The following is a 61141-nucleotide window of genomic DNA, read 5'->3' on the forward strand; positions in this document are numbered from 1 at the left end:
ATATAATGTAATTTGTATTTATAACACATTTAAATATTTATTGAAATTCATTATTTTTTAAAACCTGTTGGTGTGGCAATGGGTGACAGACAAATGGAGTTCAAAGAAATACTACCCAATGTTCGCAGCAACTTAGAAAATCTAAATGGTATAAGACAAAAATGCAACAATATGATTCATGCTTTGTTTGATATTATGGATGATGTTATGCTTATTGTTGCTGATCTTAATACATGAGAGTATTGGGCCAGTCTCAAAAAAGAAGAATCGAAAACTTCTAATCAGATAAGTATAGAATCTGGACCTACACCATCGGCTGCACCTTGATAAATATATAAAGTAACATACACATTTATTTTGATATTAAAATATATTAAATAAATCTTTGTTCTCATATAAATTGTTTTTTTTTTTTTCATTTACTCTTTAAAATTATTTTGTGTTGGTTAAACAATTGGTTCGCAATATGGCAAAAGCAGTATTTCAATATTTGTTGATACAACCTAAACTAATGTTCTTAAGAATGAACCAGTCATTAATCAAATATAGCAGCTAGAATAACTCCACACACAGTTTGGTAATAATATATTTGGGAACATTTTTACAAACATATCTAATATATCAACATTCATAATAAAAAATTATGAAAATTAGTTTGTACAAGTCTTATCAGATACTATGCATCAAGGATGAGGAACATCAGATGAAACATTAGTAATAACAGCGTCTATCTCTTTGTCATGCAGAACCAAATTATCTAAAAAACTAAAATCTTCATACATAAATCTCAACTTAAATGCATTACAATAGGCTTCTCGAGTATTCAAGAACATGTGTGAGACAACATTAGAAGCTTTATCTCTTTCCTTTTCAACTGCAACAAGGGTTGATTTTAGCTTGCTATTGGAGTCCAACAATTCTTTCTCCTTTCTTTCAAGAACATCATTTTCTAACTTCGCATCTGAACATGATTGTCCAATAACTGATAATTTCTCCTCGTTAACCTTTAACTCATTCACTGCTTCTACCAACTATTTTTCTAAACCATCTTTTCCATCGTAATTTTTTCCTTGTGAACAATAAATCTTTTTTTTTGTTTGTTTCCAAATTTTTAATGACATTATCAGAGAGTAGCCATAACCTCTTGATTTCCAAATAAGCTGGAAATCCCTATCCGGAAAACATGTCGACAACAACAAAAATAATATAAAATTTTTGAATAAACTAAAAGTGAACCAAATTTATCAATTTTAAATCACATAATTGTTCTGATCTGATGTAATGTAATATACTCTCTAGCTAGTAATTCTTTAAGAAAAATATAACAAAATCTACTAAATAACTTTTATAAACATATATACATAATGTAAAATCCAAAAATTCTAACTTTAATTAATATAAATCTATACACAAAATAACTAATAGTGCAAGGTAGTATCAGACAGTGCCGCCAAACTCCTCCTCTTCTTGATGTCCCACCCGAACGTAAATCATCAAGTACCTGCAAAACAGTAGAATAATGGAGTGAGCACTAATTACTCAGTAAGTAAATGTAACGCCCCACATGAGGTACGTAGTTATTGTTGCTTCTTTCGCTCTTATTTGAGTTGGTTTTGGTATTATTGTTTGATTGAGTGTTGTGTTGAATGCTTGCCCTGAAATTGGTTGAAAATAGAAGAAGTTTAGTGTGCCAAGCTTCGTCGGGGCGAAGGAGAATCTTCGCCGCGGCGAAGATGTGTTGAAACCACGGGGAAACTCTCTGGACAGTTTCGCCGCGGCGACAGAAGCTTCCTCGCCGCGGCGACAGGCCGACCAAAATGTTTGTTAAGTTTTAGATATTTTCTTCCCTAAGGGCAATTTGACCATTCTACCCCTAATTAGCAGGAAAAGTGGGGAGTTAATTGTAAGGATTTTTCATGGAGAATATGTTGATATGGGGGTGTGTTTGTAATGAATCAAAGGATATAGATAGAATTCCCAAAGAAGAGTAAGGGCAAAATGGGAATGCTTGGGTATAAATTTCATTAAAAGGAATTAAGAGTTAGCAAACCCCTCATTCTTCTTCTCAAACGCAACTCTCCACTCTTGTTTCCTCTCAACTTCTCTTTCTTTTGATCAAGGAGTTCCAAGGGGTTTTTGAAGTGATTTGGGGTAGAAAATCAACCTAAGGCTTCCTAAGGTAAGGATTCTTACTTTGGTTGTGAAACTTTGTGAGTTTTAGTTTATATTGAAGTTTGAGGGTTTTTGTTCTTTTGGTTAAGAGTAGAGAAAAAGTCAAGCAAACCAAGTGAAAGGAAGAGTTGGTGAAGTCTCTCCATAACAAGGTAAGTAAATCCCAACCCAAGTTGAGATTTAAGAATTTTCTTGATTAGGGTTTTGATAGCAATGATGTATGTATGTGATATACATGTGATATGCCATGTATGGAGGCTTAAATAGAGATTTCTATGCCTTGTGATTGTTTATACCTTTCAAATATAAGAAATGAGTTGTGGGTTGGAAAGGTAGTTTGAGATGGAATTGAAGGGGTGTTATGGATCCCTTTTTGGAAGTGCTTTCTTTGACAGGTTTTATGGTTTTGTGAAGGGGTTTTTCCCCATTTTGGATGGTTAGAAAAAGTTTTAGAATCATTGCTATAATAGAGTTTTATAGTGCACATGAGTTGTTTGATGAAATGCCTAATAGAGGTTTGAGTATGAGTAGTGAACCTTAATTCTTGCAACATTGCATGTTGGCATTTCATAAGTGCATTGGTGGAGATGAACCATCCATAGGCACTAATTGTGCATTGAAAAGTGACCTAAGAAAGTGTAGGAAACTTGTGTATGCAATTACCCTATGAGTAGAGAGCTTGGTGGATGCAACTACTCTAAGAGTAGAGAGAATGAAAAATGCTAGAATAGAGTGAATTAGAAGAGTAGAATAGATGGGTTGATGCTTTGTGATCATCACCCGACAGTTATGGGAATCGGGTTGATGCTTTGTGATCACCACCCGAATAGCCCTTAGAGAGGGGTCGATGCTTTGTGATCGTCACCCGATGTGTAGTAGAAACGGGTGGATGCTTTGTGACCACCACCCGGTTAGTTGTTAGATAAGTGGGTTGATGCTTTGTGATCATCATCCAACATTTAGTAGAAGTGGGTTGATGCTTTGTGATCATCACCCGACAGCGACTAGAGACGGGTTAATGCTTGGTGATCGTTACCCAAAAGTCATGAGAAACGGGTAGGTGCTAAGTGGTCTCCACCCGATAGTTAGGAAAACCGAGTAGGTGCTTTGTGATCCCCACTCGGTAGTCACTAAGAACGGGCTGGTACTGTGTGAATTCCACCCGATAGTCATGGAGAGTGAGATGGTGCTGTGTGAACGCCATCCGGCCGTACCTCCGGTAAGATGAGGGCATGATGTTTAGTAGAAACAGATATAGAAACAGAAATAGTATAAGGAAAGAATTACGTGTGATACATACGGGGACAGACAGATAGAGGGTTTTACTTACTGAGCATTATTTTGTGCTCACCCCGTTATTTTCCTTTGTGGATGCAGGATCTAGGTGTTGATGCAGTCGGAGGGGCGTCGGCAAGCGAGGAGCAATAGCTACACTGTTTCCCCTATTTTGTCTTTTAAAAATGAATTTTTGTAAACAGTACTCTTTGTGTATAAAAGACATATGAATTGAAATGAAAAGAAAACTTTGGGCCCAATTTTCTATTGTTATTATGCATGCATTGTACTAGTTTTCAGCAGATGTTACAGTAAACCATACTACACTACTGTTCTTCCTCCGTTAGTCATGTTTTGATTTTCCTTTTCTCACTTTAATCTTGCTAATATTCTTCGTTCTTTTCTGATGTTCTGCATTCTTTTCTGATATTTTGCATTCTTTTCTGATATGCTACTGACCAACATGCAAAGACAATGAATAAAACTATACATCCTCGAGCACATATGAAATACTAAATCATGTAAGTAGCATAATACATATGCAGAATAATAAACTTTCCTGAGAAAAGAACTTTCTTTTCTTTTATGTTATCTTTCTCTTATGCTGTATCTCTTTCATTTCTTCTCTGTTTCATTTCTTTCCTTTCTGGTTTGCCAATCGGACTAGGTTGATGCATGGATTTGGAACCCTAGCCATATGAGTGGGTACAATCCTCATCTACATGCACTACTAACAGACTATACAAATATTGTATCTCTCTCCCCTGTGGCTGCTCGCTCGTGGTGACATGCATGTAGGTATGCTCTGCTGGGTATAGTCCACATCCATATGCACTACTGACGGACTGTACAAATATTGTATCTCTCTGCTATGGCCGCTCGCTCGTGGTGATGTGGGCATCTCTATCGCTCACGGGTTCCCCATCGCAAAAACCTTATAACATAGCATGCTATAGAAAGAGAATAGAAAGAGATGCTATACACATATCAACATGAATTTCCAAGCTATGGAAATTCTACATTTGTATTCTTTAGTAAATGAGAAAATATAGATACTTGCATGTTAGCTTAAAAGAAAATTACTAGCCATTTTCTTCTTTCTTTCTCATTCTTTGCTAACATATTCTTTCATATTCTCATTTACTAAATCAAGGCTATATATATAATCATGTGCACAATATATGCATGATCAAGCCCATTCTTTAATATGCTTTCCAAGTTCACATATACAAACTTGCAAATTCATATGGCATAATGGTATGTCATGACATATTCTACCATTCTCTACTATCTCAAGTGCCATATCAAAGTAACACTTTAACATGCAATTCTTCTCTAACACTTTCATATGCTATTCAAGAAGTAGTAAAGGTTCAAGTAACTAGAACCAAGCACCAAGGGCCATTTCTCTCATGGAACTAACATGACCAACCGATATATTAAATTTTGGCATAACAATATGCACTCTTGAATACTAACATTTACACTTGGTTAAGCCCAAACATAACCTTCCTATTTCAATTCTTGTATTTCTCTAAGCCTTTCTTCATTAGGGTTTAGCCAACTCATGCATGCATTTTCTCTTTGGATTTTCATCAAACACTTCATATGCACATGCAACTACCATGTTGGCTACACTTCCACATCTCTCTAATTCCACCAAATTGTGAACCAAAAACTCACTAACTTTAGTATCAAACCAGGCCGATTTCAACACTTCTCTACACTTCAAAAATTTCAACGCTAATTCTTCCATAACTTCACCAAATCATCACACAACCATACACTACTTCTCATGGCTGGAAATTACACATCATTCATCATAAAAAACAACCAACAATTCTCACATACAATCACATACAACATGCAAGAATCATACGACACAAGTCTTGCTCAAATCAAGGCTAAAATTGGGGTTTACTTACCTTGAATGTGTGATATAACTTTCTTTTGCTAAAAGTCTCTTCCTCTTGGACCTAGATCATATAAAAAGCACAAGAATTTAAAACTTTAAAGTTTAATCACACTCCTTGTGCTAGAATCTTACCTTTGGATGCTTTAGGATTAAAAATCTATGAAAATCCAAGCCAAATCCTATGATTTCCCCTTGAAATTTAGTGAAGAAAATTGAGAGAAAATGGAGTGAAGGTGGCATGTACAAGGGCTGAAGATATGGCTAGGGTTTCTTCAATGAAACCTTTTATCTAATAATATATGCATGTATTCCCATTTTGCCCTTGCACTTTCTATGAAATTCCATCTATGTCCTTTAGTCAATTACCAAAATACCCTCATTTTTATTATCTTCTTCACCTTATTTTGCTTCCTTTCACTTCTCACTTTTTCATCTAATTATGAGTGAAAAGACCATTGTACCCCTAATCAAGTTTTAAGGAATTTTGTTCACATTTGTCTAAGGTAACTTTAAAGAAATCCAACTGAGGGTATTAGGACATAAATAAAATTACATACTTTGATGTGGGTGTTACAGGTAAGCTCTTCAAGATCTTTTTTACACATTGTCTTTAAACTGTTGTGAGGAATTAAAACTCCACCTTCTTCATTACATGCTTTTTTATGCTTGCTTCGTCTAATCAATGGTAGCTCTTCTATATCTTCATCTTTATCTTCGATTTCGAATGTAGATGGTCTCGAAAAAACAGGACCAATCAATTTGGTTGTAGAATTTGATATTGAAGTTGTTGAATTTGGGGAAGCTTTTTCAAGATCCACTTTAACCAGAAAAAAAAAGCTATGTGAGAAATAGTTAATAGATAAATGAAAACCGATCATATAAAAAATTGCAATACCTCTTTTGCATTGAAGCATCGAGTATTTCTCCAACATATCAAAAACATCAAATGTTTGTTGATTACGAATAAAGTTCTTCAATGTCTTGATGCCAGATTCATTCACATCTACTTTACCGAAATCATTGTGGGGTAATGTAGCTTTTGTCCATTCAGTGGGTAATCCACCCCATCCTTTTTTACAACCGAATAAAAAATATCTATCATTCCATGCTCGCAGTTTACTGGACAATCCTATTAACAATCCTCGACCCTTCCTACCCTCGATAAAATAAAATGGACAATTCGTCATCTTTTTCAGTACATAAAAATAGTTAAAAATATAAAACATGGGTACAATGCCATGTTAGGAAATGATCCATTGAGGCAGCGGAAAACAACAATAATAATAACAAGGATCGTTCCATAGAACCAAAATCAGAGTACAATTTTATAATTTATATCACAATAAGAATCTCCAGAAAATTAATCTAGAGTTTAAGAAACCATACGCACGTTTGGAGGCCCCTCCAAATTTGTCTCTGAATGTATTTTGCTACTGACCCAAGTGTAGGGTCGAATCGACGTAGTCCACACGAAGACAATCGCAAGGAAATAAGGAGGGATTTGCTAGATCTGTCTTTAGCCTTAAGAATCAAGAAGAAATGAAGAGTGTTGATTTTAGGCAAAAACCAAGTTTGGCGTGGGAGAGAGTTTGGGGCTGTGTGTTTTCTCTTTTACTGTGAAATGAGTTAAAATGAAATTCTCTACGTTTTACAATTAAAACATTTCTTTTATTGTAACATTTTAATTGCCCTATTCCCATATGGAATAGGCTTGGGCTCTAACCCAAACACCCCATGTTTCCAAACACTCCCAATTAGATATTTATTTTAATTCATCATTATCTCAATTAAAATCAATTAATATATATTTAATATATATACTAACATTTAACAATAATAATAATTTATTTAAATATATGCTAACACATATTTAAACGTTATTTCACTTATTAAATTTTTCTAATAAATTAAATAAAAGCTACGACCTCAGCAAATTTAATTGCACTATGAAATTACCAAAATACCCTTTCAACTAAAAAGATGAAAACATCCTTCTTTCTTCCTAAGTTTTAAATTATCTTCTATGTGTATGACCCATAGGCTCCTCATCATACCGACAGTGTATAGTATAGCGATTAACACCAATTAATCGTCTCACTAATACACAGACCAAGATTGGCCCCTAGCAAGGCATCATGGCCACCCGATAGATTCGGATTCAGCAAAGTAGCTACCTGTCAACGATATGGTTATCGTACAATTCGATCCTTTCATAATACATTATCTCAACGAGACGAAGGCATAGAAAGAGTGTTAACCTTCGATTACTCTCGATATTATGTATTCAGTTTCTGGACCAATGACCTGTATTATAAACTGGATAGAGCAACAACTCAATCCCATTGTGGCCATAGTTTTAGTGTCATTGCCATTTACTGAATTGCATCGTGAGATAACTTCTCCCGGACCCGGGAGTGATGAATCCTCTGTCTATCCACCATAGTCTTGATACACTCCTTGATGCAGCTAATCACCACCGTATTGACAACTTTGAATAGAACTGCGTTAGGCTAGTGTCAAATTGCACCAATCGGTGCACAAGGCGCTCCTGTGATCTCAAGTCTAAAGATGACATGCACCACCATTCGTTAGAGGATTTGTTCCATAGACACTGGGGTTACCATCCATATGGAATCCTCTGGTGGGTCAGTCTAGTGAATTTGCTGTGGTGTATTCGCCTACAGTAAGCACCCATGTGTTGCACCAGGTTGTCACCAAACAACCTTGACAAGTGAGATCAGTCACTGCCTTTCGACAGGGTTGTTCAACACTATGATAGACTCACCGTATTATTTGTGCCCTTACTTCAGAATAATATTGGGGCTACGGACGTTTCTAGAATGGCCACCATATGTGCTCATAGGGTTCTCACTATCAAGATTTGAAACACTTGATACCCTCGTCACAGTTCTACCATTCTAAGGACATATATCAATACATATTGTAATAATAATGATTTACATGATATAGAATAAAATGGCTTTTATTATTGGTTAATGAACATTATTACAAAGAGTCAATTCTACAATAATTGATTGGCTCTAGAGCATCTACCCTAACAATCTCCCACTTGCACTATAGCCAATCATTCATGTATTTAATGCCAAATGATCTCAAGTGCCTTTGATGCTTCTGCTACAACAGAGGCTTTGTCAGTGGATCTGCGAGATTGTCGTCAGTATGCGCTTTACTAATCTGCACGTCTTTCCTTTCAACTATCTCTCTGATGAGATGGAATCGTTTGAGTATGTGTCTGGATTTCTGATGAGACCGTGGTCCCCTAGCTTGAGCAATTGCTCCATTGTTGTCACAATAGATGTCTATAAGATCAACAATCATGGGAACCACATCAAGTTCAGTAACGAACTTCTTAATCCAGACTGCTTCCTCGGCCACATCTGACAATGCAATATACTCAGCCTCCATTGTGGAGTCCGCTACGATGCTTTGCTTGGAGCTCTTCCAGCTTACTGCACCACCATTGAGACAAAATACAAACCCTGATTACGATCGATAATCATCTTTGTCCGTTTGGAAACTAGCATCATTGTATCCTCTTATAGTGAGCTCATCTTCCCCTCCATAAACCAAGAACATATCCTTAGTCCTCTTCAAGTACTTAAGAATATTCTTGACAGCTATCCAGTGACGCTCACCTGGATCCAATTGATATCTACTACAACTGCTCAAAGCACATGAAACATCAATCCGAGTACATAACATGGCATACATGATGGATCCAATTACTGATGCATATGGGATCCTCTTCATACTATCTCTCTCATCTTGTGTTTTAGGACACAATTCCTTAGAAAGATAAATATCATATAACATCGGAAGAAATCCCTTCTTGGATTCTTCCATATTGAATCTTTTTAGTACTTTGTCAATATATGCACTCTGACTTAGGCCAAGCAACCTACGCGATCTATCACGATAGATCTTTATTCCAAAGATGTAAGCTGCTTCCCCTAAGTCCTTCATGGAGAAGTACTTGGATAACCAAGTCTTTACCAACTGTAAGTTCGGTATATCATTCCCGATCAGAAGTATGTCATCGACATACAACACTAGGAATACTACTGCGCTCCCACTCACTTTCTTGTAAACACAGGGCTCATCTTCGTTCTTGATAAAACCAAATTCTTTTACGGCTTCATCAAAATGAATGTTCCAGCTCCTTGAAGCTTGCTTGAGTCCATAAATGGATCTCTACAACTTGCATACCTTATTAGCTTGACTATCAAGAACGAAACCATCAGGTTGTATCATATACACATCCTCCTCAAGGTTTCTGTTCAGGAAAGCAGTTTTGACATCCATTTGCCAAATCTCATAGTCATGATATGCAGCAATCGCAAGCATAATCTGGATGGATTTAATCATGGCAACCGGTGAAAAGGTTTCTTCATAGTCAATGCCATGAATTTGTTTAAAACCTTTGGCAACCAGTCGTGTTTTATAAGTATGCACCTTGCCATCCATGTCAGTCTTCTTCTTGAAGACCCATTTACACCCTATGGATTTTACCCCTTCAGGTGGTTCCACCAGAGACCACACTTGGTTTTGATACATGGAGTCCATCTCAGATTTCATGGCTTCAAGCCATTTAACAGAATCTGGATCTGATATAGAGTCATCATAGGTTATGGGTTAATCGTCTTGGTAGACTAGTACGTCACCATGTTGAGTCACGAGATAACCGTATCTCTCGGGCTTATGGCGTACTCTCCCAGATCTACGTAGCTCTTGTGCTACCTGAGGTGGTTCACTTTGATCCATAAGTTGTGGAGTAACCTCCTCATGATGTTCAGCCACTTCCTGTGGCATATTATCCCGTCCTTTGTCTAGTACATGTTGTGGTTCTAGAACTTTATCAAGTTCTACTTTTCTCCCACTAGTACTTCTTAGAAAATATTCCTTTTCTAGGAAGACACCGGATCGAGCAACAAAAATTTTGCGCTCTTCTGGGTGGTAGAAATAGTATGGTTTGGTCTCCTTTGGATAACCCACAAATATACATTTACAGGATTTCAGGCCCAGCTTGTTCAAAGTCAATTTCTTAATATAAGCTTCGCAACCCCAAATCCTGAGATAAGACAAGTTGGGCTTCCGCCCACTCCATAGCTCATATGGAGTCTTATCTACAGACTTTGACGGCACACGGTTCAAAAAGTGAGTCACAGTCTTTAGGGCACAACCCTAGAACGATGCAGGTAAATCATAAAACTCATTATGGACCTAACCATGTCAAGTACGGTCATGTTCCTCCTTTCAGACACTCCATTGTGTTGGGTTGTATAAGGAGGGGTGAGTTGTGATACTATCCCACATTCTTTTAGGTACTCTGAAAACCCTGAGCTTAAGTATTCACCTCCTTCATCCGACTGAAGAGCTTTAATACTTTTGCCCAACATATTATGTACTTCATTCCTGAATTCCTTGAATTTATCAAAGGCTTCAGATTTATGTCTCATAAGGTAGACATAACCATATCTACTGAAATCATTAGTAAATGTGATGAAGTATGAATCCACCTCTGGCCTCAACTGTTAGTGGACCACATACATCACTATGGATGATGCCTAACAGCTTAGTAGCCTTTTCACCTTGTCCTGTGAAAGGAGACTTTAAGAATAAGTCCCCACAGCCAATGCAACCACATTTGCTCCATTTCCAACTCGTAGGTCTACCTCTCCCTTGGCGAGCACTCTACTCTGCCTTAGTCTCTACACATCAGTACAAATGTGAGTATTACATCCTATGTCAATGACCTAAGATGTTGAGGGAGAGAAATTAATCTCAATCATAAAGATACTTGAAGTCGTAGCCTCTGACTTCTTCTTGCTTGCGAGGAAAGCCTTGCAGTGTTTCCTCCAGTGGCCAGGCTTGCCACAAAAGAAGCAAACTACCTTGCCCTTCCTTATGCCACTCTCAGGACTAAAAGCAACCTGTCCTTTGGGCTTGGGTCTGGGTTTGGGTTTGGGTTTGGGTTTAGCCTTGGCCTTACCATTACCCTTACCCTTACCCTTACCATTACTTTTACTAGCATCAACCAGTAAAACAAGTTTGGACTTCTTCATGTCCTGCTCTGTAGTCCTCAGCATGTTCAAAAGTTCTAACAGGGTTTTCTCCATCCTGTTCATATTGAAATTCATTATGAACGGAGCATAAGAGTCAGGCAAGGATTACAGAATTAAATCCACTTGTAATTTTGCATCCAAGCCTGTAATGCCCCACTTTTGCTAATTTACGTTGCATTGCTTGAATCTTTATTGTTTTGCTCTTAATTGAGTTGTTATATTGTGAATATTGTTTGGTTGGTCCTTGGTTGAATGGATATTGTGAGTTGGTTTAGTGGTTGCCCTGAAATGTGTAAAGACTTGGCGAATTTTTGTGTTACAAACTTCGCCGGGGCGAAGAAGAAGTTTCACCGCAGCGATGAAGTCCTGCAACCAATGGTGTAGGTTCTGTAAGTTTTAGTCGAGGCGAAGAAAGATTCTTTGCCATGGCGAAGGGCTTGACAAAATGTGTATTGAGTTTCTAGAGAATTCTTCCTTTGGGGCACAATGACCATTCTATCCCTAATTAGCAAGAAAAGTGGGAGTGAAATGCAAGGAAATTACATGGAAAATAGTTTAAATGGGGGTGCATTTGCAAAGAATTCAAAAGGAAAAAGTGAAATTCCTAAAAAAGAGTAAGGGTAAAATGGGAATGAATGAAGATAATTTGAGCTAAAAAGGGGTTAAGTTTAGTAAACCCTTCATTCATTCTTCTTCCACCGCCTCTTCCATTCTCCATTTCCTCTCAATTCTTCCTTCAAGCTTTCAAGGATTTTTGAGGGTTTTTAGTTGTATCTTGGTAGAGAATTAATCTAAGGCATCCTAAGGTAAGGATTCTTGCTTTAGATGTGAAGTTTTGCATATATTTGTACATTGAAGTCTTATAGTTTTATTGTTTAAAGTTGTAGAGAAAGGACAAGTTACTAAGGAAAAGAGAAGTGTTAGTGGAATCACACCATCACAAGGTAAGTAAATCCCAATCCAAGTTGATATTTGAGAAATCCTTTGAGTAGAGATTTATTTATGCATGATATATGTTATGTTATTGAGAACTTGGGTTGAGATGAGTAGTTATTTTGTGGTTGGTAAATACACTTCAATTGAGAAGTGTGATGTGTGATGAGAATGTAGTTTGTGATGAAATTGGAGGAGATTGAGAAATCTCTTTGGAAGTGTTAAGTTATGGCAGGAATTATAGCTTGGTGAGGGAGTTTTCTCCCATTTTGGATGGTTCAAGAGAGGGATAGACTTATAAATAAAGTGGAGTGTAGGTATGCACACTAGTTGTTTGATGAAATGCTTAAGAGAAGTATGAGCATGAGTTGTGAACCTTAATTTTTGCAACATTGCATATTGGCATTTCTTAAGTGCATTAATGAATATGAACCATCCATATGCATTAATTGTGCATTCGAGTAGTAGTTTGAAAAAGAGTAGAGAACTTTGTGACTAGCCTACTCTAAGCATTAAGTTACACTATGAATCTAGTTTGAGAAAGAGTAGAGAACTGTGTGAATGAACTACTCTAAGAGTAGAGAGAAAGAGCAGAGCACTAAGAATGGGTTGGTGCTTTGTGATCTCCACCCGGTAGTTACTCAAAACGGGTTGGTGCTTTGTGATCTCCACCCAAAAGTTATGAAAAGCGGGTTGGTGCTTTGTGATCTCCACCCGGTAGTTACTCAAACGGGTTGGTGCTTTGTAATCTCCACCCGAAAGTCACGAAGAGTGGGATGGTGCTGTGTGAACTCCACGCAGCAGTGCCTCCGGTAAGATAAGGCTGTGACAAATAGCAGTAGTTAAGTAAAGAGAGCTGTGTGAAAGATGAGAACTGTAAGGAAAGAATTAGAGAGAGTTACGGGGACAGTCGAGTAGAGGATTTACTTATTGAGCATTGTTTTGTGCTCACCCCGTTGTTTTCTTTTTGGTTGCAGGATCTTGGTGAGAATGCAGTCGGATAGGTGTTGGCAAGCGAGGAGCAATAGCTACACTGTCCACTGTTTTAATATCATTTTGATAAATGATATTCTATTTTGCATAAATAATGTTTATATGTAATAAAAGAAAATTCTGGGCCCATTTACTTTTGCTACTATACATATATTCTACTTGATATATTTCTACAAGTATCCTAGTATAAAACGGGTTTGGACTTCTTCATCTCCTGCTCTGTAGTCCTCAGCATGTTCAAAAGTTCTGATAGGGTTTTCTCTATCGTGTTCATATTGAAATTCATTATGAACGGAGCATAAGAGTTAGGTAAGGATTACAGAATTAAATCTACTTGTAATTCTGCATCCAAGCCACATCCCAAAGTCCCAAGCCTCTCTATGTGCTCGATCATCTTGAGCACATGAGGACCAATTTGGGCCCCCTCAGTCAGACGACTCCCAAACAGTGCTTTTGACACCTTGTACCTCTCATGTCGAGCATTTGTCTCAAAAAGCTCCTTGAGGTGTAGAATAATGGAAGCAGCATCCATATTCTCATGTTGGTTCTGCAGCATAGGTGTCATCGATGCTAAGATCAAGCACTGAACACTATCAGCATCATCAAGGAACTTTTGATAAGTATCCTTTACTTTCTGAGTCGCATCAGGATCAAGGTTAGCCATGCATGACTTTTCAAGGATATACAATTTCTTTTCTAACTTGAGTATAATCTGAAGATTATGATACCAGTAAGAGAAATTGGATCCATCCAACCTGTTTTCTTTTTCGATTACCGGTCGCAGGTTCATAACACTCATTTTGGTGAATCTACAATTGCAGAAAAGATAAAGTTATTAGAAAGTTCATTATTGTTTAATATGGTCTTTTATTAAACGCTGCCCCCACTATTTCACTCAAGTCAATAGCCCTCAATATTAACTCGGGAAAGCCCGTTGGCTTTCCTAGTGGACTGAGATCCCATCCTGCCCATTTCAAACCTTTGCTTTGGCGAACAAGCCAAAATGAGTTGATTAGGTATGCTAACAAACTTAATCCACACCAGTTGATAGCTCCTACTATCAACCTCAAATGTGAAAAAGCCAACAAGCCAATCACACAATCCAATGGTTCTAACCATTTTCCTCTAGTGTGATTCTCATTATCAGTAGAGTGGACACTACATGTCACCACGTACACACAATATGTGTACTGCCCTACTATGCCTATGACATGTTTATCAACATTCACTTTGGCGAACAAGCAAAACTGTCATTTTAAGTCGACCCTTTACTATTAAGGAAAACTCCAATGCATTTTAACCTCCCACTGGTAGAAGTGTCGCTTTGACAAACAAGGTTTCGACGAACAGTGGTTTGATTAAAACCATGGTGATAGAAGGCTTACATGACTTAATATAATTCAGTTGAGGGGTTTGTTATTTAATGTCTCATCAGATTATTATATTTGTTAGAGTGACATTGTTTGGCATGTTATTAAACATTCAACCTTAGCATGCATTCTAAACAAAAATTAAACGTGTCGGTACATGGACCAACTAAAACCGATTTCCTCGAGCCTGGAGGAATCGGTGGGTCACCTAGGGGTCCTGTAATAAACATCTCGAGTCTTCAAGTATGGTTGTCTCGTTCTTTGCTCCATCTTCAAGTATATTACAAAACTTTTAAATTTACAAATGAATAATAATACAAAATTCTTTACATCAATAAATTTAGAAACCTCGATTTACATTCGAGGGGAATTAGATGAGAAGAGAATGTACATCAAGAAAAAAGAGAAAGACAGGACACGCATGCCCTATTTAATAAATTATACAACCATACATACCCAAAAATATTTTAAAACATTCACCCTTAGGTCTAAAGCTCATGTACCGGGCACCATGCAATATACAAACAAGTACAAAGCATACATTTCAAAAACAATCAATTTTTGAAATTAGTGGGTTAATTTTTTACCCCCCGACAATTTGTAGATCTGCAGTTTGGTCCAAAATTTTTGAAACTTTACAACTCAGCAAGCATTGTCCAAACTAGCGCTGGTGACGAAACCAGCACTCATCGCGGCGACGAAACCAGCGCTCGTCGTGGCGATATAAAGCATCACCGCAGTGATCGTCCTCTGGACAAGCGTTGGTGACGAAACCAATGCTTGTCACAGTGATATAAAGCATCGTCGCGGCAATCGTCCTCTAGACGAGCTCTGTATGAAAACAGCGTTCACCGCGGCGATATAACCCATCGCCGTGACGATCGTCCTTCGGACATGTGTTGTACCAAATTGTCGCGCATAGAGCGTGGACGTCAGCATAACCAACGCACGTTGCGACGATCTAACTCATCACCACAGTGAGCGCACTTCTGAGTGTGTAGGGGATAAAATTCAAAGTTTCAAAACTTTTGGACCAAACTGCAGATCTGCAAATTGTCAGGGGTTAAATTGTAATTAACCCACTAATTTCGAAAATTGATTGTTTTTGAAATGTATGCTTTGTACTTGTTTGCATATTGCATGGTGCCCGGTACATGAGCCTTAGACCTAAGGGTGAATGTTTTAAAATAGCCGTGAGATAACTTCTCCCGTACCCGGGAGTGATGAATCCTCTGTCAATCCACCATAGTCTTGATACACTCCTCGATGCAGCCAATCACCACTGTATTGACAGCTCTGAAAAGAACTGTGTTAGGCTAGTGTCAAACTGCACCAATCGGTGTACAAGGCGCTCCAGTGATCTCAAGTCTAAGGATCACATGCACCACCATTCGTTAGAGGATTTGTTCCATAGACACTGGGGTTACCATCTATATGGAATCCTCTAGTGAGTCAGTCCAGTGAACTTGCTGCGGTATAATCGCCTATAGCAAACACCCATGTGTTGCACCAGGTTGTCACCGAACAACCTTGACAAGTGAGATCAGTCATTGCCTTTCGACAGGATCGTTCAACACTATGATAGCCTTACCGTATTATCTGTGCCCTTACTTCAGAATAATATTGGGGCTACGGACGTTTCTAGAATGGCCACCATATGTGCTCATAGGGTTCTCACTATCAAGATTTGAAACACTTGATACCCTCGTCATTGTCCTACCATTCTAAGGACATATATCAATACATATTGCAATAATAATGATTTACGCGATATAGTATAAAATGCCTTTTTATTGATTAATGAACATTATTACAAAGAGTCAATTCTACAACAATTGATTGGCTCTAGGGCATCTACTCTAACATCTTAGACATGAAAGACAAGTGAAAAAGAAAACCCTAAAGGTTTAAACTGCACTTGTGAGACCCTAAACCTATGTCGCACTTGCCTTTAGTCTTGGACACTCGAGATGTTCTTATACAGACTACCCAACAATAATTTTTAGCCAACTAATTAACTTTCCTAGCCCTAATGCAACTACTGAGCCTAAATCTACCAACACAAGCAAGTGCAACAAAGATAAGGATGGTAAGAAGGGTAGAAAGAAGAATGTACTTACTTTTAAAAGTCGTCAAAAGAACACTAAAGAAGAAGTTGAACGGCCAGAGAGCAGCATCAAAATATTCGAAAGTGAAAAGAGGGAAAGAGTGTTCCACAAGCTTTTGTACCAAAAAAAAAAAAAAAAAAAAAACCCTATTCTTGAGATGGAGCCTTAATCGGCCATCTAGTCTTCACCACGTGGCATACATCAGAGCATGGAACCAAACTGTCTTTGAGTGTGGCTAGCAGATATCACGTTTCATGTAGAAAAAAGATGTTAGCTTGATGAACATGTCATTAAATGCATGATGTTTCTTGTCCCAAAAGAAAAATACAATCTTTGCCCCAACAGAATCATCCAAAAGGCTTGTTTTGTGATTGCTTCAGTTCCCAACGTGAAACATTTGTTTGTCCTCAATACCAAGCCAAGGCACACCTCGTTGGGTCATAGCTCATCGTTGGCATAACGTTGTAACTCGTCTATGACTCATAACAACGAGTAGAGATTGTCACTAAGAGCTTAAGGACATCCAATCGTACCTAAATTTGTGAGATCCACCTACTCAACAACAATATACATATCACACATCGTTAGCTCAGGTGGAGAAGCTTGTAGTTTTTGTAGCCTAAACTTGATCTCTAAAAACTGGGGGTAAGTTGTTGTGCGAGAAATCTAAAGTATATAAGTCCCCTTTTTGGCATGTAGATATCTCATGATATGGATCCTATGATCAAGGCCGAAGACCATTCTACTCCTTGTTTTATCGAATTTTAGTTCATCTCCAACTCAACACTGTAACTAGTTCTATATAAACTTAGTTGTAATCTGTTTCTAGAAGGAGAGGAATAATTCGCAGAAAACCAATTACAAACTGATAATCCTATTTTTCATAGTTATTTTGTATTGAATTTCAATAGGATTTAGGATACTTCTCATACAATTTGGACCATAATTGCTACTTAATTCTATTAGTTTTTCTTTGCAGGCCTAAATGATGATTTTAAGCATAAATGACTTGTTTTAAGCGTAAATTGTATAACTTGAGCTTGGAAACTCGGAATGACCTGAATTTAGAATGTATGGAAATATAAGAAGCTGAGCTACAACTTTTCTATTTTAGGTTTTTCCTAATTCTAACTGGAAGAGGGTGAGAATTTGGCTTGAAGTTGTAAACAGCATGTTGCAAACTGAAGAAAATGTCTTTGGACGTGCTTCAGTATTTGGACCATAACTTGATCTGTGGATGTTGGATTGGGACAATTCTTGAACTAGTAGAACTATAATTGAAAGGGCTACAGTTATTATGTTTAGCACGTTTTCAGATTCAGACGTTATCATGCTCAAATTTGACCCGAAAAATTTTAGCCTTGGCAAAGAAAAAGTTTTACGGCGGCGAAACTGCATTAGATGTGAAAAAATAAAACAACACATTTTGGCTTGCTAGGGCTTCATCCTTAAGTGAGAGAGGTATAAATTGACGTGAAAAGGAAGGGAAAAGAGTCTCAGTTCGTCATTTTGGAGGCAGTTCTTGGAAGGAAAATATTATTGAAGATTTGGGCTTCAAATTAGAGAAGATTTCTCCATCTTTTGCTTGTTTTTCAATGATGAACCTTGATTCAACTTGTTTTTGTTATTTTATTTTGTTTTTGAGTATGAACTGATTTGTTTTGCAAGGGTTTGATGTAACATTGATACAATTATTCAAATTTATATGAATTGATTTACTTTGAGTTTTAATTTCATGATTGAGTGTTTATCTCTTCGCTTAATGACTTTTGGATGCTTGATCACTATTCAAATGTGTGTTGTTCACAATGGTACTGAGAAGTGATTTGTGATTGTGCCTCTTGGGATAAATACCATAGATTGAGTGAAAACTAGAGATAGATAAACGCGATCTATGAAATATAGATAGAATTCCACAAAGCTTAGGAGACCTTGAACTATTAAACTTCAATTTTTGGGTTCAGAAGGTTAATAGGAATAGGTGGGGTGGTATAACCTGAGAAGGAGTACCAAACAACTTAGGGATTTCAATTTTCAATCAATGAATTAGAACTTGGGTAATAGATTCTTTGATTTGGGTTAGCATATCTAGATGAAATTAACACCCTAGCATTTTTTTAGCATTGTTTAATTAGTTAAGTTGTTGGGTTTTGCATTTTGTATTTAGTTTGTTAATTTTCCATCAATCCAATATGAAGAACTGATTGGTAGAACTTATTAGGTACAATGTGTTAGCATCAATTACACTTGAATTGCATGAAGACATGGATCTTTCTACCATGATTTTATACCTTCAACATAATGAAAGGTATGAGGTGTTGAAATAGTTGTTAAGGTGCAAAATGGATGAGCGTGATGAAGTTGGCCCTCATGTACTCAAGATGATTGGGTACATTGAAAGGCTTGAGACATTGGGTTGTGGTTTGGATAATGACTTGGCAATCGACTTAGTTTTGCAGTTTTTACCTGATTCTTATTCTCAGTTCATAGATAATATGAGCATGAACGAGAAGAATCTTCCTAAACTCCTAACCTTTATAAAGACTGTAGAGTAAGACATTAAAAGTCTAAACCAGTGATGTTAGTTGCTGCTAACACTAGTAAAAGAACGGTCAAAGGTAAAGGTAAGGGTAAGGCCAAACCCAAACTTAAGTCCAAACCTAAAGATGCTCTTAAGTCTAGTGGTGACATCAACAAAGGTGGGAAGGTAGTTTTCTTCTACTAAAGCAAGCTTGACCACTAGAGGAAACACTGCAAGGCCTTCTTGGAGAATAAGAAGAAGAATGCCTCTTCTTCTAAAGGTGTGTATTGAGATTTTTCTCCTGTTACATCTTGGATTATTGACACTCAATGTGGTTCTCACATTTGTGTAAGGAACTATGACAGAGTAGATTGCTCGGTCGAGCAGATGTAGACCTACTAGTTGGAAATGGAGCACGTGATGTTGCAATAGCTGTGGGATCCTATTGTTTGACTTCGCCTACATGCTTGCTATTAGAACTTATGGATTATTATGATCTTCCCTCAGTTTCTAGAAATAATATTTATATGTCCACTTTGGACAAATAAGAATATTGCTTTTATTACTAATGGATTGTTGTCTTTTAGTATAAATAATATTCTTTATGGAATTGTTTCATAATATTTTATATATTCTTGAAATAGACAATATGGATAGTCTCAGGGTAACTATGCCAAGTATGGCAAGTTGACTTAAACATACCTGAAGGAGTGTGGGATAGTATCATAACTCACCCTTCCATATACACCCCAACATAAATGGTGTGTCTGAAAGGAGGAATAGGACTTTGCATGATATAATTAGGTCCATGATTAGTTTTAGTGATCTACCCACATCATTCTAGGGTTATGCCCTAGAGACTACGACTCACGTACTTAACCATATGCCGCCAAAGTCTATAGATAAGACTCCATATGAACTATGGAGTGGGCGAAAGCCCAACTTGTCTTATCTGAAGATTTGGTGTTGCGAAGCTTATGTCGAGAAATTGACTTTGAACAAGCTAGGCCCGAAGTCTAATTAATGCATTTTTGTGGGGTATCATAAGGAGACCAAAAGATACTATTTCAACCATCCAGAAGAGCGTAAAATTTTTTTTCGCTCGTACTGGTGTCTTCTTAGATAAGGAATTTATTCTAAAAAGTACTAGTGGGAGAAAAATAGAACTCGATGAAGTTCTAGTACCACATGATACATTAGACAAAGGATGGGATGGTGTGCCACAAGAAGTGGTGAACATCATGAGGAGGTTACTCCATAATCTGTGGATCAAAGTAAACCACCTCAAGTAGCACAGGAGCTACATGATCTAGAAGAGTGTGTCATGAGCCTGAGAGATGTGGTTTTCTTGTGACACAGTATGGCGATGTACTAGTCTACCAAGACAATGAACCTAGAACCTACGATGATGCCATATCGGATCTAGATTCCATTAAATGGCTTGAAACCATGAAATCCGAGATGAACTCTATATACCAAAACCAAGTGTAGTCTCTGATGGATCCACCGGAAGGGGTAAAACCCATAGGGTGTAAATTGGTCTTCAAGAAGAAGACTGACATGGATGGCAAGGTGCATACCTATAAGACACGTCTCATTGCCAAAGGTTTCAAACAAACTCATGGCATTGACTATGAAGAAACCTTTTCGCCGGTTGTCATGATTAAGTCTATCTGGATTATGCTTGTGATTGTTGTATATCACGACTATGAGATTTGGCAGATAGATGTCAAAACAGCTTTCTTGAACAGAAACCTTGAATAGGATGTGTATATGACACAACCCGATGATTTTGTTCTTGATGGACAAGCTGATAAGATATGCAAGTTTCAAAGGTCCATTTATGGACTCAAGCAAGCTTCAAGGAGCTGGAACATTCGTTTTAATGAAGCCGTGAAAGAATTCGGTTTCACCAAAAACAAAGAGGAGCCCTATGTTTAAAAGAAAGTAAGTGGAGCGTAATGGCATTCTTGGTGTTGTATGTCGACGACATACTTCCCATTGAGAATGATATACCAAATTTGCAGTCGGTAAAGACTTGGTTATCCAAGTGCTTCTCCATGAAGGACTTAGGAGAAGCAACCTACATCCTCGAAATAAAGATCTATCATGATAGATCGCATGGATTGCTTGGCCTAAGTCAAAGTATATATATAGACAAGGTACTGAAGAGATTCAGTGTGGAAGAATCCAAGAAGGGATTTCTTCCGATATCACATGGTATCTATCTCTCTGAGGATATGTGTCCTAAAACACACGATGAGAGAGATAGAATGAAAAGGATCTTATATGCATCAGCAATTGGATTCATCATGTATGTCATGCTATGTACTCGAGTTGAAGTTTGATATGCATTAAGCACTTGTAGTAGATATCAATAAGATCCAGGTGAGCGACACTGAATAGCTATCAAGAACATCCTTAAGTACCTGAAAAATGAGTAAGGATATGTTTTTGGTTTATGGAGGAGAAAATGAGCTCACTGTAAGAGGATACAATGATACTAATTTCCAAACGGATAAAGATGAGTATCGCTCATAGTATGGGTTTGTATTTTGTCTCGATGGAGCTGCAGTAAGCTGGAAAGCTCCAAGCAAAGCACTGCAGCAGACTCTACAATTGGGGCTAAGTATATCACATTATCCGATGCGGCCAAGGAGGCAGTTTGGATTAAGAAGTTCGTCATCAAACTTGGTGTGGTTTCTACGATTGTTGATCCAATAGATGTATATTGTGACAACAATAGAGCAATAGCTCAACCAAAGGAACCACGGTCTCACTAGAAGTCTAGACACATACCTAGGCGATTTTATCTCATCAGAGAAATGGTTGAGAGGAAAGATGTGCAGATTGGCAAAGTACATACTGATGACAATCTTGCAAATCCATTGTCTAAGCCTCTATCGCAGCAGAAGCATGAAAAGCACTTGAGATCATTCGGTATAAAATATATGAATGATTGGCTATAGTGCAAGTGGGAGATTGTTAGAGTAGGTGCCCCAGAGCCAAACCATTTTGTAAATGTTGACTCTTGTAATAATGTTTATAATTAATATAAGGCATTTTCTATATTATGTAATTCATATTTAATATAGGTTATAATGTATGTCCTTAGAATGGTAGAACCGTGATGAGGGTATCGAGTGCTGATGAATAATTTTACTTCCTTGCAAGTGCACGAATCGCTATCGCAGTATAGTGTGCAAAAGCAAGGGTCGATCCCATAAAGATTTTTAAGTTATCAAGTAATCCTAATATCTATGCCTTAATTAAACTTATAAATTCAAGCAAATTAAAGAACTAGTGATTAAAACTAAATGTAAAAAGAAAATAAAAATTAACTACTACTGACTGAGCCAAAATAACACTAATAAAAACTAATTTAACAACTTAGGTATCCAATTTCAGCATAATAATCCAGTTTTATGCCAAGTATCAAACTATTGTTATCACAATCCCATTTCTAGGGTTTGCACTCACATAATTAAGGTATTACCGTAAGGCGTTCGGGATTAACCTAATATCTTTAACATGAGACTAGCTAGGGTGTATAATCTAGCCTAATGATTAAAAACCCATTAAACACAAGAGCACTCGAAATCATGAGTAAAGGCACATCTGTCAGGGCATATGCACAAATACTAATTATTCAAGAAATCATGAACTAATTAGCATTCTATAGAGTATATGCACAAAATACTAATTATTCATTCACGCAAGCTATTCAAGATTAGCTAGGGTGTGTAGTCTAACCTTGTCTCACACAATCAATTAATTAACATTAAAGGTGATCAAGCAATAACATCAATTAAAGATTGAATAGAGGATAATGAATAAAACTAGAATTGCAATTGATTGAGAAGACAAATAGAATTAATAAAGACATAAAACCTTCTTATTAGGCTACATTGGATCCCTAGAAAAGTATTTAGTTACACATGATCATAAGGAAATCAAACCTCAGAATCTTGAAAACCATGAAGTACAAGAAAAAGAAGATGAAACCCTAGGTAAGATCTCCTCTCCTTGCCTCTTCCTAATTATATTTGATATTATAAACCCTAGCCCCCTAAAATATTGCTAAGGACATCTATTTATAATATTAAAGTCGTGAGGGTATTATGGTAAAAAGTTATACTTCAATTAAAAACGCATAATAACAAATCTGCACATCTCCAAGCACTAATTTAACTTCTATCTCCATTTTTATCCATCTTTCAGGTCTAAATGGGCCATGATCAAAACATAAAAGTTGTAGCTCTATCTCTTAGCTTTAAAACGCCACTAGAACCAGGTCGATTGGAGTTGTGTAGCTCAAGTTATGATCATTTTCGTTCAGCATGTTCTGGTAGAAAAATTTCCAAACATAAATTTCCCGCATTGTGCCCCGGCATGAAGTTTATGTCCATTTTACAACTTTTTTATGCTACAGCGTGGGAATAGTTTTTTTGTAACGAACAATCTTCAAAAATCCATAACTTCTTCGTTTAAGCTCTGATTCTTGAACTGTTTGTTCCCACACGATTCTGATTTTTTACTCTTTAATATGCATACTTGAAATCCTCATTTTTCAGCACATAAATACCTGAAAATTCACAAAACATACCACTGATTCTAGAAAGTAAAAGAGATACAGAAACTAAGTAAAATTAACCAATTAAACATAATTCCCACACAAAATACCCTTAGAATCCCTAAGTATGAGTGCACTTCCAAGCACTCATCAAGTGCTTCAAATCTCGATAGTGAGAATCCTATTATCACATATAGTGGTCATTCTAGAACTGTCTATAGCCCCAGTATTATTTTGACTAAGGACACAAATAATACGATAAGGCTATCACAATGTTGAATGACCTTATCGAAAGACAGTGACAGATCTCACTTGTCAAGGTTGTTTGCTGACATCCTGGTGCAACACATGGATGCTTGTCATAGGCGAGTTCATTGGACATACTCACCAGAGGATTCCACATAGATGGTAACCTTAGCGTCTATGGAATAAATCCTCTAACAAATGGTGGTGCAAGTGATCCTTGGACTTGAGATCACCGAAGCGCCTTGTGCACCAATTAGTGTAGTTTGACACTAGCCCAAGTAGTTCTATTCAGAGCTATCAAGACGGTAGTGATTGGCTAGATCAAAAAGTGTATCAAGACTATAGTGGATTAACAGAGGATTCATCACTCTCGAGTAGGGGAGAAATTATCTCGCTGAGTAATTCGGTAGATGGCAACGACATTAAATCTATAGTCATAATGCGATTGAGTTGTAGCTCAATCCAATCTATTCCGGTCATTGGTCTAATAACCAAATACTAAGATATCAAGGATATCTGAGGTTGACACTGCTTCTATGCCTCGGCCTTTTGATGAGATAATATATGATGAAAGGATTGAATTGCACAGTAACCATATCGTTGATAAGTAACCTATTTCGCTGAATCCAAATCTATCAGGTGGCCATGATGCCTTGCTAGAAGTCAATCTTGGTCTATGTTTAGTGAGACGATTGATTGGTGTAAATCGCGAGACTACTTACTGCCGATATGACGAGGAGCATTCGGGTCACACACATAGAAGACAAATTAAGGATGGATAAGTGAGAGAGGTGTTTTCGTCATTAATGATGAAAGGGTATTTTCATCTTTTAAGATGAAAGGGCATTTAAATAATCTCACAATGCAATTAAATTTGTTGAAATTGTTGCCTATATTTAATTTTATAAGGAAATTAAATTAGTGCGATTGTATAGTATCTAATATATATAGATATATATATATATTATATATTATATATTAATATATATAATATATAATATATATTATATAATAGTATATTTATTAACATTAATTTATATATGGAATTCAAATTTAATTTTTAAATTTGAATTGAAATGCTTTGTTGGTATTGGAATATTGCTAAGTAGATTGCTATTCCATATTAAATTAGGTTTTTATTGTGCACTATTTAAGTGCAACTAAAATTAAATGAGATAATCCTTTGCAAAATAAAAGAAACCCTAGCACCTTCCCCCTCTCCCCCCTCCTCCTCTCTCTCTCTCATGTTTTCTCTTTAGGTGGAGAAGAGAATTTTTCCAAGAAAAATTCAGCATCCTTGATCCTTGCGTTCTTGCTAGCACTTGTGACCGCAAGGCGATCACCCAACTTGTCTTCATGTGGATACCGAAAGTGCACTCTTGGCTTAGAGTGAGAGCGATCCGCATCGGAAGAAGGAGCCTCCAAACGTAGGTATAATTCTAGATTTTTACTTCTTATTCAAATAACGTGAACTTGGTATAAGTTCCTTGGCATCTATGTTGTTGTGTGGGGATTTATTCTTGTTTTTTCACTGTGTAAACTGTTAGAGTAGGTGCCCTAGAGCCAATCAATTATTATAAAATTGACTCTGTAATAAATATTTATTTATCAATAAAAGGCATATTCTTCTATATCGTGTATGTAATGATATATGTCCTTAGGATGGTAGAACCATGACGAGGCTATCAAGTGTTTCAAATCTTGATAGTGAGAACCATATGATCACATATGGTGGCCATTCTAGAAATGTCTGTAGCCCCAGTATTATTATAACCAAGGACACAGATAATACGGTAAGGCTATTATAGTGTTGAACGACCCTATCGAAAGGCAGTGACTGATCTCACTTGTCAAGGTTGTTTGCCAACAACCTGGTGCAACGCATGGGTGCTTGCTAGAGGCAAGTTCACTGGATAGACCGACCAGAGGATTCCATATGGATGGTAACCCCAGTGTCTATGGAATAAATCCTCTAACAAATGGTGGTACATATGATCCTTAGACTTGAGATCATCGGAGCGCCTTGTGCACCAATTGGTGTAGTTTGACACTAGCCCAACTTAGTTATATTCAGAGCTATCAATACGGTAATGATTGGCTACATTGAAAAGTGTATCGAGACTATGGTGGATCGACAAAGGATTCATCACTCTTGGGTACGGGAGAAGTTATCTCACTAGGTAATTCAGTAAATGGCAATGACACTAAATCTGTGGCCATAGTGGGATTGAGTTGATGCTCAATCCAATTTAATATTCCTGTCATTGGTCTAGTAACTGAATACAAACATGTCGAGGACATCTGAGGTTGACACTATTTATGTACCTTAGTTTCGATGAGATAACAGTTGATGAAATGATTTGATTGCACGATAACCAAACCGTTGACAGGCTGCGGTTTCGCTAAATCTGAATCTATCGGGTGGCCATGATGCCTTGCTAGGGGCCAATCTTGGTCTGTGTGTAGTGAGAAGATTAATTGGTGTTAATCGCAATGCTATTCACTGCCGATACGATGAGGAGCCTACGGGTCACACATTTAGAGATATCATTTAAGAATCAATTTGTGAGAAGGGTATTTTCGTCTTTTAGGATGAAATGATATTTTGGTAATCTCACAGTGCAATTAAATTTGCTAAGGTTGTTACCTGTATTTAATTTTAATATTAAAATTAAATTAGTGAGATTATATTTAAATATATCTATGTGTATATTTAAATGAACTATTATTATTAATTGAATGTTAATATATTATTATATATTAATTAATTTTAATTATAATATTTAATAATTAAAATACCTAAAGGGTGTGTTTGGTTGCAAGGGTGAACTAGGGTTGGAGCCCATAGCTATTCCTAAGTGGAATAGAGTTTTAATTGTTGCACTATATAAGTGCAACTTAAAATTAAAACAATAGAAACATTCATTCAATTAAAACCCTAGCCACCCTATCTCTCTCTCTCTCAAAAAGAAATTTTTTCTTGTTCTTCTTACTTGATTCTTGAAGCCTTTGATTGTTCTAGCAAAATAATCAAGAGATCTGCGGATTATCTTCGTGTGGACTTCCGTGAATACGATCCTACTTTGGATCGATTGGCGAAAAATCACGTGAACAATAAATGGTAAACAGTAACCATGAACAGTAGACGGTGAACAGTAACCATGAACCGTACATGGTGAACAGTAACCATGAACAGTAATCATAAACAGTACCGTAAACAGTGTTCTTGTCCGAAATCAGAGATATTCGAAGGAGCCTCCAAACGTATGTAAGTATTCTAATCCTTGAATTGATTTACTTTATACAGATTTTTGTTTATAAACATGTAAACAGTATAATATATACTCGGATATAGGCAAAGAAAGGTAATTGATTTACAGGTTGAATTTTTGTTTTCCGCTACGTATGATAGATCAATTACTTACATAAACCCCACCAGCGACTAACATGTTGGTCATTGGAAACGTATGAATTTGAGTTTTGCATATGGAGGTCATGAGAAAGAGATGAATATGTTTTCTTAGGGAAAAAAATAATAATTCTTTTCACGTTGTAATTTTGATTGATTATGGATTATCTTGCACTTATTTTATTTTTATGGAAGTTCTTGGGATTCTTTTCTCTATCTTTGTTTTTATTTTCGATTAAGATTGTATTTTTCATTGGATCTAGATGGGTGTTTTGACCTCTACAAACTAACGGTAAAATTGTCATTTCATTATCACTGTTAATGAATTTCAAACCACGCTTGCCTCAATGGTGCATTTTGAATAACTCTCAAATGTTAAAGGCTGTTTTTGACTAATATCCCTAAAATTCAAATCTGATTAATAATTTTGGAAAGTACAGACATTATTATTGAAAATAATCTCTCAAAGACACCCTTCAAAGGCAGCTTAACGGGTCAACTATACACAAAGTACGGTGAGGAAAAAAAAAAAAACTCTTAGTTAGGAAGTAAAATAAACAAATAATACTAGATGACAAATTCTTTATATAAATTATTTCATACAAACTAATATTATACAAAATAAATAAATGAATATATATACAAAATCAATTCAATAAATACTAATTAATATAAATGAATAATGTGGCAATAACAATATTGTGTCAAATCAAATTTTTATAGTAGAATTTGTATTTTGTTTGTACATGTAACACGAATCAAAATAAATCCACTTAATCACAAAGGACATAGAAGATCGTGATGGTCTCTAATTAAGAGCTAATTACGGCTAAATTAGACTGTTCCACACAATCTTCTTAAATAAATCATCTCAGAATTACTTGTATACATATGTAATCTTCACCGTCACAATATCAACACAGTTTTTTTGTGGCAGATGGATGCAATAGAGCTAATCGAAGGTTTTTCACAAGATCTTTCACTGTCATGGAGAATTCAACGTCCATCTGCAATATATAATTGCCAGGCAGTATTAATCTCTTCAATCTAAATAAAATTAAAGAATAAAATAAAATGAACAAAGAGGAAAGATAACTATTACTATATTGATATAAGAAAGACTTAAGAGGTAGAATGCACCTCAGCGACAACAGTTATATCAAGAGTTGAGTTTCCAAATGGTAAAACGTTGCTTTTGGCGACGGTTAAATTATGCTTCTCAATTTCTGTAAGTATGTTTACAATACAGTCGTCATTCTTCTCGCAATGGATTCTAACAAGTACGTCCCTATCTGAAACTCTGGCTTCAATTTCGGGGAGATATTGGTTGGATTGGCGATAAGACTTTTCATCAGACAAAGAACTTTCTTCACCCTCAATAAAGATATGAGATTTCTTCACAACAACCTTTGATTCCATTGTTTTATTTACTGCCTGTTCTTCAAGCTTCTTCACACGTTCTTGAAGTTGTTTCAAGTACTTGACAGCGTCTCCAAGTACAGAAGCCTTATCTGTCTGCAAATAAACATCTAATCAAGACATATTTATATCACAGCGTAATCATAGGAGCTCCATTCCCTTTTGGCTTTAGAAACGAGAGGAAAGTTTTGAAGACATTGAATTAGTATATAAACTCAACTCAAAATGTCTATTTACAAAATCAAGAGATTGTATCTATTATTATATTTGAGCTTAAGCCATGTTAATCGTGTTATTATTTATGGGTTTTAACCCACTGTATGGTATATTTTCTAGTTGTTTTTGTGTCTCACATCATCAAATTAATGAAATCATCATTCATATTTAACGACATATATGTGTATTATTTCAAAGATAATAAATTAGACTCTTTTCACAAAAATTAACAATATCTATCCTCTACATCTGGGAATGAACGTGGTAAGTAATATTCTTTCTTGATATATTATTGTGTAGCCCTTATCTATCGTCATACATATAATTTTGAGGTATGTTATTATATGTAGTGTGCACCATATAAGAAATTCAAATTTCTATAAGTTATATAAGGCGCCTTGTTTTGCAGATATAATACAACTTTATCATTCACAATTCATATAAAATTTACTATAGTTGTACTTAGAATCTGAAGTTTAATAATTAATAATTCCTCCGGGAAAAAGTTATACTATGTATGGAATTCATTCTACCAGATATATCGACTGTTTTCAATTTTACAAGGCAATTAACATTATTCCAAATTATTCTGGTCACAATTCGAATGCAAAAGTACCAAGAAAATGTTAAACATCTTGTAAAATACTAGAATAAAATATAAATTGGAACATATACGAATCCTTTAAGTTCTAGTGAAAAGATTTTAGAAGTTATACCTTCTTCAGCCCAGGAACAAGAGCTGAGAGAGCTATCAACCGTTGGCAAAGCTTTTCGCGGCGTTTTCTTTCCGCAACTAAATGCTCTTGAGCATGTAAAGGAGTCCTAGGCTCATTCTTTGGAATCATGGCATATTCAGTACCGGAGACAAGCTGAGAAATAGGCGGAGACGAGGTGGAGTTCCCAAAAGAAATAATTTGAGAGGAGACTAAAGCATTAGAAGTGATGTGGTCAGCTGTGCAAGAGTTCAAGCCATTAGTCTGTTTTGCTGACCTCTCAACAACGGCGTGACGAGAAGGTGCTTCAGCGTAAAAACCGTGATTGCTGTGTGTGATTTGCAAAAAATTGACTCCAGTCAGCTGGTTATCAAGAGGGTTCATTTGCTCTTGATGGAAAAAGGTGGAATCCTCTGTTCCCTACGAATCATATCAGAACTACCATTAAACAAACAACCAATGAAGAAATTCAAATCCATACCGGGAAAACGAACAAACAGTGTTAAATTGTCTTACCAGGTCAGATAACCATTTAGCCGATGCGATTTCCATAAGAAATGGACCTTAAAAATTGAACCTGAAACAGTAGCTAGACGAAGAAGTATCTTAGTTTGATTCGATACACCAATAGAAAGTAATTAAACCTTGATCAGATCTCAAGACTCAAGCCACTCCTAATATTTATCGTATTGCTTTGCAGTTCAAAGAAGCCACTCCTATATGTAACTGCATGTGATGGAGATCAAAATTTTGACTCGAAATTAAAAGTAAAATGAGGAAGAATCAAATTAAGATCGATCCCAACTCACACATCCATGAAAACCTTAAGAACAATTAAGCTTCAAACTTGAAGGTTAAAAACAACAATGCTTATTAAATATCTCCAAGGCAAGACGCCAAGACCTAGATCTCGTTTATTGCACCCAAAACAATGCAGGATTATTTCTATATTTCAAAGAATTTCTCAATGTTAAGAATTAATTAAGGAGACAGTACTGTACATAGCATATTGAAATACAGTTTACCTGAATAATTGGAGAGAATGAGCTTTCGCTTTCCCAGTGTGACAGGAAGAAGAATTTTATAGAGCGTTTACCATAAAAGTTGTAGTGGCATGTGTGAAAATGTCGCCTCTTTCTTCAATTGGATCTGTTCATTTGTAGGCGGGGTCTTGCCTTTTTCTACGACTAGGAAGAAAGTCTCTGCCTCATTGGCTTTGCCCCACGTATTATAATATTGCCCTTTATAGATATACTCTTATAATTTATCTATGTTATATATTATTTTTAAATATTCCTCAAAAAGAATCAAATTCTTTTTTTTTTTTTCTTTTTTAAATTTCTTTTACCAAGTAATGTGGATTATATATAATTGATCAAATCAATAGGAATCTTTTTGGCCCTTAGCCAATGGATGCCAATGGATGTGTCTCTGCCTCATCGGCTTTGCCCCACGTTATTCCTCTTTGCCAATATCATATTGCCCTTATAAATATACTATTATAACTTATCTATATTATATATTATAGTGGGATGAATCAAGGTAATGATTACCAAATCTGCAAGTGAGGTGGATGTCGTGCAAATCTTTCTCTGCGTCTTATTGCTCACCTGCCCGAATGATTTCCTCAACTTGTGTAGGAATTGGACACATAGACCATTTCTAACCATTCGCCAACCTGGCATACACCCACTACACTAGTAGGAGTATGCCACTCACGTCATCACGCGACGTAGCCGCATCTGAGCGGTCGTGAAACCTTTCTAATTTCTGACCACCCTGTGCTGACAAGACTCTGCGTCAGCCTTATTTTTCCAGGCATAACATATATTATTTTTAAATATTCCTAAAAAGAATCAAGTTCTTTTTTCTTTTTCTTTTTTAAATTTCTTTTACCAAGTAATGTGGATTATATATAATTGATCAAATCAATAGGAATCTTTTTGGCCGCTAGCCAATGGATGTGTACTAAGAGGTTTCTTAAATCTACATACAGCTGATTCCTCAGCTCGGTTAGCATATTTAATAGTGATTTCTTGAAACATACAATTTACATTCCAAAACATAGCATATTCAACTTTCGTTTAACTTATAAAACTTTAATAAACATGAATTATTAAGAAGGGGAAATTTATTATTGTATACAAAACCTAGTCATCACTGGGTAACTTCATTATGAAAAAGAAAGGGATTTGCTTCAGGATGGGGCTTCGTGAGAGACCGGTTTACTTGGGTAAAGTAATGTGGATTATATATAATTGATCAAATCAATAGGAATCTTTTTGGCCGCTAGCCAATGGATGTGTACTAAGAGGTTTCTTAATTCTACATACAGCTGATTCCTCAGCTCGGTTAGCATATTTAATAGTGATTTCTTGAAACATCAATTTTTCATACCAAAACATAGCATATTTAACTTTCGTTTAACTTATAAGACTTTAATAAACGTGAATTATTAAGAAGGGGAAATTTATTATTGTTTACAAAACCTAGTCATCACTGGGTAACTTCATTATGAAAAAGAAAGGGATTTGCTTCAGGATGGGGCTTCGTGAGAGACCAGTTTTCTTATTTTTATTTCTTAAAAAAAATCATACAATTAAAATTCAAGATTCAGCTGTTTGCTATCGCCCCATCCGACTTGTACAAATTCATTAATTTGCTTTTACATGAAGGGTCAAACAACTTATTTTTTATTAATCTAACTACATTTTATATGTAGAGACATGAGCATCGATCATCACATTTTCTTACGTTCCCTATCCAAAGTTCTTCTCGAATGTAAATCTAGAAGTGATTAGTTGCTATCACTCTAAACAATGTTATGTATTTTAAAGTGACGCTATCTTAACGTTATATATGAACTGTGCGATTATGTGATTCATGATAATATTTTTAAAATAATCACATCATTTGCAATGCAATTAAATTTTATAAGGACGGCGTAGAGTGACCAAATGGGAATTTTTCATGGTTGTATTTACAATTTCAGTGTGCTCCATTATGCTAAAGAACACGTTAAAAAAAAAAAAATTAAAAGCTCAAATCCTTTCAAAATCATCTTGATGTTGCAGACTTGTAGCGGATAGAGTTTTTTAAATTATTATTATTCTATACCTTCAACATTCTTCTTTTTAAGTTGAATGATTCATTCAAGTAGTCCTGGAATCCATATAGTAGTTCTAACAAATGGAATTGGTAGGATCTTCAACCTCAATATATGGTGTGTTTAATTATGGTGGATTACATAGTCTTGGCAGTCTCCAGAAAGAGTGGAGGCCAGCGAACTCCGTATTTTTGTGGGTATCGTTATAGTCTTGTGGGGTATTAAGAAGATTTCTAAAAATTTAAGGCGACGTGTTAGCAACAAAGGCAGGCGGCATATCGGAAATTATAAACTTTACTCAAAGCTGCACCACAGCTGCTGCCTGCTTTTGTTGTGTAACTTGTATGAGAGTTAGGATTCGACTTATCGAAAGTGAATAAACATAGAAATCAATTAATTATAATAGAACGTGAAAAAAAAAATGTCTTAATTTTTATAGCCATATTTATACTGAAAATCTCAATACTCGAAAGAAAAAAGAAGATTTTAATTATAAAAACTGAAAAATCTCCAGAAACTAGGAGAATCCAACTGAATCAAAATGAGACAATTTTTTTTTTTTAAATAAAGTTATTACTAATCTAATAAGTTCTGAAATTGTAAAATTCTGGAATTTAAGTTGATTGTCATTCATTCATTTATAATTTTTAATAAAAGTACTAGACGATTAACGTGCGGATGATGAGATTCGAGTCACTAGTTAGTTATATTTTTTTAAATGCATCATTAATGAAGACAAGTTGTCATTAATGCCCAGTAATCAATATAATGTTGGTCAAAGGAACATTAATTATTGGGATTTCTCCGTAAGTAAAGGATCCAATAAAAAATGCAACTTGAAATTTACCCTATTTGATTCGGCAAATCATCCAAATATAAAAAGATTATTATAAATAGAGTAATGTTATATATCTTTTTTAATTATTTAATTAATTTTAATTTTAAAGTCACACAATCATATTAAAACATGTCAATTTGTATATAAAGTATTATTCAAATAAATAATGGGATTTTATTATTTCATCTATTTTTCTAAATCGAATCCAACGTGATATTGGCTCTCTACATGTGCAAATCAAGATGTAAAAGTTCATACTTTTATACTGTCTTCCGATACAAGTTAGGAAATGAGAGTCGGCAGCATAACCACATGATAAACGTTTTTTACATATAGTCATGAACCTCGTATAATATATAACTGGACAGCTAGTAGCAATACGGTATGTAAAATTGATAATATATTTCTAAATTAGTAGATGATCCTTCTGTATCATTTTAATATAATTTCGAAGTTAATTATGTTAATTTAAAATTTGATTGGAAATTGAAGATTCGTTTAAAGGCTCAACACTAGTATAAGCTCTCTACCAAACTCAATTTAATAAATTCATGATGTGCTGTGCCAAAAAAAAAAAAAAAAAAAAAAAAACTTCTTTAATTATAAGCCCTTCATGTTTACCACTCATGTTCGCGTTTGAGCTAAATATTAACATTAATCCCTTCTATTTAAAAATTGTTTAATTAAACAGTTTCTTTTATATAGTATATGTTTTACGTGAGGATTTAGGACCTCACCGACCTAATTACCTGATTCAAACTAATCTCATTTGTATATCTAATACACACAATTCACATGAGCAGGATAATTACAATTTCATTCTTGAATTTTGGGGTATGATGTGCCTTATCTCAACTCAATACCATCGGCTATAAACACTTCAGTGTCGCCACATGATGAATGTTAGAGTTTTTACCACACATTTTTAACATAATGATGACGTGGCGAATCTAATATTACAAATCTTTAATGTAAAAAGACAATTTTGTTTCTTTTTATCATAAAAGGAAAAAAAAAAAAAATCATCTTCAAATCCTTTCTCTATTCATATTATGATGTAGGAAGAATATTGTTAAATTAGGATTTAAATTTGTTCCATTTTCTTTATTTTCTTTATTTATTTATTTAGGGTTTCATATTAGGCATTTAAGTAGTTTTCCATATTAATTAGGAGTTTAGTTGATTTAAGAAGTTTTAATGTAGGTAAACTTTATATACTTGTTTAATTTGGTTCTCCTTTTTTCATTGGGATTTCTTTTAGGGAGCGTTTGGTTGGGGGTTATGTGATATTACAAGGGTTAAATCATCTTATATTACTTGATTATCATGTTTGGTTGTCAAGTAATATAAGATATCGGTAATCTTCAAATACCAATAGTGGTTACTATTGGTAATATTGGAGGTAATCTGATTACCTCTATTTTCTTAGGTATTCTAAGATTACCAGGGTTATCTTTTTTTTTTACAATTCTATCCCTTATTAATAAAATTTTAGGACAATAATGCCATTTTTTTTAAATTTATTTACATGAATATGGCTTTTACTATTTCACCCCAATTAATTAACTTTTTGAACAAAATTACCCTTGAATTCAAAACAAATTGCAACCCACCCAAGCCGCCACCTCCACCCACTTGCCGTAGACAACCACTGCCAGAACGGCACACGGAAGGCTGAAAATGACTGTCATGCGTCGATATGGCCATTTTCGGCCAAATATCTGGCCATTTCCGGTCAGATCTCTGGCCGAAAATAGCCATACGGCGCACGAAGGCCATTTCCTACCTTCCGTGCACCGTTAGGTTGCCGGCAGCCGGCAGTGGTTGGGTTGGTGGGGGTGCTTTGTTGATTTTCCAAACTTTTATTATGGGGTTGTTTTTGCTAAGTTTTTAAATACAGGGGGGGTTATAATAATCCAAAAAATAATCAATATTAAAAAAATAATATAATAATAATATTTATTAGAGGACAATTTAGTAATTTAAATAACATATCCACCAATTTATTCCTCCCAACCAAACATATTAATATAACATACCCACCAATTAACCAAGCACATTTTCCTAAAGATTCCCAGTAATCTTCAAGGTAATCTAACTTTCCAGTAATCTAACATTCCATGAACCAAACGCCCCCTTATTAACATCAGGATTAGTTTAGTATAAATAAATTTGTTATCCTACAAACAATTATCAATGGTTATTCAATAAAATTTCTTGATGGTTCCTTTACAAATTGTTTCATCGTGGATTTGACATCTTTCATGAATTCAAGATTCATTATTTATGGATTCAAATGTGTTCGTGGATTCGAACTGTTATGCTAGAGTGCATCTAGTGCTTATCTTCCATTGCATTGCGTCAAGTGGTATCAAAGCCTTCATTCGTGTTAGGATAGACTGAAAATGAGCTAGGCTTATTTTACTCATTCAGCTCATGCAAGTCGTGCTTATGCAGTTCGTTTAAGTAAAACTCATGCAGTTCATGCTCATGCAGTTCGGTTTAAGTAAAGCTCATGCAGTTCGTTTAAGTAAAGCTCATGCAGTTCGTTTTAAGTAAAGCTCATGCAGCTCGTTTTAAGTAAAAACAGAGTGTTTTACTCTACTGATTTACCGTGTAAACTTTGAATTTTACTTTGTTCACTGTTCACCCTATATAAGTGAACTCATGTAAAATATCTCAGTAAGAAAAGAGTAAAGTTTTAGCTCACACGTTTTACACTCTACTTTGATTTTTCTGCTAAGTTTCTTTTTCTGCAATTCTACTTTCGCAACTTGGTATCAGAGCCACTGACCAACATCGGAAATGGCTAATTCCTCTTCAAATCCATCCTCCCTTGATAAATCAAACAAGAATTTAAGCTCTAAGGAGATCTTCGACACAATCAATTTCACTAATCGTTCATCAGTTGCTTCATCCACGCTTCCTGTGATTTCACCAAAGCTAACGCGCGATAACCACTGATTCTGGAAATCACAAATTCTTTTTGCCGTAGGAGCTCATGATCTCGAAGAACACCTAACGGGACTAATTTCATGTCCAGCTCCAGTCATTAGAGTTCAATTGGACAACTCAAATTCAGAGGTAACAACAAAACCTAACTCAGAGTTTACTCTTTGGAAGAAAACAGATAAACTGTTAATGAGCTGGTTATTGTCTTCAATTTCTGAGGCAATGTTCTCTGTAATATCGAAATGTCAAACTACCAATGATATCTGGCTTACTCTAGAAAAGGAGTTTTTAACTGAGTCTAGAGCAAAAACACTACATGTTAGAAGTCTCTTGCAAAATACAAAGAAAGAAAGTATGAGTATGCATGACTATTTTCTAAAGATGAAAGGATATGCTGAAATTTTGTCTGCCAGTGGTGTTGTTATTTCTGATGATGAACTGATAAACTACATATTAGACAGACTTGATTCCGAATATGATGCAGCAGTAGTAAATGTTACCACTAGGCTTGAATCCAGAGTTGATCATATAACAGTTCAAAAAGTACAGATTGTTTTGTAGAAGTTTGAATTACGGTTGGAAAAGGCAAATAGTGCAATGAATTCTATGGTATATGATGAATTTCATAGTAGCTCAGCAAATATTGCTAATTTGTCTACTGATAATGATGCAATAAAATTACAGTCTGGACAGACTTCATCCCAACTTCAGGGTAGTGTTACTCAATATAACAACCAATCTTTACCTATATCACAGTCTCCAAGTCTTAGTTCATCCTATTTTCCAAATACACAAAGCTCACCTATATACACACCCCAGCAAACTCAGTTTTTCACACCACATTTTTCTAGAAACTATACTGGTGGCAGAGGCAGAGGTCGTGCAGGAGGTAGAAATAGATTCATATGCCAAGTGTGTGGGAAAACGGGTCACTTGGCTTTAAACTGTTACCATCGCTTTAATGTGAATTTTACTGGGCGCAACTCCCTAATTAGGAGCAACTTTAATCCTGGAGTATTTTTAAGACCACCTGACCCTAACTATGAAGGACATTATACTTCTTTTCCTTCTCAACACTACTCACAGAATGTCAATACAGTCCCCTCAATGCAGCTTCAGAATAATTTCAAGTCACAGTCTCCCTCAACTGCTGGTCATTCTTCAGGCAGTTTGGACACTAATTCTGGTACTTCACAGATGCATAATCAAGCCTTCATGGCTCAGTCACAGAATCATAGTCGACCTCCTACAGCAATCAATTACATTGCTACTCCATCCTCAGTCCAAGACACTGCTTGGTACATGGATTCTGGTGCAACAGACCATGTTACCTCTGATTTTTCCCAACTGACTTCAAGTTCCAGCTACATGGGCAGTGAGTAGCTTCAGGTGGGAAATGGTGAGTTGCTTTCAATTACACATACTGGTTTTGCAGTTTTATCTTGTGTTAATAAAGTGTTGCATCTTAAGAATGTATTATTTGTTCCTCATATCACCAAAAATTTACTTAGTGTTTCTAAATTAACTAGAGATAATGATGTCTTTATTGAGTTTTTCACTGATCATTGTGTGGTAAAGGACAAGTCTTCCCAAGCCATTCTTCTCCAAGGAACACTTAAATATGGCCTGTATCAGCTTCATAGTTCAGCCTGCTCTACTCCTAAGTCTACTGCAGTCTTGGTTTCATCCTTCAATTCCATGCCAAGTCACTGTCTTGCTTCATTTCCTTGTTATTCCAATAAGGATCCTAGTAATCCTATGAATAAACAACCTGAGTTATCTTCAGTTCACAATGAATGTACTTCATCCTGTACTCCTATTAAGAGTCAGTTTTATAATGCATGTAATAGTGTTGTTGAACTGATCACACAAGATTTACCTGGCTATTTCCCTTGAAAACTAAATCTGAAACATATTCTGTTTTTACACAGTTTCACAAGCTAGTTGAAAAACAGTTTGCTGCTTCCTTAAAATGTGTTCAAACTGATTGGGTGGGGGGTGTGAGTATAGGACTTTAGTTCCATACCTAAAAGCTCATGGCATCCTTTTTAGACATCCATGTCCTCATACTCATCAACAAAATGGGAGGGTAGAGAGAAAGCATAGGCAAATAGTGGAACAAGGTTTAACTCTTCTTGCTCAAGCATATATGCCTCTTAAATACTGGTGGTATGCTTTCCAAACAGCCACCTACCTTACAAATAGACTTCATACCCCTGTGTTAGACAATATTTCCCCCTTTCAGATGTTATTCAAAGCTGTCCCCAACTACTCTGTTATACGAATTTTTGGCTGTGCTGTTTATCCATTTCTTAGACCCTATAGTAAACACAAATTCAACTTTCATACATCTAAGTGTACTTTTGTAGGTTACAGCCTTAACCACAAAGGATATCAGTGTCTAGCACCTTCTGGTAGAATATACATTTGCCAAAGTGTCACTTTTGATGAATCAGAATTTCATTTCAAGTCTTATACTGAATCAACACCACTTACATCAAACAATACCATGAATTCAGAGTCTTTTCCTTCTATGTCAAGTCATCCCAGTTGGTCTATTCCTGTCTCTACTCTACAAATTTCATCCCCAGACAATTCAGAATCTACATGTCCTACTACACATGATCAATTAAAAACATCAATTCAGGCACCTAACACAGTGCCATCCATAGAGTCAGTTCCTTCAGTAGTAGGTTCCTTAGATTCAGACCCTGATCAGTGCACCTCTACATTAGCTTTCAGCCCTAAAGTTTCTACTAAATCCTTGCCTACATCATATGAATTCTTGTCTTCACCATCAGCACCCACTGACACTACACAATCTGCTCCATATGATACTGATCAATCCTCTAATACCAGAACCTTTGCTGATCTTGTAATCTCAGTTTTCTCCAACTCAGATTCTCCCAAATCTTGGCTGTCACCTGTTACAATTTCCTCTCAAACCTCTTATGATACTATCCCTCTTACAGTTCAGCTGCCTCTAACTGAACCCTTTATTCCTTCTGCCATTAATACTCACCCTATGGTTACTAAAGCCAAAGCCAAGGCCCATAACACTGCCCTTCTTTCCACTTCTGCACTTGATACTAAGGAACCAGTATCTGTAACTGAAGCACTTACACATCCTGCTTGGAAGGCTGTTATGCAGTCAGAATATGATGCTTTGTTGTCTAATAAAACCTGGGAACTTGTTCCTACCTCATCCGAGATACAACCAGTTGGGTGTAAGTGGGTTTTTAAAATCAAAACCAATCCTGATGGCTCTATTCAGCGGTTTAAGGCCGGATTGGTGGCTAAAGGATTCCAGCAGACCCCTGGTATTGATTATCTTGAAACTTTCAGTCCTGTGGTGAAGTCTCCCACTGTTAGAGTTATACTGAGTTTGGCTATGAGTTATGGCTGGGATATACAACAAGTGGACATTAATAATGCCTTCTTGAATGGTGACCTTACCGAAAAAGTTTATATGGTCCAGCCTGAGGGTTTTGTGAGTCCTCATCATCCTCATCATGTATGTCGGCTTACCAAGGCTTTGTATGGTCTCAAACAGGCACCAAGGGCCTGGTTTGATAAATTAAAGAAAGCCTTTCTTGGTTGGGGCTTCAGTCATTCCTTGGCAGATCCGAGTCTGTTTATTTACAAAAAGGATGAGAAGATAATGTATGTATTGGTGTATGTTGATGACATATTACTCACCAGCAATGATTTCAGCTTAGTTCAGCAAACTGTCACTGATCTAAATAATCAATTTGCTTTAAAAGCATTAGGTTCACTCAAATACTTTCTAGGTTTTGACGTGACAAGAAGAAAGTCAGGTCTTCATATGACACAGGAGAAATATGCCAAAGACTTGCTGATTAAAAGTAACATGCTTGACAGTAAACCTTGCTCAACTCCAATGACAATTAGGACCAAACTTACCCTTGAAGATAGTGAACCATTTAAAAATTCAGCCCTCTATAGGAGTACAGTTGGTGCATTACAGTAATTGACACTATCTAGACTAGATATTTCTTATGTTGTGAATAAGTTGAGTCAATTCTTGAAAGCCCCCACTCAGCTACATTGGCAAGCTTGTAAACGATTGCTTAGATATCTCAAGGGAACTTCAGATTATGGTCTTCAGTTTAGCCCCAGTCATAGACCTAATTTGACATGCTATACAGATGCGGATTGGGCTAATAGTATTCAGGACAGGAGATCAACCAATGGATGTTGTGTTTTTCTGGGAAACAATCTGATATAGTGGTATTCAAGGAAGCAGAAGGTTATGGCTTTATCATCCACAGAAGCAGAGTATAGGGCTCTTGCACAAGGGTCAACTGAACTTGCTTGGTTTAGCAGCCTATTTTCTGAAATTGGTCTCATTCTTCCTGAAGTTCCTATCCTCTGGTGTGATAATCAAAGTGCAGGGTCTCCTGCCTGTAATCTAGTTTTTCATGGAAGAACTAAGCACATTGAGTTGGATGCACATTATGTGCGAGAACAAGTCACAAATAATAGACTTAAAGTGCAATATGTTCCCACTGAGTATCAGAAGGCTGACATTTTCACCAAAGCACTTTCACTGTCTAGATTTGCAATCCTGCGAGAGAAACTGACTATTACATCATCTGCTGAAGTTTGTAAAGCTACATAGGTTATTTGATGACTGCTTGCTGGAAATTTGATTGGTGATAATCTGAAGTTTAGTTGGTTTTTTATGGTTGTTTGTTGGAAAAATTTGATTGGTGATAATCTGAAGTTTAGTTGGTTTTTGATGGTTGTTTGCTAAAAAAATTTGATTGGTGATCATCTGAAGTTTAGTTGGTTTTTGATGGTTGTTTGCCGGAAATTTGATGAAGTTTTTGGTTGGCTGCTGTTTTGGCTGGAAAATGATGCAACATGGTTAGTCAGGTGATACTTGATTGTTTGAAAGGTGACTCAGACTTCAGTAACTGGAAATGTGGAACTGGTTCATTGTTAGATTACTGGAATTGTGAGTTGGTTCAGTTTTAGATTACTGGAATTGTGAGTTTCTGCTTTAGGTTCTGTGACTAGAGTTACATGTGCTGTCAAGCTGTATCACTTGAGGAAGTTCAGCTTGCGGGAAGATGTTAGGATTTAGTTTTGGACTTGTTGAACCTAGCTGACTATGGCTGACTAAAACTCACAAGAGGATTTGTTTACGGAAGGATGTTAGGATAGACTGAAAATGAGCTAGGCTTATTTTACTCATTCAGCTCATGCAGGTCGTGCTCATGCAGTTCGTTTAAATAAAACTCATGCAGTTTGTGCTCATGCAGTTCGGTTTAAGTAAAGCTCATGCAGTTCGTTTAAGTAAAGCTCATGCAGTTTGTTTTAAGTAAAGTTCATGTAGCTCGTTTTAAGTAAAAACAGAGTGTTTTACTCTGCTGATTTACCGTGTAAACTTTGACTTTTACTTTGTTCACTGTTCACCCTATATAAGTGAACTCATGTAAAATATATCAGTAAGAAAAGAGTAAAGTTTTAGCTCACACGTTTTTCACTCTACTTTGATTTTTCTGCTAAGTTTCTTTTTCTGCAATTCTACTTTCGCAACTTGAGATGGTTTGTAGCCCTCCTATCGTAAACACTTCCCATACATCTACCCTATACACATACCTCAAACACACTCCATTAACTTCATCTACTCCTCTTACAAAAAAATAATAATAATAAAAATCCCAAAAATTATGCAGCCTCGTGCAACTTGCATGCCATTGGAAAATTATAATGTGCACCCAGTTTCTGCCATCTATCAAGACAGTCCTTTTCTAGTTTTTGTTACTCTTCATTCCTTCTAAGTTTCAATTACTTTCAGTTTGGTCCTTTTATTTGTGCTTTTGAAAAGAGAGAGAGAGAGAGAGAGAGAAAGAATTCAAGAACCCTTCAATATGTTAGATGATCTACGCCAACAATGTTGTCACTTTCCAACTTACAATGGACATTCTCATGGTGAAGCTTTTCTTGATTGGACTAAGTCATTGAAGATTTTCTAATTGATGTGGATGTTCTAGCATGGAAACATATTAAGGTTGTTGGTTATCTATTAGAAGGGTATGGCTTTATAATGGTAGAACAATTAGAAGTTTGCAGAATGTAGGTTTGATAAACTACATCAAATATCATGATACGAGATAAAATATGCTTTGAGAGAACGATTTCTTTCTTCTAGAAAATCAAAGGGATAATCAACAATGTGACAATAGTTTTCAAGTGGAGCTTCCATCCTTTAATGAGCAATTGGAAATTGAAGAATTCCTTGATTGGGAAAGTGCCATGGAAAAATACTTCAAATGGTTTGATGTTGAAGAAAATAGGAAAGTGAAGCTGGTAGCTTACAAGTTAAAATGAGGCACTTCTACTTGGTTAGATCAACTGCAATCATCACGAATTCGCCGGGGAAATAGGAATTACAAACATAGCGTTGTGTGAAGAAGCTTATGAGGGAATGATTTCTTCCTCTTGATTATGAGCAGGTTTTATACCATCAGTTCCATAATTACAGAAAAGAAACCAAAACTGTGTCTCAGTATGCTGCTAAATTTCAACATCTTAAGTCTCGCATTGGTTTATATGAGATAGAAGATCATCAAGTATCTAGATTTCTTTGGGGTTTGCATACTAACATCCAAGATCAAGTTGTTTTGCAGCAATTCATAAAGTATCTGCAGCTACTTAATTAGCCACAAGAGTTGAAATACAACTTGCTAGAAGACAATTTAAAGATTAATCCCCACAAGAATCAATTGATTTAGATCCTTCTTAAGAAGATGAGATAAGCAAAGGCAAAGCTCCAATGAAGACAATTGAAGTGGTTCCAAACCCTCATCTCACTCAACCAAAGGGTCCATTTACTTCAACTGCCAACAATGCTTATGCCCCCTCCTCGATGTGACAAGTGCTACCATGGTCATGAAATAAGTCATCATTCCAATCAATGTCCTCAACACAAAAGTGTTAATTTCATTAATTGCGAGAAAGTTAAAGACCATAAGACGTCTAAGGATGAAAAATAAGGATGAAGGAGAGATAGTATATGCGTATGAAAGTGTCCCAATGTCCTTGATGGCTGAATGTGTTTTGTTCTCATTCAACCAAAGGGTCCATTTACTTCAACTGCCAACAATGCTTATGCCCCTCCTCGAGGTGACAAGTGCTACCATGGCCGTGAAACAGGTCATCATTCCAATCAATGTCCTCAACACAAAAGTGTTAATTTCATCAATTGCGAGAAAGTTGAAGACCATAAGACGTCTAAGGATGATTCTAAAAATAAGGATGAAGGCAAGATAGTATATGCACATGAAAGTGTCCCAATGTCCTTGATGGTTGAATGTGTTTTGTTCTCACCCCAAGAAAAGGAAGAAGCTCAAAGACATAAAATCTTCAAATCTTGATACACAATCAAGAAATGAGTTTGTGATCTAATCATCAATATTGGGAGTAACGAGAACTACATTTCCAAGGTTATGGTTGATGAATTGCAATTAGAATCACATATACATCCTACTCCTTATGACATTGGTTGGCTTAAAAAAGATGGTAAAATCAAAATGAAGGTAACTAAGCAATGTCGGGTTCCTTTTTCAATTGGGAAGATTTATAAGAATGAGATTATTTGTGATGTGGTTGAGATGGATGCTTGTCACATGTTACTTGGAAGACCTTGGCATTATGACTTGGATGTGGAATATCATGGGAGAAATAATACTTATACCTTGAATCTCATTCTAAGGATTTGATTTCGCTAGACAGCCTACCAACTAGAAGGGTTGCTATTTTTAATGTTTTGGTATATTTAATCCTTTAATCTCATTCTAAGGATAGAAACTAAAAAATTGAAGAGGTACTTATCTTGTTTCTTTGCCATAAATTATATTATCTGCATACCTTGATTAAGTTCATTAAAAATATTTTGAGCAATTTTAAAAGCTTTGTGAAAGTGAATGATATTGAGGAAAAAAATTTATCATCTTCGTCCGTGTAAATAATAGTTTATATTAGAATTGATATTTGATAATCCAATTTAACAGAATTTAAGTGAAAATCCAAAGTTTTAGAATTAATAATTGATTTAACAATAGAATTTGAAAAAGAAATCCCAAGTTTGATGGAAGAATTCATTTCATATTCTTCAATTCCAAGCCTAGAACATGATGGAGACTTGTGAAAAAAAGAAGGTGGGTGTAACCGTGTAGGTTAACAATAAAGTGAAAGATTTTATCTTATTATTTTACAAACTATTTTTATTATAATTATGTCCCTTCAACGGGGGCTAAAGATCACTTCTCCTTTCTGTATCATGTTTAATTAACCTTGAAACCTTTCTCTGCCAAACCCAACTCACACCTTGCTGGGCTTGGCCTTAAGCCTAGGCACGTAGCCACAAACACAATTATGGGCTCAATTGAACCACTTAACTTTTAGAAAAAATCAAAACAGTCTTTATATATTATGGAATTTAATTTTGACCCCAGAGAATTTTGAATTAATTAACATTTTTTTACCTTTTCTCTCTTTTTCATTTCCTCTCCATCTCTCTCATACTTTCTTCTTCTTTTAATTGGATTACTCAAAAAATACAAGATAAGATGATGCTCATTGTTCTTTATTTTGCTTAAAAATCTTTTTTTTTTTTTTTTTTTTTTTAACTTTCTTAATTGATTAAAGATTATGAGTTATGGGTTTTGTTGAATTTAGTAAATGGGTTTGAAATTGAAAATTAAATTCTAGGTTTTGATGGGGGTTTGATTTAATCCTGTTATGTTTAGATGTGGGTTAATTAATTATGTTTTAAATTGGGTTGATAAATTTTGGTTAGTTATTAAGTTAATTTTGAATGAGTTTAAAGAATTGATGAAACCTATAGTTGTAGAGATTCGGGGATTTGGTTTAATTTTGATTATTAGTTAATTGCTTGATATTAGAGTTAGATTTAAGAGTTTTCATTGGTTTATGAGTTGAATTTTATTGGGTTAGTAGAATTTTTTTATAAAGAGTTTGGTGGCTTTTTTTTTTTTTTTTTTTTTTTCTTGCTTTCTTAATTGATGAAAGATCATGAATATGTTTTTGTTGATGAGTTTAATAAAAATGGGTTTGAAATTGTAAGATTAAATTCCTAGATGTTGAAAAGCCTAATTTATAAGATTTGAGATTTTAATATATATTTTATTGTAAATTTATCAACTTAGATGTTTTGAACCTACTCACTCAAAATCTTGGCTATGTCCCTATTAAGCCCATCCATGATATGAACCATGATGCTGCTCGTTCCTCCGTGCTGGAATAGCGGAGTGTTGTTATACTTGATTCCTTAATTTTCCAGAATGAATAGTAATAAAAGGAATGAAACATCTTCAAAATGGAAAGGAAACATTGATTGGAAATGAAAAAGGAAGCGGTAGGATTGGCAAAAGTGAGCACAACAGCTACAATTGTGGTGGTAGTAGCAGTTCTAAGGCAATGGAAACGAAGAAAGGAGCGATAGTGTAACCAAACTCAAAGAATTATACGCAAATTTGCCAAGGAATGCGCCACTCCTGTCTCCAAACTATGGCAGATAGCAGACGCCTTGGTGTCTGATATGCATGCTTCATTGGCATCAAATCACTCTAAATCCACCCTTAATATGCTTGTTGCTTACGTTGATTCACTTCCCAACGGGGTCCCTATCTCTGCACATGCAAAACACCATTTCTTGTCATGCCATTTAACTTTATTTTATATAATTTTATGACAGGGATGAGAAGGTATTATCTTGGATTATTATATTATAGTTATTGTATTGAATTGAATTGTAATTACAGTTAGTTAGTGGTTAACCATTGTAGTTAGATAGCAAGTTAGTTAGTTTAACTGTGGTTAACTTGACCATAGTTACCGGGTTTGTATAAAAGTGTAATAAGTGCATTTTGTATCTTCTTCTTCTTAAGCTTGTGAGCTGAAGTAATAAAAGTTTGTTCTTTGTTTTACTCTGCATCAAAATCAAACATGGTATCAGAGCAGTATTCTAAACTGCTAAATCAATCCAATTGAGAGAGTCAGCTCAAATCTGAATTGGTGCTCTTCTTGATCTTGATTTCTTTCTTCAATTCATCAATTTCATCCAATTTTAGCAAAGACATAGACTGAGATATAAGAATGTCAAATGTCACCGATTATGGATCTCTTCTCTACATTCATCCATCAGACACTCCTGGTTCAATCTTGGTCTCGAAACAGCTCACTAGAACAAAGAATTATGGAATATGGAGTCGTGCCATGACAGTTTCTTGAGAGCAAAAAATAAGCTAGGGTTTGTCAATGGATCTTGTGAGAAGTCTGTAATAGCCGCTTTCTACTCAAATACTCATAAAACATCTACATAATAAAATACATATAAAGTAGTATAAAAAGTTGGGCCCAAATTTTTCTTTTATTAAATATATACATTCTTTATACAAAAAGTTGTATCATGTACAAAACATCAAAACAAGGTGGACAGTGTAGCCATATCTCTTCACTTGCCGACGTCCTTCCGACTGTATCCTCACCTAGGTCCTGCAAAACATAGAAAACAGTGGGGTGAGCACAACTAATGCTCAGTAAGTAAATCCTCTACTCATCTATCCCCGTAACTCTTTCTCTCTAATTCTTTCCTTACAATTCTCATTTACTCTCTATTTATACTTCCCTCTCTACTTTCTCTTTCTCATAACTCTTTTCTACTAACTCTCTTTAGTAGTCACGACCTCATCTTACCGGAGGCACGGCTGGGACTCGCTCCCACTCTATGTGATTTCTACTCATACTAGCCGATCGGACTCGGTTATGCATGGATTCGGAACCCTTGGCCATGTGAGTGTATATTCGGGTACTCTCGGGTACTCTCGGGTATAGCCCTCATCCGCATGCACTCTCATGGGCTACACCACTTGTCTCTCTCTCATACTCATGTCGCTCTCTCAATGCGGCGTACATGCGGGAAACTCTACCCCTTACTCACAGGTTCCCCATCGCACAACCTACTCTATTCTCTTTTCTCTTCGTTCTCTAGTGCTCATTCTCTCTTTCTCTTTACTCTTAAGGTAGCTTATACTCAAATTCTCTACTATGTCTCAAGCTACTTCTTAAGTACATAAGAAAAATGCGTATGGACAGCTCATGCTCACTAATGCACTTATGAAATGTCAAATGCAATATTGCATCAAAACAGTCATTCTGCACAGGTTGCACTAAAAAGGGCATAACTTGCGTTATACACATCGGATTGCTACGGTTTTGGTCTGTTTTAAAGCTTAAAAACAGGGCTACAACTTTGATGTTTTGGTCTCAGCCCAGTTCAATCCGTAAGATTTTCAAAATTTTCTTAGAAAGTCACTGCTGTTACAGGGCAGATTTCACTTAGGCATTTCCTCAAACAACTCATGTGCATACCAAAGCTCTACTTATCTATAACTCTACTCTTCTCTTTAATCATCCAAAATGGGAGGAAAACTCCCTCATACACTCTAATTTCCTGTCAAGGAAAAACACTCCCATAGGGTTTGCTCAAAACTCCCTCCAACTTCAATCAAACTCAACTCATCATCATGCAATCATAACACTTCTCATAACTCAATTAAATTCATATCAACATAGATAAATATTCATAACATCTCAATTTCTCAGCAACCATAATACATACATATACATACACAATCTCTACTCAAATAAATTCTTAAATCTCAATTTAGTTTGGATTTACTTACCTTGTGAGGAAATAACTTCTCTAACACTTTTCCTTTCCTTTGGTAGCTTGATTTCTCTCTACAACTTTAAACAACAACAACATAAGACTTTAACCAAAACATACTAAAACTCTCATCTAAAGCAAGAATCCTTACCTTAGGATGCTTTAGATTAAAAATCTACTAAAAACTACTCAAAAAGTCCATAGAAATCCTTGGAAGATTGAAGGAAATTTGAGAGGAAAATAGAGAATGGAAGAGGCGGTGGAATGGATGAAATGAAGGTTTTCTCTACACTTAATCCTTTTTAGCTCATATAATATCCATCATTTCCCATTTTGCCCTTGCTCTTCCTTGGAAATTCCATCCATATCCTTTGATTCTTTGCAAATACACCCTTATTACCAACACATTCTCTAGTTAATTTCCTTACATTTTACTCCCCACTATTCCTACTAATTAGGGGTAGAATGGTCATTATGCCCCAAAGGAAGAATTCTCTAGAAAACTCAAGAAACTTTTTGTTAGGCTCTTTGCCGCGGCGAAGAACATTCCGTCGCCCCGGCGAAACACGGCAGAACCTACCCGTGGGTGCAACACCTCATCGCTGAGGCGAAGATTCTCCTTCGCCCCGGCAAAGATTGGATTTCCAAAATTCACCAAATCTCAACCAAAACCAAGACAAACACTTAACCAATACAACATACCAACTCAATTGAAACTGAATCAATGAACTTTTAAGTAATATAGCAAATCTTAAGTACATACCTCAAGCGGGGCGTTACAAAGTCCAAGTTTAATCAATCTTTGCATACTCAATGGGAGCATTGTAACTCCTTAGTTCTTGCATGGATCTTCAATACTGTGTCGAAGTAAATCTTTAACAGTATTGTCTATTTAACTAGTGCTCATCAAGTCTGGAAGGACTTGCAAGAGCAATACAACAATATAAATGGAACAAGAGTGTTTGGGATTCATAGAGAGATAGTCAATCTGGTGCAAGGAGCAAACTCAGTTGCTACTTATTATAACAAACTCAAGACTCTATGGCATGAATTGAGTTTGTTGGTGAGTTTACCGCCACCAAATAGTGACTCGGCCAAAGCTTATTTAGCTCACCCAAATTAGCAGAAACTACTGCAATTTCTGATAGGACTCAATGATTCTTATGCAATGGTCTGAAGTCAAATATTGTTAATGGTCCCTTTGCCATCTATGAAGCAAGCTTACTTTATAGTAAGCTAGGATGAGAGTCAAAAGGTGTTAACAAGACACAATCAGGCTACTGAAGTTACTACGACAGTGTATTCACAAGGCAACCAAAGAAATTCAAGCCAAAATTCAAAGTATAAGGGGAAGAAACCTTACATCGAATGTGATTACTGCCATACACCCAGACACAAGAGAGATACCTACTATAAACTTCATGGCTACCCAGCTGACTTTCAATTTACCAAGGGGAAATCTGGAATGAAAGCTAAAGTCAATCAAGCTCAACCAAGTTAGGAGCAAGAATCACAATCGCAATTGTTGAATATTGAAGCTGCTATTGACAGTGTTAAAGAAGGAGCTAACCTAGGAAATGTACTAACTTCATAACAGTGTGCTCAACTGCTGCAACTGCTGGGAAAGGAGAATTTAACAGCACCTTCATCTAACTTGGCAGGTAAAACCATCTCATTATGTTCTTGTCTTGATAATGCTAGTAATTAGATACTAGATTCAGGGGCCACAGATCATATGACCCATGACTTCTGCAATTTTGAATCTGCCATAGCTAGCCAATCATCCATTAATAGCTTTGTAGGCCTTCCAAATGGTACTAAAACCTCAATTAGGAATGTTGGTTTTGTGCGATTACAAGAAGACTTGTTGCTTGAGAAAGTTCTATATTTGCCTGATTTCAAATACAATTTGTTGTCAGTATCTAAATTGACTTCTTCTAGTTAGTGTTCTATCCATTTTATCCAGATTTTTGCATTGTCCAGGATCTATGGAGTGGCAAACTGAGGGGGATTGGTAAGCTATGCCAAGGGTTGTATCATTTTATCCCTATCTCCAAAATAAAGAGGTGTTTACCTGATATTGTTTTAGCTTTAAGGAAAGCATTAGGCATATGTGAATCTGATTATAATAAGGGGATAGTTTGCAATTCTACTAATTCTATTGGTACTACTATTGGTTCATCAATAAAACAGTCTTTGCATACTAAGGATGTTGTACTTTGGCATAGAAGATTGGGGCATGCACCATTACCAGTTTTACAAACTTTAAATCATGGAATTTCAGGTCAAGATAAGTTCCATTGTGAAGCTTGTCCCTTAGCCAAACAAACTCGATTACCCTTTACCCCAAGTGAGACAACCACATCAAATGTATTTGATTTATTGCATTTAGATGTTTGGGGTCCTTACAAGGTACCAACACAGGGTAATGCAAGGTATTTCCTTACCGTTATAGATGATTATACTACGACAACATGGTTGTTTCTTATGCAGTTTAAAGCTGGTGTGTATCAAACTTTGAAGAATTTTCTGATTATGGTGCGAAATCAATATAACCCCTAAGTGTATTAGAGCAGACAATGGGTCAAAATTCTTTAATCAACATTGCCATGAGTTTTTGTCTAGCTTAGGAATAGTACATCAGAGTACTTGTGTCTACACCCCACTGCAAAATGGAGTAGTAGAGCGAAAGCATAGACACATCTCTAACATTGCTAAAGCCTTCAAGTTTTAATCTCAACTTCCAGATTTTTTTATGGGGATATGCAGTAAAAGTAGCAGTCTATATTATCAATAGATTGCCTACCAAGGTTTTGCATGGTCTTTCACTTTCTGAAAAGTTCTATGGTCATCAACCTAAGTTAGATCATTTGAGAGTTTTGGGTGCTTGGCATATGCTACAAATTTAACCTTTCAAGATAAATTTGCACCAAGGTCCATCCCCTGTGTTTTCCTTGGTTATTCAACTTCTAAGAAATGGTATATACTATATGATTTACAGTCCAAGACAGTAAATGTCAGTCGAGATGTTGTATTCCATGAACAAATTTTTCCTTTCCTTATGCATCAGTCCACTAAACCACCTTTTCTTCTTGAAAATTTTATGGAAGAAGAGTTAGTTTATCCATCCTCTAATTCCGATACTCTTCATGAGACAGAACCTGCTATGTCTAGTCCTTCAGCTTTTGTTTTACCTTCGGCTGTACCTATTGCATCTTCACTTTCACACAATCAACTTAGAAAATCAAGTAGAACCACTCAACCACCTATTTGGACCACAAATTTTGTGTGTCCTACTCTGCCACAATCCAATCTGATCTCTATTGACAAATACCCCATCCATAACTACATAGCCTATAATCACCTTTCCTTAGCTTACCAAAAATGTGTGTCCAACATATCTACCCTTACTGAACCTAATTCTTTCACCCAAGCATCCAAGGATCCCAATTGGGTTGCAACTATACAACAAGAGATTCAAGCCTTGAAAAGAAATGGGACATGGTCTTTGGTTCCTCTTCCTCCAAGTAAAGTTCCAATAGGGTGTAAATGGGTATATAAACTCAAGTATAAAGCCGATGAGACTTTAGAGAGATATAAGGCCAGATTAGTGGCCAAAGGATTTACACAAAGGGTCGACATAGAGTATGAGGAGACGTTTCTCCTATGGTGAAAATGGTGACAGTAAGATTGGTATTGGCTATTGCATCTTCGAAAGCTTGGCCTCTCTTTCATTTAGATGTTGATAATGACTTTTTGCAAGGGGATCTTCAAGAAGAGATACACATGCATCTGCCATAAGGTTTTTCCAATCCATATGATCAGCCTTTAGTTTGTATATTACACGAGTCACTTTATGGCTTAAAGCAAGCCTCTCGGGCATGGAACACTAAACTCACCATTGCCTTGTTGACAAGAGGTTTTCAATAGTCCCCTTCAGGCCATTCTTTTTTCTTTAGGAAGCATCATGGTCATATTGTTATACTTCTTGTATATGTTGATGATTTGGTGATTACAGGCAGTGATAATTCCATGATTCAGGCTACTAAAAATCTCTTGCATTCTCATTTTAAGCTCAAGGACTTAGGATCTCTTAGATATTTCTTGGGCTTTGAGGTGGCTCACTCTTCCATAGTTATAACTCTTTGTCAAAGGAAATACGCTTTGGAGTTGATAGTTGTATCTGGTCTAGCTACTGCCAAGCCCACTTTGGTTCCACTTGATCCTAAATTGAAGCTTACTAATGTGAAATATGATCAAGCTTTTTCTGGACAACCTGATCCTATCTTGAGTGATCCATCGGTATATCAAAAATTGATTGGTAAATTGATATATTTGTGCCTCACCAGACCTAATTTGAGTTTTACAGTGAATTTGCTCAGTCAATTTATGCATAAGCCCAAACAATCACATCTCAACACTGCCCTCAAGATTGTTCGATGTGTGAAAGGCTCTCCTGGTTTAGGTTTGTTTTTCCCAACTAATGGCACACTACAGTTACAAGCTTTTTGCGACTCTGATTGGGCCTCCTGCCTCATGACCCACAAGTCAGTAACAGGACTCTATATTTTTATGGGCAACTCCTTGCTATCTTGGAAATCTAAGAGACAAGTCACAGTGTCTAGATCCTCATCAGAAGCTGAATATCATGGTATGGCCTCCACGATTTGTGAACTTATTTGGTTGTCTTAATTACTCACTGATCTTGGATTTCCTCTGCAGCTTCCCATTCCTCTTGGATGTGATAATCAATCAGCCATTCACATTGCCTCTAATCCCATTTTCCATGAATGTACGAAGCACGTTGACATTAATTGTCATATTGTTCGTGCAAAGATTAAAGTGGGTTTAGTGCATCCAATCCATCTTCCTACACAAGATCAGCATGCTGATTTGTTTACTAAGGTTGTTCCTACTACTCTTTATCGCCATTTGCTGTCCAAGTTGGGAGTGTTGGATAGTCATCACCCACCAACTTGAGGAGGGGTCTTGGATTATTGTATTATAGTTATTGTATTGAATTGAATGGTAAATATAGTTAGTTAGTAGTTAACTGTTGTAGTTAGATAGAAAGTTAGTTTAAAACTGTTGTAGTTAGATAGCAAGTTAGTTAGTTTAACTGTGGTTAATTTGACCATAGTTACCGGGTTTGTATAAAAGTGTAATAATTGCATTTTGTATCTTTTTCTTCTTACGCTTCTCAGCTGAAGTACTAAAAGTTTGTTCTTCGTTTTACTCTGGATCAAAATCAAATAGATTATACTATGGAATAAATTTGAGAGGAACCAATTCTTTGATCTTGTGTGCAAGACTTGGAGGGAACGATGAGCCTATTTCTGATTTACACAGGGAGGAGATTCACACTCCTTCCAATGTGATGCTTGGAACTTCGCAGGTCTGATTTTAATGGTATATTCTTAAAAATATTGATTACAAAACATATACTGGACATCTTGTCTTGTGTAATTGCTTTTAAATTCTTGTTTACATTTGAAAGATAGTTATTATGTGGTCGGGAATGAAAATTTTGCTGAATTCTTGATGGTCTTCAGGAATTATACGACAACATGGCTGTGGAGATAGAAAAATTAATTTCTGCACATCCGGAGGACGACAATGGCCCAGCAAAAGAGAAGAAATTGGGTTTCATCTTGTCATATCTAGTGGAGCAAGCTGCATCAACCTCTGGGTCTGCCATAAAATGGAAGATTTTTGCGGTTAATGATGCAGTTAAGTTTGCTTATCTTAACTTTAATTTATTGGTAACAGAACACTTGTCATTTTTATTGCTTTAAGGTGGCCTATTTAGAACAACCTAGAGGCGGCCTTCCCTTTGTAGGAAAAGTATATCATCGGTTGTACTACTTGTATATTGATTGGAAACCTAACAAAATTTCAGTTTCCCCTCTAGATTTAAGTAGCATCACTATTAGTTTTGATTCCATATCTAAATACACATTCTTCGCTTTCAATGTGCAAAAAGTCTATGAAAGGCAAGCGTAAATCATGGCCATGCAATTAGAAACCTTTATATTTTCCCACTTGAACTCTATCAATTGTGAAGATCTACTGTCCTCCTAAACTGAAACTTGACATAAGTAATCAGGTTGGGAAAAGCTCGTAGCTGAAGTCAATCAAGCTTTGGAGAAAAATGGTGTGAACATTCGTGTTTATGCATTGGTAATTAACCAACTACTTCTGTCCAATTGATTCTTTTTAACTCCAAATGTTTAATGGTCTGTTATGTCAATAATAACATTGTTCCACATGAAAAATGAGGAATTTTTCTTGCTCATCTTGGCTAAGATCTTAAGCAGGTTGATGATACAATTGGAAATCTAGCTAGAGGTAGATACTATGACAGAGAAACTATGGTTGTTGTTACTGTAGGAATGGGCACAAATGCTGCTTATGTAGAATCACCACAGGCAGTCCCTAAATGGGAAGGTCCATCGCCCAAAGCAGGCGAGATGGTTAGCGATTAATGTAAACTAATTTGTGTCCTTGGTGAACAGTATATTAATCTTTATGTTTAGCATTGCAGGTCATTAGCAAGGAATGGGGAAACTTCAGTTCCTTTCATCTCCCGATAACTGAATATGATGCTTCTTTAGATGCTGGAAGCTCGAATCCTGGTCCCCGGGTAAGGCAGGTTATATATATTTAAAAATTATAATGTCTCTATGGCCATAAGATCAATTCATTTGTTTCTGATCTTTTTTTGTCCCAGATCTTTGAAAAGCTGACTTCAAAAATGTATTTGGGAGAAATTGTGAGAAGAGTCTTACTAAAGATTGCCCAAGAAACTGCCTTATTTGGAGATATTGTACCTCCAAAACTTAGAGTTCCGTTTCAATTAAGGTATCAAAGATTATATAGAAGTAATTGTAATCCTAGTGTATTATATCAGTTGCAACAAAGTAGGCCAATATAGTTGATGCAATGTATTAAATTATTGCTTTAAGTGACAATGAACCTTCATAATATACGATTAATTGAAAATTAAACTTGTCTAATAAGTATGCAATGCAATAGAAATGAGAAAAGAAATCCATTGTTTATAAGTTTTATGATATGTTTTCTCATATAACTCACCTGATATGGCTACCATGCATCAAGACACATCTGAAGATCATGAAGTGGTTGGTGAAAAACTCGAAGAAATTTTTGAGGTAAGGTTTCCTTAACAGTGAACTGATCCATTTATTGTAATTTGAAAATTGAAGAAAGACAGAACAAGAGGAAAGAAAGAAGGGGAGAGAATTTCTTTTATCATTTTCCTTAACGTCACAGGTCATATAGTAGTGAGTCGGCGGTAGCCTCTAGGCTATGTGACCAGCAATCTGCACGGTGAATCCCAGCTTCTGTGATAGATCTTGGTTGGTGCCGGAAAGATGATAAAATAATGGAGACCACGACAAAGCTTGGAAAGGAAGGAGGCTCACTCTTAAACCCTAAGAGCTCTGATACCATATTAAAAATGAGACATTGGAACTACCGTTCAACCAAGTGTTAAGAAATATGGGTTATTTTGTTTTATTGTTTATTAAGGGTAGATCTGTCTTTTCATTATTTCATTTGTTTAGCCTATATATATCTTTGTATTTAGGTTAAATCATACTTTTTGTATTCAATTGAATTGTGTAATATCAATGAAACCCTAGCCTCCTCTTTTTTATTATTATTTCTTTGGATTGTTTAACATGGTATCAAAGCAAAGTTTCATGGGACGAGGCTTAAAATTAAACATAGCTTACGCGGATCCAACTCCGCGGTGAGTTGGCTGGGGGTCTACAGGGGGTAGCACACCCCTGTCGGGGTTTGGGTATTTCGTTGGTATTCGTTCAATTTCGGCAATTTGGTATTTCGTTTTCCTTTCTTTTGCATTCTGGTTTTCTTTGTTTTTTGAATATGGCTACTAAAAGAGACGATTCGCTTCAGTCTGTAAGTGTAAGGTTAGATGACAAGAATTATTCGTATTGGAGTTATGTGATGAGAAATTTTCTTAAGGGTAAAAAGATGTGGGGATATGTTAGTGGAACTTCTGTGAAACCTAAGAATACTGATGAGGGTTATGATGCTTTGATAGATTCCTGGGAAGCAAACAATGCAAAAATTATTACTTGGATTAATAATTCTGTTGGGCATTCCATAGGTACACAGTTAGCGAAGTATGAGACAGCAAAAGAGGTTTGGGATCATCTACAAAGGTTATTTACTCAGTCAAATTTTGCAAAGCAGTATCAATTGGAGAATGACATACGAGCTCTTTAGCAAAAGAATATGAGTGTTCATGAGTTTTATTCTGCTATGACAGATCTTTGGGATCAATTGCCTCTTACAGAATCTGCAGAATTAAAGGCATGTGGTGTCTATATTGCTCATAGGGAGCAGCAACGGTTGGTACAGGTTTTAACAGCACTTTGTAATCATTTTGAAGGACTTAGAGGTTCAATTTTGCATCGTTCTCCAATGCCTTCTATTGACTCAGTTGTCAGTGAGTTATTGGCTGAAGAAATACGTCTTAAGTCTCATTCTGAAAAGGGAATTCTTTCTATTCTATTCTAATCCTTCTGTGTTAGCAGTACCTTCGAAGCCATCTTTAATAATCAAATAACTACACAAGGTTGCCTTCGACAGTGAGTTACTGTAAGCAAAAAGGTCATTGAAGGTCAGTGTCTAAGTTGAGGCGCAGAATCAATCGCAGAGCAATCTCAAGCTTGAAGCCTGGCAACCATCACAATCTATGCTCATAGACCACCTCAGGGTTACAAACCACCACAGTCTAATACTGCAGCAGTAGTTCATCAGGTCCTTTCACCGATCCTAGTACTCTGGCTGACAATTTTAGAAGTTTCTTCCTTACAACCACAAGTATGTCTGTTTCTCTTCGTAGGTTAGTTCCCTCATAGTTCTTCAGGTATGTCACATTCTGTATGGGTTTTGGATTCTGGTGCTTCACATCATATGTCTCAGATTCTTCATCTTTTGCTTCTTGTCTCCTTCGTCTTCTATCCTGTCATGATGTGATGGCACTCCTATGCCTTTAGCAAGTGTTGGTTCTTTGTCCACCTCACTGTCTCTTCTAATGTTTATCATATTCCAAAACTTACATTAAATCTTGCTTCTGTTGGTCAGTTATGTGATTCTGGTAATTTAGTCACTTTTCCTCTTCTTCTTGTTATGTGCAGGATCTCAGTCTCGAAGCTGATTGGGACAGGCCTAGGAAGGGGGGACTATATATTTGGATGAGTTAAAAGTGCATTGCTGTTCTACTCTGCTGATGCTGTGCTACTAGTGCTGATGTTGTCGTACTAGTGTTGATTTGTCTTCTTTTCGTTTGAGTCCTTCTTCTTCTAGTTTTTATTTATGGCATTCTCGTTTGGTCATGTTTCGTCTTCTCGTTTGAGATTTTTGGCACCACAGGGGCTTTAGGAAATTTGCAAACTGTGTATATTTCTATTATTGGTGGAAACTAGCAAAATTTTCGCTTTACCTTTTAATCGAAGTATTTCTGCTTCTTCTTCTCCATTTGATTGATTATTCTGATGTATGGGGACCTTCTCCTTTGCCACAAAGGAGGGTCTCGATATTATGTTTCTTTTATTGATGATCATACTCGTTATTGTTGGGTTTATTTAATGAAACATCGTTCGAATTCTTTGAGATATATATAGCCTTTCGAGCTCTTGTCAAAACTCAACATTCTGCTTTTATCACATGTTTTAGGTGTGATTTGGGTGGGGAATACACTTCTAATAAATTTTGTGGTTGCTTGCATTAGATGGAACTGTCACCCAAACCTTGTGTACAAATACTCCTGAGCAAAATGGTGTTGCTGAAAAAAACATAGGCACATTGTTGAAATTGCTCTCTCTCTTATTGTCTCCTCTGTTCCTAGTGTGTTTTGGGGTGAAGCTGTTCTCTGCTGTAGGTTTGATTAATACATTCCATCTTCTCATATTTCAGTTTTCTCCTTTCGAAAAGTTGTATGGTATGCCCCTGATTATTCTTCCTTTAAAGTTTTGGTTGACTTGTTTCATTCTTCGTCCTCATGTAGAACGCAAAGTTGTCCTCTCATCTGCTATTTTGTCTTTCGGTTGGGGTGAAGGTAAAAAGGGGTATCGTTGTTTGATCCAATAACTCGAAACTTTATGTCTGCTCATTTTGTTTTTTTGAGCATATACCTTTCTTTCTATTCAATCCACTACTCATACTTGACAGATCTGATCTAATTCGTATAGATCTTTTTCTGAGGATTTGATAGTGTCATCTCAGGTTCCTAGTACGATCTTCTGCAGGTACTGACTTTTACTCTCCAGCACACTAAAGCTCCCTCTTCTCCTATGGTCACTCAAGCTCGTCTGAGATTGTGGATCCACCTCTACGTCAATCCATACGCATTCGTAAGTCCACAAAGTTACCAGATTTTGCTTATTCTTGTATTCTTCATCTTTTGCTTTTTTTTTTTAGCTTCTATTCATTGTCTCTCTGAGCCCTTCCTATAAAGAGGCAATTCTTGATCTCTTTGGGCAAAGCTATGGATGAGGAACTTTGCTTTGCTAAAGACAGTACTTAGGTTGGTTCTCTACCTCGGTAAGACTGTTGTTGGTGTCGTGGGTTTATAAGATCAAGACTAATTCTGATGGATCTATTGAGCGATACAAAGCTAGGTTGGTTGCAAAAGGGTACTCTCAATAGTATGGTATGGTTATGAGGAGACATTTGCTCCTTTGCAAAAATGACTACTATTCGTACTCTTATTAGTAGCTTCGGTTCGTCAGTGGCCATCTCTCAACTTGATGTTAAAAATGCCTTCTTGAATGAGATCTTCAAGAAGAAGTTTATATGGCCCCCTCCTGGTGTTCACATGTTCTGGGTATGTTTGCAGCTAAGAAAGCGTATATAGTCTTAAACAAGCACCTCGGCTTGGTTTGAGAAATTTTCTATTGTGATTCTTCCCTGGATTTGCTTCTAGTAGTCCTGATTCTGCTCTTTTTGTTAAGTGCAATGATACAGGTCGTATCATTCTGTCTTATATGTTGATGACATGATTAGGGTGGAACAAATGGGCCAGGTTAGGCAGGTCAACCCTAACCCGGTAGTAATGAAGCGGGTTTATTGGCGTCCGAGTTGAACCTAACTTGGCAGCAACCCCCGGGCGGCCGGCTTGCAAAATGGCAACCCCCAGCCCGACGGGTTGCTGTTTTGTCTCTCTAAAAGAGACCGCAACCGCCGGGTTGGCTGTTGTCAACCGGCGGGTTGACCCGCGGGTTGGCCAAGAAAAATAAAAAAATTAAAAAATTTAATTAGTTTTTTCAAATTAACCCTTTACCCTTGAATATAGCCGTTGGAGGGGTCTTTTTCGTCATTTTTCTTCCATTTTTTCTATAAATTGGCCCAAACTCTCACATTTTTCTCACAACTCAAATTCTCTCATTTTCTCATTCCTAATCTAATCTCTCAATTATTCATTTATTCTCTTAATCTATTTGTTATCATTGCTCGTATTTTTAATTTTTATTAGTTTTTGAATTTTCAATTCATATTTCCAATTTTCCAATTCCATATTCCAATTCTCTTTCTGATTTTATTTCTTCTAATCAATTTTTTTTTTCAACTACAATGGATAGATATTTCTCTCCCATCAATTAACTGATGAAGGAAACTACTATCCTAGTCCTAGTCCACTGATTTATAACATAAATGCAGGAGGAGATTCAAATAGTCCCACTTTCTCATTCTCAGAATCTGATACACCTCAAAATATCCCCCCGATTTCAACAACTCTTGGGGTTCTAGAAGTCATTCCGTAACATCGTGCTCGCCAACTTCATTCAAGTGAGGCGGGATCATCAACTGTCGTCGAAAGTGAAGACAGACACACATCAGAACATTGGGCACATTTCGACAAGTTTTACAAGAAGAAATGGCGTTCAATTCAAGAAAGCGAGATGCAAATACTGTGGAAATATTTATAAAGCTGATTCAGGTAATGGTACTAGTACTTTAAAAGGCATGCTATAAACATATTAATCAACATGGAAATAGAGAAAGCAATCAAACTCAAATAACTAATAATTGGCGTTATAATTCTGATGTATATAGGGACAGTTAGCTTTATATATGCTGCAAACTGATCAACCTATTAATATGGCTGAAGATAAATATTTTGAAAGATTTGTTCAAATATTTTTTCCAGGATTTAAAAGTTATTCTAAAACTGCAACTAGAAATGATTTAATAAAATTGTTTAGAAAAATGAAATTAGAATTAAAAAATAAAATACATACTTGTCATGTTAGTGTGACTCTAACTGTCGATATTTGGAGTGGTAGAGCTAAACAAGATTATATTTGTGGGACTAGTCATTATTTTGATAATGAATGTAAATAAATAAATCTTTATAAGATTTAGATTAATGAATGATCATAGTGGTGAACAAATTATAATAAAATTATTGAAGTTTTAGAAGATATGAATTATTAGTAAAGTGATAAGTTTAACTTTAGATAATGCAAGTTCTAATAGTAAAGCTATAGTATTTTCAAAGTAATTATCCTTTATATAACAATTT

General features: G+C 36.1%; 1 protein-coding gene and 1 pseudogene across 2 annotated transcripts; one reads left to right on the forward strand and one right to left on the reverse strand.

Annotated features, from left to right (window-relative positions):
• Positions 1-28340: 28340 nt before the first annotated feature.
• LOC116143393 (transcription factor NAI1-like) lies at positions 28341-31020 on the reverse strand. Of its 2 annotated transcripts, XM_031428845.1 has the most exons (5): positions 30972-31020; positions 30463-30535; positions 29950-30366; positions 28739-29113; positions 28341-28605 (listed from the first exon to the last, which is right to left on the reverse strand). In XM_031428845.1, exons 2-5 carry the CDS (start codon positions 30496-30498, stop codon positions 28513-28515), a joined length of 921 nt encoding a protein of 306 aa, XP_031284705.1. In that variant the 5' UTR covers positions 30499-30535; positions 30972-31020; the 3' UTR covers positions 28341-28512. The 2 variants fall into 2 exon arrangements, with proteins under 2 accessions (XP_031284705.1, XP_031284704.1); XM_031428844.1 differs by lacking the exon at positions 30972-31020 and having other exon boundaries at positions 30463-30609.
• Positions 31021-46236: 15216 nt separating this feature from the next.
• LOC116143334 lies at positions 46237-57132 on the forward strand (annotated as a pseudogene).
• Positions 57133-61141: the final 4009 nt, after the last annotated feature.

This window comes from Pistacia vera, unplaced genomic scaffold (genome assembly GCF_008641045.1).
Source record: "Pistacia vera cultivar Batoury unplaced genomic scaffold, PisVer_v2 Contig43, whole genome shotgun sequence".
Classification (NCBI taxonomy): domain Eukaryota; kingdom Viridiplantae; phylum Streptophyta; class Magnoliopsida; order Sapindales; family Anacardiaceae; genus Pistacia; species Pistacia vera.

Coding starts and splice junctions, on each gene's coding strand:
- LOC116143393 (XM_031428845.1), bottom strand. CDS start 30,498: ATGGAAATCGCATCGGCTAAATGGTTATCTGACCTG. Junction 30,367..30,462: donor CTAAATGGTTATCTGACCTG/GTAAGACAATTT, acceptor TATGATTCGTAG/GGAACAGAGGATTCCACCTT. Junction 28,606..28,738: donor ATATAACTGTTGTCGCTGAG/GTGCATTCTACC, acceptor TATATATTGCAG/ATGGACGTTGAATTCTCCAT.